At 42.7% G+C, this 60,948-nt stretch overlaps 2 protein-coding genes, 1 long non-coding RNA gene and 1 pseudogene across 3 annotated transcripts in view; 1 reads left to right on the top strand and 3 right to left on the bottom strand.

Moving 5' to 3' along the window:
• Positions 1-12,880: 12,880 nt before the first annotated feature.
• LOC120102396 (sentrin-specific protease 2-like) lies at positions 12,881-16,768 on the bottom strand. The gene has a single exon (XM_063286862.1). The coding sequence runs from the start codon at positions 16,575-16,577 to the stop codon at positions 15,138-15,140; it is 1,440 nt and encodes a 479-aa protein (XP_063142932.1). The 5' UTR covers positions 16,578-16,768; the 3' UTR covers positions 12,881-15,137.
• Positions 16,769-24,279: 7,511 nt separating this feature from the next.
• On the bottom strand, positions 24,280-25,723 carry LOC134486891 (transcriptional enhancer factor TEF-3-like). Its single transcript, XM_063287011.1, has 3 exons — positions 25,667-25,723; positions 24,656-24,808; positions 24,280-24,555 (listed from the first exon to the last, which is right to left on the bottom strand). Exons 1-3 carry the CDS (start codon positions 25,721-25,723, stop codon positions 24,280-24,282), a joined length of 486 nt encoding a protein of 161 aa, XP_063143081.1.
• A 6,429-nt stretch (positions 25,724-32,152) lies between these two features.
• The window catches only part of LOC108350768 (uncharacterized), a 38,079-nt gene continuing 9,283 nt past the window's right edge, over positions 32,153-60,948 (top strand). Inside the window, exons 1-4 of the long non-coding RNA XR_010065968.1 lie at positions 32,153-33,110; positions 41,076-50,381; positions 50,781-50,875; positions 52,652-52,941. This is a non-coding gene — a long non-coding RNA (uncharacterized LOC108350768). The remainder of the gene's footprint in view (positions 33,111-41,075; positions 50,382-50,780; positions 50,876-52,651; positions 52,942-60,948) is intronic.
• On the bottom strand, positions 53,545-56,594 carry LOC134478895 (sentrin-specific protease 2-like; annotated as a pseudogene).

Genomic DNA, 60,948 nt, shown 5'->3' with positions numbered 1-60,948 from the left:
AAGAACACTTGTATTAAAGTTGGTGTAAATGGAATTAAAAAAATTATGAATGCACTTTTCAACTACCAAAAAAATGGGGGGGGGCAGGACTTGGGTACAGCTCAGTGAGAGAACTTTTAGCCCGGAAGGACCTGAAGGAGAGAAGAAAAAAGAATCTGGTCATGGCAGTCATAGGAGAGCCTCTGTTTCACCCGAATCCTGGCTTGGGGCCAGTCTTTCTGGTTTGCTTCCAAAACCATAGAAGTAAGTTCATAGCTGCCCACGTGGGGGCGTGTGAATTAATTCTTCGTTGGATACTGTATTAGATACTTTAAGGTTACTGTAAATAAATATCGCAGACTGCCTAAGAGAGGAGAGGTTTATATCGCCATTCCAATCCCTCACAGCAGGGTAGGCATGGCAGAATGATTCCATCTAGTACTAAGAAGATTAGATTGTGGCTGATCACATGTCATGGGACAGGAAGCCAGGGCCCCAAGCCCAAGTCATGAGTGTGTATAACCTTCAAGGGCTTGCCCCTAGAGTCTTAATCTCAGCGGCAAGCCCACACCTCTTGAAAGCTCCATCACCTTCAAAAACAGAGCCACAGGCTGAGGACTGGGAAATCCAAATGCAAATCTGTGGGAGCCACTCACTGCCGACCCAGAAAGGGTCAAGCACATGCAGTCGGAATTGCCCAGAGTATGTATAGTCTCTTCTTTGGTAGTCTGAGCTATGAGCCCTGCAAAATCAGAAAGGAGACCACATAGATCTATAAACTGTACCCATTAGAAAGGAAAACCACACAGTCCCCACTCATCATAAAGCCGAGTAGACATTCCCATGTCAAAGACACAGCTAGGGAGAGCAGTAAGAAGAGACCCGGTGCTGGAAAGAGGGCGACTCAGTGGCTAAGAGAACTTGCTGCTCTGACAGAGAAACTGAGCTCAGCTCCCAGCACCCATGCTATGCAACTCATGCCCTCTTCTGTTCTCCTCCCGCCTCCATGGGCACCCATACACACGAACTCACATATCCACAGAGGCATAGCCACAAAACCTCTAAAGAGAAAGGTAGTAACTCTGGAGCGTAAACACGAGATTCTACAGCTCCACGACTGATGTCCAGGGCTTAAGATGATATCTGAGGAGCAAGAGCTTGGGAATTTCAGCCCCCACGGTTCTGTCATTTGCAGCTATGGCCTCTCCCATGAGCTGGCTCTCCTGGGTACCTGCGGCTTTCTCTGGTAGACATCTCACATCCCCAGCAGTTTCAATGTCCAGAGGCTTCTACTACAACCTAGACCTTCTTCATGCATCAGAGTATCCAACCCTTCCACACACTGTGCGGCCCCACAGGATTTTTCTCGAACCCTGACATCAGCCTGTGACCCTGTAACTTGTGCCTTCAGCAAACACATAGATAATGGCAAGTTCTACTGCTAACTCAAGAGATAGCTGGGTCCCCACAGACCATGGAAAGCGTCCTCTGAGTGCCTGTGAGGCTAAACTGTGAGGAAGCATGGAAGAGCCAAAGGGCAACTTTTGGGTATCGGGTATTGTTCCCTCCTACCGTGTGTATCAATAGGCTTGGAGGCAGGGTTGTGTACCAAGTCATCTCACTGACACATCCTTCTGTACTTCAATTACTGAATTCTTTTAAACGTCTGTGAGTGTGCGTGTGTTTGTGTTTGTATGTGTATGTGCGTGTGTGTATGTGTGTGTGAGTGTGTGTGTATGTGTCTGTGTGCATGTGTGTGTATGTTTGTGTGTGTGTAAGTGTGTAAACATGTATTTGTCTTGCTTGGTTGGCCTGATTTTGTTTGACATGATTTCATGATTTCTAACTCCACCCACTTTCCTAGAAATGACTTACAGAAGTCTGATTCTTTGTCTGCTCTTGCTTTCCCAAGGCAAGGTCTTGTTGTTAGGTCTGGCAGCCCTGGAACTCACCATGTAGACGAGCCTATCTTCTAAGTGCCAAGATAAAAGGTGTGAGCTACCACTGCCCTGGAACACCAAACCTCTTTCATTCCTTTATTTTACCTTAACCAATACAATGATAAAAACAAAAACTCAGAGTTTGTTTCTTTATTATAGGGGATGGGTTTCAAAAGCATAACAAACAGGCTTGGTCTCTGTGCAGCCTGGTTGGTCCTTATCTCTGTGGTCTGCTTGACCATTATCTGAGCTCTGCTTCTGTATGACAAGCAGAAGTTCCCACTGTCTTTGAGGCACTGCAGTTCCTGCAATTAAGACTCATTACAGATTTAACCCTGTGTCTGGAGACATTCAGAGTCCCAGAACAGGGCATCATGAAAGCTGTGATAAGATACCTCTGTGTCTTGAACTGTTGGAGACAGGTTAGCTAGCCTTGGTCTTTAAACACATATTTCTTTAATACTTAGCAGAGCTCACGCTGAGTTAAGGCATGTGATGATGTAGTATGTAGAGTAAGGGAGACAAACACAGATGAAGGTAGAGACGCCAGGCTTTTGTTGCCTTGGGAGCTTGAAATATGAGTGAATACTTTATAGGAAAGCACTTTCTAGGCACCTGTGACAGAAATAGTAACTTATTAAATATTCATTATACTCATTGAGATTCATTAAGTAAGTTACTTAGCTAATTATTATTACTTTTCCTTGAAAAGACAAGGCCTCTATGTAGTCCTGGCTATCCTAATACTCCTTGTGTAGACCAGACTTGCCTTGAACACACAGCGATCCACCTGTCACTGCTTCTTGAGTGCTGAGACTAAATACATGAGCCACCATGCCTTGTAGATGTAGATTTTTTTCAAAACCTACTTTAATTTTGGTGTTTAAATGCTTCACCCTCCCTTCTAGCCCACCACCCACCAGATGTAGGGTAAAAGAAAGGTTAATGGGAACAGGGTTTATGGACCTATTTAGAAATAATCTTTGTGGTAATTCCAATCTTCACAGTCAGCAGCAGTGCAGTCCACTTGGCAAACACCAAACACAAATCAGTCACAGTGGCTCCTTCCCGAAGAAACCTCCAGGCTCCACCAGGCGACAAATCAGCAGGAGTCAGCGGAATCAGCTGGAACACCACCAGACGTTCATTGACGCATTTCTCTCTCAGAAGTCAGGACAAGTGAAGAAAGCAATGAACCAAGGCAAGAGCCTCATCAGTGAAGACCAGCATCAGAGAAGCCCAAGGAAGACCAGCAAAGAGTTGCAAGGTGAACCAGTGCAAAAGCATCGTCCACTGTCTGTTGGTTTCTTCTCATATTCTTTCCAGATATCACACGTTCTCTCAAGCATTCGCTCCAGAAAAACATCACGTGCCATTTCACCAGATTGCTTCCAGAAAACATTCATGGCGGTTCTCAGCAACAAATATTTTCAGAAAAGACTTTCCAGAATGAGCTGGAGAAGTGGCTCAGCAGTTAAGAGGCCTGCCTGCTCTTTCAGAGGTCCTCAGTTCAATTCCCAGCAACCCCATGGTGGCTCACTATCATCTGCAATGGGATAGGATGTCCTCTTCTGGTATGTATGAAGACAGCAACACTGTACTTATATTAAAAAAAAAAAACCAAAAAGACAGTTTCAAGAAAACCCCAAAGAGTCTCTAATGAAACCAGAAATTTCCACTTCAATGCCTGGCCTTCAAAATATATAAAATAGGGGTTGGGGATTTAGCTCAGTGCTAGAGCGCTTGCCTAGGAAGCGCAAGGCCCTGGGTTCGGTCCCCAGCTCCAAAAAAAAAAGATAAAAAAATATATAAAATAAACTGGGATAGCTGGGAGAGTTTTGTAAACCTAACACTGAAAAGGCTGGGTTGGGATGATTCCAAGCTCAAGGTAAGCTTGAACTATAGAAAAATGCCTTGCTGGAAACTTTTAAATTTATGGTGTGTGAATTACACATCAAAACATTATTTTTAGACTCTCTGTGTGGCCACTAATGCAGATGTTCACTCTAGCAATTTTGACTGCTGTTGTTGAGATTTTGCTGTTTACTGGAGGTTTTTTCAGGAATGTTTTTAAGTCTTACTCGAGCATTGGAAGACGAATATGGGAACAAGAAACAAAGAACTATATATCTATGAGTTGTAAAAGCCCTTAGAAGTTTCAAATTTTGGTGTTAAACTCAGGTCTAAATCAATAGAATGAGCTTTTGAATTCAGTCAGGAAGACCCAGTAGGGGGCGCTCTGTGCCCTAGCTATGGAAGGTCAGTGAGCCTCAGTCAGTTAGGTTTGTTGGACCAGTTTTTTTCACTTTGAAAATTACCAATTAGAAGCAGCCAATCATAATGATGTTCTGCTTTGAAATATGTGCCTTATATGCCACTGAAATTGACGTTTTATTTTATCTTTTCATTTTCATGATATAAAGGATTTTTTTTGTTGTTACTGGTGGGTTGTTTTGTAGGTTGGCAGAGTGCTTGCCCCCCATATGAGAGGTCCTGGATTCAGTCCAAGCACTGATGAAAATCAGATGTACTTGAAAGATTGTTTTTGAACCTCTACATTCTTTATCTGCATGTGCTTAAATACCTGCTGTATAAAATAATTGCTATGGAAGAATTATTTCAAAGAAACAGTAAGTCAGTTCTATTTTTTTCACTTGCAAAGAAATCTGATTAATGGCCTATTTCCCTTTCACTTCACTCTAACTTCTTCTTAAACATATGTGTCCTGGTTTCCCTTCTGTTCCTGTGATAAATCACTCTGACCAAAATAAGCCTAGGGAAGAAAGGGTGTGTTTGGCTTCACTGTCTAGGTCATGCACATCATTGAATGAAGTCAGGGCAGGAAAGAATCTGGAGGGAAGAACCTTGACAATTGATGTTCTTGGTCATGACCAACGGGCTTCCTTGTACAGCCCAGGATCACCTGCCCAGGGAATGGTGCCAACCACATGGGCTGAGCTCTCCTATCTCAATTAAGATAATGAAAACAAACTCTCATATACATGTCCACAAACCAAGTTTATAAAACTAATTACTCAGTTCAGAGACTTTTTTTTTGAGGTCTTCTAGGCCATGTCACGTTCACAGTTAATAATAACTAGACAATGCTTGTTCTTTCATTGTTTCAAAGGTCAGTGTTTCAGCCTGACTGGTCCATTAAGAACATTGCATCGTTGGGCACTGTGACACTCACCTTTAATACCAGCGCACAGGAGACAGAGGCAAGGGGATCTCTGTGAGGTTGAGGCCAGCCTGGTCTACATAGCAAGTTCCAGTACATCCTGGACTACACAGAGAGACCCTGACTTTAAAAAAGAAAGAACGAAAGAAAGAATGAAAGAACAAAAGAAAGAAAGAAAGAAAGAAAGAAAAAGAAAGAAAGGAAGGAAGGAAAGAAGGAAAAAAGGAAGGAAGAAATTGGTTTTTTGAAAGAAAATGCCCCCCATAGGCTCATAGGGAGTATTGCTATTAGGGGGTATGGCTTTGTGGGAGGAAAAACGTCACTGGGGCAGGCTCTGAGGTTTAGGGTGCTCAACCCAAGCCCAGTGTGGCAATCCTTTCCTCCCATCTGCTGATCCAGATGTAGAACCCAAGACTTCTTCTCCAGCACCATGTCTGTCTGTGAACCACGATGCTTCCTGACATGATGGTAATGGACTAAACCTTGGAACTGTAAGCCAGCCACAATCAAATGTTTTCCTTTATAAGAGTTTCCATGGTCATGGTGCCACTTCACAATAATGGAAACCCAAAACAGAAAAATGGAAGGAAGGAAGAAAGGAAGGAAGGAGGGAAGGAAGTTAGATGACTAGAGCATTTCTTCCTTCAATAGCATTTCTATCTAAAAACTAGTAGTCATTTGTGTAAAAATTCTGTATAACATTTTAGTATCTAACATTAAGATTTTATTTTTAAGCCACTTTACCAAGTGTTGTATTTTTAAATATTTTAGGAATACATTTCAATTTGAAATAAACTGTTTCTATTATCACCCAAATAAAAATCAGAATGTTTTATGCTGGGCCTGATGGCATATGATTTTAGTCCCAGCATTCAGGAGGAGAATCGGGCACATGGATTTCTGTGAATTTTGACTACATAGCAATTTTCAGGCCAGCCAGAGCTGAAAAGTGGGACTCTGTCTCAGAAAAAAAAAAAACACATTTCTTGATATAACAGTCATCTTTCTTTATGGCAGGTGTAATTATTGTTTCAACTTTTTTCCTGTTTTACTGAAATAAATTGGGTCTCATCCACGATATTAGTTTTACAACAAGTTTTATTTTATAAAAAGCTAGCATTATGGTTTAGTCCTGGAATTTGAGTTCCCTGGAAGCAGAAGCAAGAAGATCACAGCAAGTTCACAGCCAATCCTATCCAGTCTCAAGGCAGACAGAGCTACATAGAAATATCAAGAGTCTCCAGCGTTAATGGGGTATTTTTCTATTCTCTAAGAACGTCCAAGGTGAATACTATGTAATGAGAATATGTAGAGTTGGCACAAGGCCACATACTCAAGATATATAATTTTGTAACCAAAAGGCTAACAAAAACTAAGTGATACTTGGGAGATTGCTTGAAGAGCCCCTAGAGTAAGAGCTGCTGGCTGTTCCAACCAGAGAGTAAAATCACACAAGAATAATTGGATAGAAACAGCATGTTGTTGACACCATGACACCACCCACGACACCAGGACTGAGAAATGGTGTGCTCAGAGCACCTTGCGGGCAAACTGAGTGAGGATCCCTGGAGCCTTAGGCCTATGTGCTGAATGTGAGTGCTGGGACCTGAACCCAGTTTCACTAGAAGTAGGTAAGCATTGTTGGTTTTCTTGAGGATAAAGATGAATGTATGCGTGCCTGTTGGTGCAGTAACCCAGCTGAAGGTTTTCCTTTTCATGCTGAAGGCTGGAATTCTGTCTCATCTTCTTTTATCCAGGGATAATAATGTATGAATCAATGCAGCTCAGATATAAGGCAGTCTTCTGTTTACACTAATTCCATTATTAAAAATACACATTTCAGGGCTGAAGAGATGATTCTGTGGCTAAGAACCTTGGCTGTTCTTCCAGAGGACCCTTGTTCAATTCACAGCAACCACATTGCAGCTCACAACTGTCTGTAACTGCAGTTCCAGGGGATTCAACACCCTCACACAGACAAAACATCATTGCATAGGAAACATAAATAGAGAAGTTTAAAAAGAAAAAACTCAGCCAAGCAGTTGTGGTGCATGCCTTTAACCTCAGCCCTCAAGAGACAGAGTCTGGCAGATCTCTGAGTTAGAGGCCAGCCTGGTCTACATATGTGACTTCCAGGACAGCCAACACTACATATAGAAACACTGTCTCAAACAAACAAACAAACAAACAAGCAAACAAAACCTCAAAAACACACATTTCAGAACAAAAGAGGTTCTGTATACCCTTTGTAGATTGCTATTCTCATTGTTTCATTTTAGCCCCTGTATTTTCAATGGCTTCCCATAGATGGTCTATGTGTGGGGTAGGCTGGGACTACCAGAAGGTTAAAAACCAGACAGATATCTCTTCCAAGTATTTGTTGTCTCCATCAAAGAAAGACGTCAGAAGTAAGACAAAGTAAGGAGTTAGGTGAAGATTGTTATAGGACAAAAGCTACTACTCCAGGGGTAGATCAGGTTACTTATTTGGGGAGCAGTGAAGAGTTTCAAGCCAGGACTTCCCCATGTAACCTTGACTGTCCTGGAACTTGCTCTGTAGACCAGGCTAGCCTTTTATTTATAGAGACCAGACTGCCTCTCTCTCCCAAGTATTGGGATTAAAGTTATGCACCACCCCCACCCCGGGCGGTTTCAGGTTTCTTGAATGAGTGGTATCTTGAGATTTTGGGTTGCACACCTTATGGGAAAACTTTAATAGGGGAAAAATTGCGAGTTGAAGTGAAGGAAAGTTGGGAAATCCAGGAATGGGTTTAGAATTTTCCAAAATAGGGTTCAGTTCCTTTTTCTACACTGTTGGGTTGGGGACTCTGATGTGCAATGATGTCAGGTGCATGATGGGAAGTACAAATTGAAAGGGCATAGGATATGCACATAGAATTTTAATAAAGCAGAGGATTGACTGTCACCTTAGCTGGCATCGCTGGTCCTAGCAGGTCTGAATGGTCTACTGCAATATGCTATCTGCACCAGCCTCTGGTTACTTTGCAGTTTGTCCCTTGCTTTAACCAGCACCTATCTATCTGACTGTGTCAGTTTGGCATTTGAATTTCAAAGATCCTACAGTAATGTTGCTCCAAATATCAGATAGTGAGTCAACTCTCAGTGAGGTGGAGCTGAGCATGCAGAGTCCGTGTAGAGCAAACCATGTCTGATGCTGGCATGTATCAGTTTCAGGCTATTGCTGTTGAGAGAGCATGCGAACCTTGAACCCACTTATGACTTTGATGTTGAGTGGGAAAGAATGTTTAAAGTAGGCAGATTTTAAATCAGGACAAGAATCAATGAAAGACTTGGAAAATGGTTTTGAAGGACTCCTCTGATTTCCTAGTATGGAACTGTAGTAAACACAGCCTTTACAACACGTTTGTGTGAGCACAATCTGTGGCAAACCTTGCTTTATTCCCAAGGAACCCATACAATGGGAAGAGCACATCCTCAGTGAAGCACTGCAAAAGCCTTGATCTCTTTATGCAGGAAGAAGACTGGACTCACTTTCCTGTATTTGACAGCACATTTGTGTCCTATTCAAGGAACAGAGATGGTATTTGGCAAAGTTGTTTGATCAAGCACAAGGTAGATAACAGTCATTTGGTGAGTCATTTTTTAAAATTTGTTCCTCGCTTTAAAAGAATAGAAATCTAGAGTAGAACATTTTAATTACATAGAGTAAAACTGTACAAAAGTGTGTCATTAAGAAAGAGTACTGCTGAGCTGTGTCCTCTGAGCTCGCTTCATATTTATAAATTGATTTGTGTTTATAATGTTTCTGAGTGTTTTTTCACTGTGTGTATTTTTTGCACACAGAGACCAGAAGTGCTCATCAGATCCTCTTGGACTGGAGTTAAGAAAGTTATGAGTTGTGTAGGTGCTGGGAACTGAACCTGGGTCCTCTGGAAGAGCAGCAAGCGCTCTTACCTGCTAGGCCATCAATAGCTACAACCCACTTTCATTTTGTTTTGTTTTGTTCTTTTGTACTGGGTCCTTGGATTACAGTCAGCAGCCACCATGTCCTGCTTTAAAATGACCTCTTTTACAAGAAATGTAGTTATTCCCAATTTGAGCTTTCATCTTACCTTTTGTTTCTGAAGATTTATTAACTTTCATTTTATGTGCATGTGCCTTAGTGTATGTTTGTGTGCCTTGTACATTGAATCTGGAGCTTAGTGACTGATAGGTTGGCTGTCCATTTCTCTGCCCAATCATGGGCCTCCAGGCCTTGCTGCCATGTCTGGTTCCTCACATAATTGCTAAGGATCCTATCTCAAGTCCCCATGGTTATGGAGCAAGCTCTTTAATCCACTGATGGCCAGCAATGTGCTGGTTTTTCATGCCCAGTAATGTTCACTACCCAGAGCAATATGACCTGAATGAAACTCGGGATGGAATATTTCAAAAGGACGAGGGACTGACTCCATTCCAGAGGTTCCTGTCAACCTTCTGGGAGCATGGAAATGATAACTATAACATCATGGCTACACTGTTAGGCACACTTTGCTCTTCAAAAGACTCCATTGCCTTTAGTGAAGGCCAGCTAAATCGCATGGCATACCACATGAACATGAAGTGGTGTCCTGTGAAAGGCCATATTCCTACTTAATTTGGCCATCTGCTACATGCTCTCCATAGAGTGGAATGTCCAACAGCATTTTCAAGCTACAGCTTTGTGACCCACCAGTCTACCCATCCACGGGTCTCTTAAGCTGCCCGGCCTCAGTGCTGTTTTGCACAGACCATTCTATTAATAGCATTCAAGTCTTTGGTTTCAATGGAGAGACTTTCTGAGATTTATCCCTGGAACAGAGACATCTGCAAGTTCCCAGATGTTTCTTGGTTATTAGAATAACCTGACAAATTTTTGGCTCACAAAGCATGTTATGAAAAAGGGTCCTTAATCTAACAATCCAGATGACCTTTTACTGCCATTTGGCATGGGGTATAGCCAGGATCTTAAATATTAGACACCTCTTATACTCTAGTAGAGTGTTAAAGGTATTAGCAATTTAAATTATTCTGCCATATCAGAACACAACTTTGCCATTCATGCTTTCTGTAATAAAATATCCCTTATGTCTTCCAGCTCCCAGCACGACTGACTCTGGATCTGGGCTCAGAGCAGTATTGTTGCCGATGGAAAAAGGACTGAAGAGAGACGCACACACATGCACCCCAGGTTAGCTTCAGACTTACTGTGTAGTTGAGGATTGTCTTGAAATTGCAATCTCCCTGCCCCAGACTCCCAGGTCTGGATTTGTAAGAATACACATCCATGCCTGATTTGTGTGTGGCTGGGATCAATCCCAAGGCTCTATGCATGCTAGGCAAGCATGTTAGAACTAGGTTTAATACCCAGTCCCTTAGCTCAGCATTTTCAAGTGTATTTTTAAAAATTATATGCTTGGGGGGCAGGGCCTTAGTTGGGGTTGGGGAGTTGACTTAACAATTAAGGTCACTTGTGGCTCTTGCACAGGAACCAGGTTTGTTTCCTAGAACCTGGGGACCAGATGTTGGCTACCCATAATTCCAGTTCCAAGGGATCCAGCACCTTCTTCTGACTTCTGAGGGTAGAATTCATACAAGTGGTACACATACACACAGACAGGCAAAAAGTTCCACCCAGAAAAGCAAGCAACAGCTATTTTTTAATAGTTTCAGACCTTTTATCTGAGTAAAGGTCAAAAAACATTTCTTTCTTCTGGTTTTCTTCATATGCTTCCCATGCTTATTGACCCTTGGCATATTACTTGAAAATTGTCTATTTTTGTCCATTTTCTTGGGGAGGGGAAGAAGTCCTTAGGTTTTCATTGACTTTTATGGACTCTCTATTCTCACTATGTGACAAGAGAGATTTTTCTAGTCACTATTGCTATAAATTTTGATAGTTTGCTTTATATTTTGTTTGGATTTTGATTTTTAATTTTCAAGGACTCCCTGTATATCTTTTGCTGGCCTGAAACTCCCTGACTTGCCTACCTCTGCTGGAACTAAAGGTGTGCCCCACCACTGCCTGGCTTGGTGCTTGTCTTTTGGTGTACATCACTTTTTAATTTCTAAAGAACAACAACAGTACCACTCACTCTTCTTTGTAATTTCTGATGTATTATTCTGCTTCAGATGCTCTTGTACCTTTCTCTTTGCAATTTCCTCATTAATTTTACCTTAAATCTCTCTGCAGTGTGTGCTGTTTTGTATGGACACACATTTATTCTGGTGTTTTATTGATAACTGAATGGTTTCTAATTTTTTTATGATGATCAGCCTTCTTTTCAAATTATAATTCTTTTTTCTTCTTTAAGAATTATTATGTACACTGTTCTGTCTGTATGCCAGCAGAGTGTGTGAGGATCACAATACAGATGGTTGTGAGCCATCTTGTGGTTGCTGGGAATTGAACTCAGGACCTCTGGAAGCACAGTCAGTGCATTCTACCTCTGAACCATCTTTCCAGCCCTGTAATTCATTATTTTATGAGCATTGATTTGTGTTTTGCCTGCATGTATGACTGTGTGAGGGTGTCAGATCCGCTGTAACTAGAGGTACAGACAACTGTGCCATGTGGGTGCTGGGAATTGAACCCATGTCCTTTGGAAAAGCAACCAGACACTGCTCTTAACAGCTGAACCATCTCTCCTGCTGCTCCTCTCCCAATTTGTAACTTACTTCTTTTTTTGTTATCAAGTGCTTCTACATTAGAAAGCCTGTTTTTTGACATGTTGTATTTTTGTCTTTTATTAGACTTAATTTGTACTTCTCTATTATCAGTTGGACATTGAAAAACTTCCTTCAAATATGTTACCCCGCCAAACTGTTCATTTTGCAGGTGCTGAGCACTGAACACTCGGGACTCACACATCATAAGTCAGTAAGCTCTCCCTTCTTCCACCAAGCTTTGGTTTTACAGCCATCTCTCCAGCTCATGTGGAGCTCATTGGAAAAGCACACACATCAAACCTTTGAAAATAGACACTGCTGATCTTTGGAAAAAAGAAAGTTCAGAAGATCCTCCGAAAGATCATCTGTCCTCAAGGAATTGATCAAAGACTTCTAATTGCAGAAAAAGCAAGGAAGGCCGGTTAGGAAAAAAAACATACTCCTACAGAGCAGGTGGGCTGAAGGAAAGAGGGAAAATAGAGGGAAACTACTCTACTGTAAGGCCCTGGACTCTTGTCTTGTGACCACCTTAATGGAGCTCATCTTAATGGGCTCTGGGTGTAACTTGGGTCCTCACTCTTAGTACTTTGCCAACTGAGACATTCCCCCAACTCTGTGTTGTCTTTTCTATACATCCTCAAGCTGCTATAGACAAAAGAGAATTGAGACATTTGTCTCTACCTAAATCTGGGCAAAACTCTAAAGACACTGTTCCCCTTTCCAGTGTCAGTCTCAGTCTGTGGCAGTGGTGAGCAATGGACCTGAGTACCCATTAACCGTAATGTAGAGTAGTTTCAATGAGAAGTGCCACTGTGTACATCAATTTGTTTGTCCATCACTACCACTCTACAGCTCAGCTGGACACTGTTCAACCCTGATGCCCATATAATCTCTCTGCAGAACGCAAGGTAAAGGAGCCAGTGCTCTCTAGAACATTCTAATTCCATTGCAGAGACTCAGAACAGAATAACAATCAGCGATGTGTACAATGTATCCAAAGCTTAGCAGTGAGTCATGCCCTCAACACCTGCTTTTCAGTACCCCCATCCTTACCCACTCACCAACAATCCAGGTTTTATTACTATGCCATAAAAGAAAGAGAAGAAACCAGATTTTGTGAAATGTTTAAATAACTTTAAAATTTATTTAATAAAAATTGCATAAACACAACCATAAGATAATAGAAAAGTTAAATACAAACTACCACATGTAAAATAGGTTATTGTATAACTGGTAGTATCAAGCCTAAATACTAAATCCCCAACTTCCACAGTGGGAATGTTAATATAATAAAAAAAATTTAATTTCACATTAATATATGCCAAAATTTTTTAACAATTTTTTAAATTAAATAGAACTTTTCAAATGAACAGCTCAATTCAACCCTAGATGGGTTTTGTATTAAATGAGATCTGAGATAAAAAATGGACATTTGCCATAATGTTTTCTTCAAATCAACTTCCAAAACTAATGTAGGTCTGGGAAAGAATGAGTCCTTTAAGGACCATTATGCTTTTCTTCATAGTCCTGGATGAGCAGGCAGTAGTTGGGCCACAATTCTACACCCTGTACGAGTCAGTCAGTAGAGTATGGTGGTTCAGGACATCACAGGTCCTGGCAACCCATTTTCATTTCTTATACTATTTTCAAGCTTAAAAAGCCCAAAATGTTAAAAAAGCACCACCACTACCCCAGCTTCAATTTAACAGCATTACTACAGCATTAGAGATGCTAGTGAACAGCTCCAGCTTCTTCCTGCTGATGTCCCTCTTGATCTTCAGCAGGGGATGACACGATGTGAGCATTCCTTTCAGAAATAGTCCAAACAAGGAATAGAGGAATGATAATGGCTAAGGTTTGCACGGGAGTAAAGGAATATAATCAATGGGGTTCGGTAAGGAAGAAAAAAATGGGGAAAAAAGCAGTCAAAAGGGGAAAAAACCAACAAAATGAAAGAAAAAAAACAATAAAATGAAAAAAAAACCCAAGAAAACGAAAAAGAAAAAAACAAGAAACAAAAAAATATAATGCAAAATCCAAGCAAACTCAAAACAAAAACAAAGCCAAAAACAAAAAATACAGAAAAACAAAATATAAAACCCAAAACACAAACAAAAATACAGAAAAAAAGAACAAATCAAAACCACACACAACCAAAACAAAAAACAACAAAAACAAAAACAGAAATACAAACAAAAACAAAAACAAAAAATAATAAAGAAGAAAACCAAAAGCACAACCACAAAATCAAAACAATACACAAAAACAGACAAAAAGAAAAACACACAAAAACTAACCAACAATAAACAAAAAACAAACCACAGAAAATTAACAAACACAAAAACAAAAAACAACATAAAATACACAGAAAGCAAAACAAAAAATAAAATCAAGAACACAACCAAGAACAAAACAACAAAAATCAAAACCAAAAAAATGCAGAAACAAAAACAAAAAACAAAGCAAAAAACAAACAAAAAATACAGAATAGCAACAAAACACAAAACTAAAATACAAAACACGGAAAAAAAAAACGGAAACACAAACACAAACACAAACAAAAAAGCAAACTTCCAAAAACAAAAGAAAAACAAATCAACCAAAAAAAACTCAGGAAAACTAAACAACTAAAAGGAAAACCAAAAACACAAATACAAACAAAAACAAAATAAAAAGATAAAAAAACCAAAAACCCAAACCCAAAAACAAAACAAAACAAACAAAAAAACAAAAATACACAAAAAACAAAAAAGAACAAAAACACACAAAAACTAACCAACAAGAAAGAAAAAACAAGGCACACAAAAACTGAACAAAAACACAAACAAAAACAAAGCAACAAAAAACAAAACCAATAACACACAAACACAAAAAAGCCAAAAAACAATCAAAAACAATAACAGAACACAAAACAAAAAACCCACAAAAACAAAGAAAAAATAAAACCAAAAACAGAAAAAACAAAACAAAAAACAAACCAAACCCAAAAACACACAAAAACAAAACAAAAACACAAACGAAAACAAAACAAAAAACAAGGAAAAACAAAATACACAAAGAAACAAACAAAACCCCCCAAAACACCAATTCATGGACTAAATTCAGCATTAAAATAGTATTTCTTGAGCCCGTAGTCTTGCGTGAGTTGGACAGTGGCAGTTTCTAAGCTGGCGGTAGTTATATACGTTCTAGAGATGGCATTAGGGCGGCAGACCCACACCCCAAGTTAGGACAATATTGAAGAGAGTGGTCTCCATCTGGTCAGAAAGCTACCTGTTTAAAGTCTCTTCACCTCATCCCACTTGAGGTATATTAGAAACATGGATGGAAAAGGACAGGGCGGGAGCCATAGCGACCAGGTGGATGCTGTTACAGTAAGTGACTGTGCAGGATTTCCCACACCATCCTCTTCCTGAAGAGGGGCATGTGTTGCTGAGAAAAGGTCACAGGTTGGTCTCTAGAGATGTAATCTGCATATTTGCAGGTGAACATCCCACAGTCGCTCCCATTCAGTTGTTGAGGGATCTCCTGTGAAGTTAAGCTGTACTGCTTCCACTCCACAGGGTCCAGCTCCATGTTCCTTCGGGTCTTGCTCTCATTTTGTAAATAGTGGAAGATGGTCTCACAAATATTTTTCCCTGTCTGACCCATTGAATCGAGGTAGACAATGCTTCGCTTTCTTAAATCGATTACCACCAGGCTCCAATGGACCCTCTGGTGAATAGGCACCAAGATAAGTTCTTTTTCAAAGAGATTGATTCCTCGGGTCCATCTTTTCACAGAATTGTAACCGCTATGCTTTAGCTTGGCGTAAAAGAAAGTGCTAAAAGCATGAAGAGCAGGGTAGCCTGGGTTTTCATTTCTCTGAACCAGAAGATTCATGTAGAAATTGATGACCTCATCATTGAGCCACTGACCGTTCTTGAGGGTCTGCATATCTCCTCGGGTGATTTTGAGCTTGAATCCCATACTGAGGATTTCTTCCTGGGCTCCTGGACCCAATGCTTTCTCAACTTCCTTTTCCATTTCTTTTGTAAATTCTTTTTCTTGGTTATTTTCTTGCTCTGGGAGAGCATTTTTCTCTCCTGCAACTACTGCCACCTTGTCGGGGAGTAACCTACCGCCGCCACTGTCCAGGATGTTTGCATTCTCTGTTCCCCGCAAGCCATGCTCCAAGCTGTTCCCCCGTACACATTTCTCCTCTGCACACCTCTTCTCTCTCTTGGTAGAGAGAACCTCTGTCGATGACTGTCCATCTCCCTGAGCTGTTTCTGATCCATGAGGATGCCCTGGCATTCCACCTTTGTTGTTGGAGGTGTCAGAAAAGGTTGGGTGAGGCCTGTGTGGGTCAGACCTCACAGGATGGCCACCTTGAAGATGTTCGAGTGACCTAGCATGCTTTTCGTTTTGGGGGCTTTGAGGTTTTTCCTGTAGGACAGAATAGGGCCGCTTGCGACACTTGCCACCCTCAGCCGACTTCTCAACTACAGCCTGATCTGGCAGACCCTCTAGGGGTTTGATATTTCCTGAACCCTCATCCTGGATTTTCTGTCCCTGACCCTTGCCAGGCTGTTCTTTTTTAAGTTTTTGGTCTTGATGCTCCTGACGGGTCTTCTTCTGAGCCTTTCCAGGCTTCTGAAACACCATTTGTGCTCCATCTTGGCAGTTCCTTGATGGACCTTGTCCCAAAGCTTCAGACTCGGTCTCTGTCCCATTTTGGTCCAGGTGTTTCTGCTTTCGATGTTGTCCTGAAGCTTCGGGTTTCATGCCCACCCCGGGATGTTTAGGTTGCCACATGGAGACCTGCATGGCTAGGTGTTTTGAGGGTGCCGGCTTTATGATGTAGAAGAGAAAAGCAACCGAATGCCAGGCTCTGGGTGGGCAGCTAAATCCAAAAAACTTTCAAATGAGATTGATCGTCCTATTCTAAGGCACCAGGTCTAAACCTAGCAGCTACCACTTCGGAGGCAACCTCACGAAATGATACCTAAATCAGGGGGTTGCCCCTAATTACAGCCTTCAAGGTTCCATAGCTGGTTGTGATGTCACCTGAAAGAATGCAAATCAATGTTCTCTGGAGAGTGGAAGCTCTCCACTACCCCAACTCTGTCCAGGATTTCAAAGCACTCCCTTGCCCGAGTGGGACGTTTGAATGAATTGATACATAGCTCAGTTCACTTTAGCAGAGGAGAGTTCCCCAAATCACCTCAGCATAATTTAACTGGTCCTGCCTAGTACATTTTTCTTTTAGGAACCTGCCCCATCATGGTCAATTTTAGGAAACAAAATATAAGTGCCCTTCAACATATCTTCTCACAATAGGCTTGCTAATTACAAAGAATACATAGAATTTTACAGTTATAAAACCTCGCAGGTACTAAACTTGACAAATCTTTTCTCTCATCTAGATAAAGAACCCAGGACAGACCAAAGTGCCCATACCACCAAAGTCCTACTTGGTGAACCAATGGGTTTTATTGGGGTTACTTATAGGAATATGGGTGAGGGGTTCCTTACGGGAGCAGAAATGACTCAAAGACAGCTGCATCACTAAAGCCCACCCGAGCATGTTGACAGATCACAAAAGCTGGAGACCTGGAGAAACTGCACAGCCTGTAGATGGCTTAATGTCCTTTCCAGGTGTCTCAGTTGGTCTAAACTTCTTCAAGACAGCTGGTCTGAGGTTGGTTCCTTTGAGAGTCTTCTTTGCAGCTCAGCTTCCTTTCACTCTGACAAGGCAAGAGCCTAGTGAATCTAATTAGTTTTAGGGACCATCTTGAGACATTTTGAGTTGCTTTCCTGCCTGTGGAAATTCCCTTCAGAGTGAATGAAGGGTGGAATGGTTCAGTGTTTTGGTATTAGAGGAAACTTGGGAAACTGGTACCAAATTCACCAAGGATGGATACATTGTCCTAAGAGAATAGAGAAAACCTCACCTTTTCAAAAGATTCCATTGAGAAAGACACCTTGCTACTTCTGCTACAACCTAGCAATAACCCAATCCCTGAACTCCTCCCTAGAAAACAGTAGGAAGGACAAATTGGAGCTGGAGATTCAGAGGTGTGTGTTGTCCCTGGGTCCTGGGATCTGAACTCCAGCTGCCATGATTAAACCGCAAGCCCTTTAACCACTGATCCATCTCTGGGCCCTTGAGCAGCTCCGTGGTCTACTCTCAAAAGTGTGGAGATATTTTTACAAAAAAAGTGAGAAAAAGTACTGAGACACGTATTATTTCCTTTTTTCACTGAAAATATCAACAAACTGTGCAAGTATATGTATACCAATGATTTACTGTGAGGGGAAAATGTACTTTTTTTTCTGTAAAAGGTTTGAATTTTTTGTGATTATTTCCCCAGGTGTCATTTTGTTTGTACCAGGCTTCTTTTGCTTCTTTTTAATTACACCTTGGAGGGATCTGTTCCCATACCAAGAAGGAAATTTTCATATTACCACATCAGTCTTACATTACCTAACAGGGTTGCTGTTGTGATGGTGTTAGAGGATAAATTTATTGTGCTAGGCTCGTAAAAACAGAATTGTTTTTAGCTGGCATAGGCCATGAGGAAATGAGTCTATCTCGAATGTACCCTGTCAGGTAGCCTGAGATGGACCACTTCCTGGTGTGGCTGAGCTACTCTTCACAAGTTGCTGATTGTTTTAAAACATTTACATGCCTCAGCTATTCCTACAGAGTGATGGGTCATGAGATTAAACAGGCTAACTGCTAAGTTCTGATTTTTACAATACACCTGCTTGCTTGCATAGCCAAGGTACCTACCTGCTGGACATATCACAAAATCCGGGTGCAGGCAGTTACTTTTGCTTCCCAAAATTGTCACTTTGTAAGTTTTGCGTAAGTAATCCTTTAGCTAACAAAGCCCTCGGGCCTTATCTAAGGAATTCTTTATGGGTTGGTTCTGGTCAGTCTTCTTTTAATTAAAAAGCCTCTTATTTACTAGAGCAAAACTTGAGTGAGAGTGGTGAATCTCTGAAGGACCCCAGACATGTAGGACTTTTTCTGTACCTTCTCTTCCATGGTTTAAGCCCTGCAAAACAAGGTTTTTAGTTCTTAGATTTACGTTCCTTAGCCTGGCTGTTCTGGTTGGTACCTTGAGAAGGGTGTTTAGCCTCGTGGAAAGTACGTCCTTCATCCACTCTTCCTGATGCTCAAAGCAATCTTCTGACTATTTCTCCACCCACTGTAGGTTTTATTAGGTCAATGATGTTTCCTGTTATCCTTCTTAGTAGATTTTGTTTGCGCTTTTTTAATTATTAAGGAATGGTTACATTTTCAGGTTTTTTTGTTTTGTTTTGTTATGATTTTTTGTTTGTTGGTTTTTTCCTTTTTGTTTTTTCTCTTTTCTCTCTCTCTCTCTCTCTCTCTCTCTCTCTCTCTCTCTTTCTTTTCTCTTTTGAGACAACTGCAACATTTTTTTTTCTTTTAATTTAACAAGATTAGCTTTGGGTCCTAGGAAAAGCTGGAATGTGGCCATGATTCTTCTTTTCTTAAACCGTTGTTGGATTTTGTTCTACATTTCATATGTTATTGAATCATGTTCACATGTTCCTGGCTTTCCCCTAACTTTATGATTTTTCTCCTTCTCTGTTTAAGACAGTGTGTAGTTTTGTAGCCTCTGTTGTCCTTATTCTAGCTTTGCTTTCCAGACTGGATTTGAACTTAAGATTCTCCTTGCTCAGCTTCCACATTGCTGAGATTATAATCCTGTAGACTACACCTAGCTTTTACTTTTCTGTTTTAGCATCAAAAATTCCCAGCCTGGTAAAATCTGCTGGGGTTGTTTACTACTTGAAGCTTCTGCACTCATTTGCATCCATGTTTCTCACTTCGTTTCCCTCCTTCACCATCTATGTGTGTGTGTGTGTGTGTGTGTGTGTGTGTGTGTGTGTGTGTGTGTGTGTGTGTGTGTGTGCCTATGCCTGGGAATGCAGAGTCTCACACAGGCTTTCCCAATGAACTATTTTCTCAATGAGTACATGTTTCTTGAATGTGGGACAAAATTGGCTAGAAAATATGCAGTTTTTTGGGGAAACACTATAACTCTCATTCACTCTTTAGTGGCGATATAAATGCTCCTTTCCTCCCAGTTTGCTTTTGGTCGGTTATATTTTCTAAGAATTTGTTAATTTCCTCAAATTTTTCAAATTAATTGGCATGTTTGACATTAGCACTGTTTTCCTAAAATTATTTCAAAACTTGATTGGTATTAAGTTAATTTAGTTTTAAATGTTAAATGTAGAAGATTTTGTAAGATTTTTCAAGTCAGCTTTAGACAGGTTTGGTGGTTTGAATAGATTTCTCCCCCATAGATTTTTGTGTTTGAATGTTTGGCTCATGGGCAAAAGTACTATTAGGAATTGTGGCCTCATTGGAGTGAGTGTGGCCTTGGGGCACTTGTGCCCTGGGGTAGGTGTGGCCTTGTTCTTGTAGTTGTGGCCTTGGAGGAGGTGTGACATTGTAGTGGTGAGCTTTGAGGTCTCCCATGCTTAAGTTCCACCTAGTGTCAACTTTCAGTCTCTTCCTGGCTGCCTTTGGATCAAGATGTAGAGCTCTGTGCTCTTCCAGCACCATGTCTCCCTGTACACTGCCATATTTCCTGCCATGACATTAAGGGACTGAACCATTAAACCAGTAAGCCAGCCACAATTAAATGTTGTCCTTTTATAAGAGTTGCCTTGGTCATGGTGTCCATACCTAGCTGTCAAACCCTAAGATAGCAGATGAGATACTATATGTTTAAAATGCTAAATTTTATTTTTTCTTACTCCTTTTAATTTTTGTTTCTTTAGATTTTTGAGATAGAATTTGTCCATGTAGTCAAGCCTGTGCAAAGCTCATCAGAGTCCCAGTGCTGGAAGTAGAGCCCTGAACCACCATGCACAGTTGTTTAATTGTTTTAAGTATCCAAAGCTAATCTAATTTAGCTTAGAACTGATATTAAACACTGAGAGGATACGTGAGATATCTAAACCATAATCAAAGAGCAAGAGAAGGATACAACATAAAAACAATAGCTTGATACAAAAAGTAACAAGGTGTGCAAGCGGAACCAAACAAAACTAGTCCTTTGATTGTTCAAAATAAGTAACTAGACAAAGATATTCCAGTATTCATTCCCATGCAAAACAATTTCTCTTTGGACATTTAAAACACTGCTGATAATTTTAGGTAACAAAATGATTCAGAGGAGTCAAACCTGTTCCCTTTTGTTTAATTCTCAAGAGAAAGTTACCTGCAGTGGCAGTAGAGTAAGAATTCTATTTTTTTAAAGGTAAAGGGATTGGAGAGATGGCTCAGTAGGTAAGATCCCTGGCTCTTCCCCCAGATGACTGGGGTTTGATTCTCAGCACCCAAGTGTCAGCACCCAGCTCTCTATAACTCCAGTTCCAAGGGGTCTGATGACCTCATCTGGCCTCTGTGGGCACTGCATGCAGGTGGTGTACAGACATCACTGAAAACAGAACATGCATACTTAGCATATTATCTTTTTAAATTAGGGCAGCTGGAAAGATTATGTGAGGCAAATCATGGTACTATGTGCCTAGCACACTGGAGATGGAGGCAGGGAATCAGGAATTAGTTCAGTTAAGCTACATTGCAAGATTCTCATAGTAAAACAAGCAAAATGGATTATAGGTCAAAAGAACTCCTTGGAATTTAATTTTCTCATGTTCATTTTTTTATTTCTATCTTTTAAAAGATTTTTCAACTACTTTTATTCTGGGTGTGTGTTCCTGCATACATGCCTGTGCACCATATAATACAATGCCCATGGGTAGAAGAGGGTGACTTGATCCCCTGAAACTGGAGTAGGAGTGACTCTGAGTTGCCATGTAGGTGCTGAGAACTGAACTAGGTTCTTTGCAAGGGCAGCAAGTGCTGTCAGCCTCTGAGCCATCTGTCCAGCCTCCTGTCATCTCTTTCTAAAAGGAAAAAGGAATTTTACAGTAATGACTATGCTGTTAGACTGTAGACCTTTCCCAGGGACAGAAGGCTCTTGCATTCCATCCCAAATGCCTGCTTCATTGACAAGAAGAAATCACCAAAGATTATCATCACAGCCTGGGAGTGGAGCTACCTCCGCACTTGGTGAAAAGGTCCAGCCCAGTGACCTCTCAAACCTCAACCTGCTTAGGAGACACCTGCCAGTGCAAAGTTCCAAAACTGGGAAGCAAGACCTTAGCACTCCAAGGAGTTCCCAGGTCAGGCAGTCGCAAGGCCCACCCCAGAAGAGGCGAATCTTCCCCAGTGACCACCTCGTTCACACCAGGGAACGAAGCCAGGAATGGCTCTCACCTCAGTCCCATCACTGCACACAGGGCACAACAGCTGAGCCTTCATCTAAGATTTTAGGACTGCTGTCATTCTTGGCTTATTTCATTTGCTGATCGTTTTTCCTTCTCTTCTAATAGAGAACAGGTTGCAAAATTAGGGGATGGAGTCAATGGCAGCCATTTTCGAGTAGGGTTAATGGGATTGGCTTTCTGACTTCCACGAGAATGCTATTTGACGGCAGGAGATCTGGTTTTCTTCTCAGCAGCATCCTTAGCAGGTAGAGAGAGTAGAGCCTTCCTGAACAATCAGAGACAGAGAGCTGTAAAATGTGCCGTGTGTGTGTGTGTGTGTGTGTGTGTGTGTGTGTGTGTGTGTCCCTCAAGGGGCAGTGAGGGACGGGGCAGAACTTGGGTACCACAGACCACTTCAAGGCCACTTCCAATCCTAACTTAGCTGTAGGATTTTGCAGGGCACAAACCAGAGTGAATGTTCCTCATGAAGTTCCAGGTAGGTACATAAAATCAGAGCAGGGGACATAGTAGAGGGCAGATCAACAAAATCCAGAGTCCCCAACCCCCAAACCCTCAATCCTATAAGGGAATGTGGTGAGATGCCAAAGCAGAAAACTCAGAAGCAAATATCAAATCCAGGAAGCACAGCCAGGAATCACAGACCAAGGAGATAAAGAGAAAGAGAAGTGGGTAGATCACAGCTTAGAGGGACCCAGGCCAACCGGGAGCAGGCATTGGATGCTTGCTTTAATGTGCTTCCAGAGCCAAGATGGGGTGGGCGAGTCAAGGTTATAAGGGCCATGGGGGCTGGACAGAATGGGATTTCTGGGTCTCCTTGCTCCTCAGAGCAGAACCTGGAAAAATAGTATGAGGAGGTAGAAGCCATACGGCCGTCTGCAAAGGGGGTGAGAACCTGGATATTCAGCCTGGATCCAGGATTCAGTGTCTGCACTGTCACCAAAGAACTGGCATACACCTGCCTCTGTGTCCCTGGCAGGACTCAGGCTAGGTTTCAAGAAAGACTGGAAAGAATCTCACTAAGTCTGCACTGTCCCTTCTGTGTTACAGGGTGGTAGCACATATTTGAAATCCCAATCTTTGCCACAGTTCGGGGTAAATTTCATACTTCACTAAATCATGAGTTTGACGCCAACCTGAGCTCTGTGAAATCCTATCTCGAAGCAATGTTACTAAAGGAAAACAGCAGAATGAAAGCATTATGACAAAGTTTTAACTCCCAACTTGGCCTTGTGGGTACAGGACAGAAAAAACAACAAACATTAATCTTTTCAAAATTGTATTTAAAAAAATAAATAAAGTCTGACACTCAAAAGACTCAGGCAATCATCTGAGGACTTCCAATTCCTTCTAGAATGTGCTCCCCCGGCTGCCAGTGGGATATGTTTCCCTCCAATGGAGCTGGTCATCCGCTGTTGTCTTCTCCTGCAGTTCCACAGCCTCCTGGGCAACACATCATCCTTACAGCAGTGGAATTACTTTACCTGCAAGGTGATTGCTGTACCAAAATGAAAAATGAAAGCTTTCTTCATCTTCCTTTAATTTTTTGTTTTGTTTTCCTAGATGCAAGCCAGGGCCACATAGACTAGGCAAGTGCTCCACAACTGTACTAGTCTGACCTCTACATTGTCTCCTTTCTCGGATTTCCAGTCTCTCACCCAGCTTGAAACAAAGCCTGACCACCCACCATCATCCCACCTGCTTTCCAGAGAGCTGACTGAGGCACCAAGGTAGGCAGAAGGTCTGCAGTGTATTTTCCTGATAGGTTTTTTGGCTACTGTGATAAAACACCAAAGAGAAGCAAGGTGTGGTTTGTGGGAATCCTGTATGTTGTGGGAGATAGGTAAGGTTACAGAAACAGCTCTCACCAGGGGCAGTGGAATAGTTGGGCCAGCTCAGTCACCTCTAGATAGACCAAGACATAGAGAGCTCAGGATGGAACTGTGCTGGCTTGTAATTTTCAAGCCTTGCCTTTAGGATACCATGACCAGCAAAGCGCAGAAACCTTTCATAGCAGTGCCATTAGCTGGGGACCAAGTGTTCAAACACACGGGCCTGTAGGGACATTACACACAGAGGCCATGATGCTAGTTGAGGTTATTCACTGCTCTCCCAGCCTCTTCATCCATGGAAAGAACATCTGTAGGAGTACAGTGCAGCTGTGATCATTGAGCTTGACCCCTTGGGTTTATTGGGGGTTGAGCACTGTGAGATCAGGCAGTTTACTCCTGATAAGAAGAGAACTGGTAATTGTGCTTGGTTCTCTTGGAACTTTTGGTGTCTGTCCCTGAAGGTTCCCTCCCAGGTCCCCATTTTCTGGATTTGTCACCCAACCATTGCTCTCCAACTCTCTCATTCTTTTCCCAGGCGGTAGATGTGGTGCTGAGCCCTGTGTTCGCTGGCTGAAACTTTGAAGCTGAGTGCTATACACAGCAAGGTCTCCTGTGTCTCGGTTGGTGACCACCTGCAGGAGAAAAGAAGGTGAGGGTCAAAGCCCTGGATAGGGAAGCCATTGGCACTGCCCACTGATGCACTCCAGCCTGGGCATCTGCCCCATATCATACCTGCAGGATGGTGAAGTTCTCCAGCACGCTGTTCATCCTGTACTTCTTGGGTAAGGGCTTCAGCTTGTGGATAAAGTTGATCTTGTACTCCGAGAGTGGGGCCCGATGGATGCGGTACAAATAGTGACCATTCTCATAGCGAGCAAACTCTGTCTGTGGAACCCCAGGGACAACAGAGGCTTAGAATCCCTTCACCTCCAGCACAGGCCAATCCTTGGAGGTTCCTGGATATGAAGCCAAGCCTTCTCTGTTTGTCACTGACAAGACAGGCAGACACCTCCAGGAGAGGAAAAAGTAAAGACCCGGAAGTAGCATCAATGAGATGGGGCAGGAGGGCAGGCGTTGCACACTAGAGGTCGGGGAGGTTACCAGCACCTTTGAGATGAAACACCCAAGGACATGAACCTTGGTGGTGGATGATGTTGGCTAGGAGCTAGAGGGATGACCTGTGGGATGACGACTGGATAGAGACTAGGGCACCTCGATATGTTTAATGAAAGTAAATAACTAGAGGGGCTTTGTAAAAACTGCCTTTGCTGAGGCAGGATAGACGCTTAGCCACTGAGCCCTGTCATCCATCTTTAGCACCAAAAAAAACAAAACACAACACACTTGCACGTGCCCACTGTCACTACTGGACTACACTCCTAACACAGTGAGCACTTACATGGGTGGGCCTCAGTGGCACTAAAGGTATGGAAATCATCCTGCCAATTCCAGTATTGAAACCCTAAAGCAAAGGTCCCTTCTCAGGTCCTGCCTGACACCTAGCTGTTTGACATGAGGTGGCTGTCAACCCAGGCGCAGAAAACCATCCATTCAGATCACTGCGAGTCAAGAGGTGACCAGATTGGCACTGTGCACAATGTTTTTGTTTTTTGGTTTTTTTTAGGCCACAAGGTGTGTTTTATTTTCATCAATCATACAAATAATTTTTTATAATATCCAGGGCAAACTGGTGAAGTTTGGCAGCCCAATTAGTGAGGGGGCCCCCTTCAGAGACCCTCGGACCGGTGGCATCATCACGGTGTGCCCAAGTTCACAGTGGAGCTTGTGGCTTGTGTCCATCTTGCAGGTGCCTCTTCCTCCACATCACAATGTTAAACATTACACAGAGTCATAGACCTTAGGGTCACAGGTATGCCGGGGTGGAGACCTTGGTGCCATTTTGTCATTACACAACAGCTTCAGAATGTCACAGCTATTGGATCCAGTGGATAGTGAGGACTGAAGCACCCACCTTGACCAGCAAGGAAGACACGACACTGTTGGGTTCTTCTCAGCAGCCTTTATTGCAGGAACACCTCATTCTTGATATGGGGGACCCCGGGGAACGAAGGCACTCGCCTTAAGTACAAGACAGACAGTGGCTGTAAACTTGTCCTCTGGGGATTGGTGGAGTATGAGATACCTTATTAGCATGAATATCACCCTGGCCTTGTAAATGCCAGAGGAAGGCCAGGGACACGGCTATAATGGTTGTATACCACAAACGACCACTAGATGTCAGTGCCATCTTTAGCCGCTCCCAACAACTCCCCCTTCATTGTATTATAAAAATGAAACCATTAGGTGGAGGTAGTGGTCTGAGAGAGATCAGACATGTCTCACAGAGTGCCCAGCTCGGCCATGGCAAGCCACTCTTGCAGTTAGGACCCCAATGGCTAGAGATGACTTATGTTGTAACACACCGTTCTGGGCTATACATGTGTGTTTATTTGGGGGAGAAACTGGGCAGAGGGGCATTTGACCAGCCCGAATGTTCAAACGGAGCGTAGCCACCTCTGTCTATGACTGGTCTAGATCAGGGTGTCACGTCACTACTGTCATCCCTCCTGTCTTATGTCGTTCCTCTCGACAGCTCGGCCTTACCCGTCGTTAGAGTAACCCTATCGCCACCGGGCCCCTGTCTTAGGTTGGTCCGAGCCTGAGGAAAGTTGCCCGTCTCTGGATACAATGGCTTCACATGACAGTGACAGAATACGATCTAGGGCGAACTCTTAATTTTTCAAAGAGGCCAGCCATATATTGGGAGAAGCACCACTTTCAATGGCAGCCATAGCCTGGTAAACAATCGCTTTGTGTCAGGCATGCTCTCATTTTAAACGGCAAAAGAGCCATAGACATACTCCACATCCCAAGAGGACAATGGCCCCCCCAGGCAAACATGCCAGTCCATTCTTTAAAAAAGGAGAAAGCATTGGTAATCCATGAGGCGAAATCTCCAAACGTGATGGGTTCCATTCTAGTGTTGTTAAGGACAGCAATCTGCATCAGCAATTGTCTCGATAATTGCTCTGCTTTCATGGACCAGTTTCCTTTCATATAATTCGAGATTTCTTTGCTCTGTTGAGAATACTGAGAAAGGTTAGCTTGCAAAGGAGTAATACATAAGCCTCAAAGGGAGGAAACACAGGACAGCTGTGTCATATGGTATAATGCCTCAATTTGCCCTTGAATCAAATCCATTCGTTGGTTAGCTAATAGAAAGCCAGATGCCAAGTGGGCATTAAATTCTTCTTGTATCTCTAATGCCACTGTGGTTCTTTCCACAATCTGATTGATAGTCTCAGCCGTCTGTACTTGATTAGTCATAGCAATCGCGGCTGTTGTTGCTGCAGCGGCTGATAGTACAATGGCTGAAATTATAGCTGCCGTAATACCAAAATCCCTTTTGGTTCTTAGTAAATGAACTATGGGGAAATTATCTGGATTTGCTTCCACCGGGATAGGCACAAAAGAAGGAATCTTGACCATCACTGCGGTATCATTGATGCCATCCCAGCATTCGGATAATAACAGACTACATCAGAGTTATTACAATTTAAAGCATTATCGCTTACATTAGTGCTTATCAGAAAGAAGAAAGGTGGTCTAACACATACTGAAGCACCAATGGCCGTATCATTTGCTAAAAGGCCATTAATCTTTACATTTACTAAACTGGTTTTGTTATTTGTTCTATGGAATGGACTCTGACGTGGGGTAAAATTAGGTGGAAAGGCTTGATATGGGGGGCAAGTAGGTAGGACTCTATGACAGGTAGAGTTATCCAGTGTGTGAATGCCTAGCCCTGGGATAATTCTCCATTTGGCACTATACAAGGAACATCATGCAAACAGGATATGGAGAAAAAGGTTGGCAAAACAGTAGAATTGCTATGAACTGGCATAAGTACTGGCCAGGATCTGGCAATAGCCCACAGCGTGAGTGAATCAACCTGGATTACCATTCCCAGTAGTAATAGTAGGGTTCGTAGTCTCATCTTCATGAAGAGCGGGAGGCAGTTTGCGAGTCAAACGTTAAGGCACCCAGATTGGATTGTCTTGATTCTGTGGAAAGACACAAACAGCTCCCCTAGATCTCGAAATTATGGGATCTGGGCCACACCAGTCACCAGTTAAGACATCCTTCCACTTTACGTCTGCATTAGTCATAGGTTTAGTAGCGGCATGGCGATCTGCAGCAGAGCGGACATGGGCATCCAAAATTAAGAAATTTAGAGTAAAAAGAGCTAAAGACAACTGTTCTCTTGGTGTTCTGCCATAGGCAATTCCCCCTTTTTGTTTTTGTATGAGCTCTTTTAAAGTACGAAGCGCTCTTTCCACAATTCCTTGACCTTGAGGATTGTATGGCAATCCTGTAGTATGTTTGACCTGCATAGTTTGGCAAAATGCCTGAAAGGAATTTGCAGTGTAGGCAGGCCCCTTGTCTGTCTTGAGACTATCAGGGTTTCCACAGGCTCCCCATGCCTCTAAGCAATGACTAATGGCATTACGAGCCTTTTCACCAGTCATCAGAGTGGCATGTATAATACCGGAACAGGTATCAACAGAAACATGTGTGATAGCAGAAGGATAATATTCAAGGGTCTTATTAGGAGAAATATGGGGATAAATCCACAGAAGTGGTCCTTGTTGTCATAGCACTCCTATAGGCTGACAAAAAGTTCTCAGTATACACAAAAAGAGATCCTCCTTTTCCTTGTACCTTCTTAGCATTGCCTTTTCCAGTCTTTCTTCTACTTTCCTTAAGGATAACCGTGCTTCCTTGGTTAAAGCACAGGGTGAAGTAAGCTGAGAATCCCCTTTCAGGATCTCATAGAGTGGTTGTAAATCTACATTAGGCATTTTAACATAGGGTCGAATCCAATTTATGCTTCCTAGAAACTTTTGAAAGTCATTTAATGTTTTTAAATGATCTTTTCCTAATTCAATTTTCTGAGGAGAAATACTATTAGGAGTAATCTTTGTTCCTAAATACTCTCCCTTTTTGCCCATTTGAACCTTTTCCGGTGCTATAAACAATTGATTGTTTTCAAGCACCTTAACCACTTTAGCATAGGCCGTTTCTAGGGTGCTACAATCTTTAGTGGAAAGCAATATATCATCCATAAAATGTATTATTCTTAATTTTCGGAATTTGTCACATATAGGCTGTAAGGCTTGTCCAACATACAGCTGACACATAGTAGGGCTATTAGCCATACCTTGAGGCAAGACTACCCACTGATAGCAATTATCAGGTTCTTCATTATTCATAGAGCGTAAAGTAAATGCAAATGGCACGCTATCTTTTGGGGCAAGAGGAATGGAAAAAAAGCAATCTTTAATGTCAATAATAATAAGCCAATCATCAGGAATACTAGAGAGCAATGGTAAACCTCTCTGTATGGGGCCCAATATTTGTATCTGAGAATTGATAGCTCTTAAATCATGTAATAATCGCCACTTTTCTGATTTTTTCTTGGTAACAAATATAGGTGTGTTCCAGGGTGATGTGGATGGCTGTATATGTCCCAATTGCAGCTGTTCAGACACTAATTCAGCAGCAGCAGTTAATTTTTCAGAGGATAAAGGCCATTGAGAAATCCACACATGTTCCTCTGTTTTCCATGTAATGGGTATGCCTCCCTCAGTGGCCCCTAGGAAAAACCCAGACCTGTCCTGTCCCTTTTAGAATTCAGCAGCACTGGGTCAGCTTGTCCTTGTAAATTTTTTCCTAGACCTTTTCTGGGCATGTAGCCCATTTTTACCATCATGTCCTTGGCCTGTGGGGAGTACTCATTGGTCAGTCTGATGTCTAGATTTATCAACACATCTCTGCCCCACAGAGTCACAGGAAAGTCTATAATAGAGGGAATAATCTTTCCTGACCTTCTGCATCCTTCCATGTCAATTCCTTGGAGCTTATTAAGGGAGCCATTTTGTACCCTAGACCACGTAGGGCCTGAGATGATGTTTGCGTAGGCCACCTGGGTGGCCATTTATGAACAGAGATGATACTACGATCTGCTCCAGTGTCTAACAGACCAAGGAATGAGCGTCCCTCCACAGTCAATGTTAACATTGGGCGATCACCCAGTTCTAACAAGATAAAGGCAAATCGGGAGCCTGTAGATCCCAAGCCCCTGTCTCCTCTGATACTATTTTCAGCAGGAAAGCGCCTATGTAAGCTAGGCAGAAGCAGCAGCTGGGCAATTCTGTCTCCAGGAGAAATAGCAGTAATTCCCTGAGGAGAGGTTACCAGGACTTTTACTGTGCCTAAATAATCAGGGTCAATTACTCCAGGTACAATTTGTAAACCTTTCAGGGCAGAGGAGGAGCGTCCCAACAACAGCCCAACTGTATCTTTAGGGAGAGGTCCTCTAAAATCTGTGTCTATAGGCTGTAGTCCCAGTTGGGGGGTCAGTATGAGTCTGGTGGTGGAGTGGTGGTCCAGTCCTACGGAGCCTTTAGTGGCTCTCCTCGGTCCTTTGGGTGGTGAAGAGAAGGCCAAGGCCTCTGTCTTGTCCCTGCCTGTCGTTCTGTAGAGCCCCATATTTTTGAGGTCCCTGGGGACGTGGGCCCCGTTGTCCGTTTTTTGGCCGTGCACCACCATATCCTGTCGCTAGAGGGCGACCATCCAAGTCTTTTATAGATCAACATTCATTTGCCCAGTGGTTCCCTTTCTTACAGCAGGGGCACAATCTAGGTTGTGGAGGTCTGCTATTACTCTGTTCTCCACTTCTGTCAGGGCACTGACTTCTATAGTGCCCTTTACGGCCACATCTGAAGCAAGTCTCTGTAGTAAACTTCCTTTTTAATTGTATCATTGCTGCAGCTAGGCCAACATTAGTCAATGGCCCTCCTATCTCCCTGCAGACCTTCATCCAAACTTCTAAACCTTTATGTTTACATGGCATTATAGCAGTCCTACATTCTTTTGTACATTGTTCATACACTGCTGCTTAATAAGAGGCATAGCTGTATCAGGGTCTCTGAAGATCTTGGTAGTGGACTCCACCATGAGGGCTACAAAGTCTGAAAATGGCTCTGTGGGTCCTTGCAGAACCTTGGTGAGGTTCCCGAAGACTTCACCTCTATTAGGCAATGCTTTCCAGGCTTTAATGGCTATTTCATTAATCTGGGTATAGACCTGATCTGGATAACCAGTCTGGTCCAGAGCAAATCTGCCTATTCCCAATAGCATGTCAGCATCCCAATGTCTCTGAGGGTCTGCTCCTGAAGCCAAGTTGATGGCAGCTTGAGTGTTAGCATTTTCATAAAAGAAAGATTTCCAATCCAAATATTGACCCGGAGAGAGATAAGCTCTGGCTAAACTCCCCCAGTCTCCAGGGGTGAGACAGTATCTGCCAAGAGCCTCAATTTGAGCGATAACAAAAGCTGCGTTGACCCCATAGGTTTTGACTGACTCTGCTAATTGCTTTATTGTCTTAAAGTCAACAGGTTCATGATGTCAGTGCCCGTTTACATCCAGAAAAACTGGAAAACTCAATCCTAACTCTTTCCATACTTCTGGGCAAAAAGAAATACCTCCTGCAGGCTTCACCATCCTTTTACATTGAAAGTTATATGGAGGTGCAGGGGTGCCATTGGTACAATTGCTTTCTTATCTAATTCTTTGGCTTGTTTCTGCATAGCATAGGCCTGTGGCCAGTCACGATGATAAATCTCTTCCTCAAGGTCAACTAAGTCATTATCACTAAGCCCTGAGTCACTAGACATTCCCAAGGTCAATGCCTTTAATGAGGGATATATTTTCTTTGTCTCTAGGTCCTGATTATTACTTCTGTCTCTGTCTATCCTCTCCTTGGTCTTTTCTGTCTTTTCTTTTACTTCTTTTCCTCCCTTTCTTTTCTTTCCTTCCTTCAAAACTTTCTCTCCTTCTGACATACTCTCTTGTTGCTCTGTAAGGATTTTCTGACCTGTCCTAACAGCTTCTTCACATCATTTATCTTCTAAACAGGCACGAACCATACGCCAAAGCGGCTTTGTCCCTGGTTTAAGCTTGCCCTCTGTTGTTTCCCTATCTAGATCTTTTCCTTACTTGTCCCATGCTCTTAAAGTGAGCGACCCTGACACTATAAACCGCGGAGCACAACAATTACATTCATCAGAAAATCTCAACAGGACTTTCTTTTCGATTTTAAGCTTATGCTGACCAAGAAGCTCCTGAAGAGCTGACAGGAGCGGGGTGGAGTGTGAGTTTCCCTTATTTATGATCAATTTACGAGCAGGGTGAGCTGGCGTGTTTATTTGCACACGATCTAGTAGCTCACCATTAGTGGGCTCTTCCCAGCAAATGCATTTGTGCCCTGGATGGTGGCAATTCAAACAGTACCAACACCACAACACTAAAAGAGTAAAAGGCAAAAGTGCTAGTCCAACCCACAGAGGATCAAATGAGAAAGACAACATTGCAGTGTTCCACAAACCCTTTTGCCTCTAAAACAAGGCTTTCATCATCTCTGCTTACTCCAGAGAACCTTATTGTCCCATTAGGGAAATTTTTATAATCCCTATTCCCCGGGAGCTTTATGGTCCCTTATTCAGAAACTAATTGCCCCTTCTGGGAACTTACCGAAGTCGCAGTCCTGAGGCTGAAAAGTTCTGAACCCACACGAGAAAAGAGAATTTTCTCAGGTCTCCGTACATGGCCACCAGTTGAAGTGCCCACCTTGACTATCAAGGAAGACACGACACCGTTGGTTTCTTCTCAACAGCCTTTATTGCAGGAACACCTCATTCTTGATACGGGGACCCCGGGGAACAAGGGATTGGTGGAGTATGAGATACCTTATTAGCACGAATATCACCCTGGCCTTGTAAATGCCAGAGGAAGGCCAGGGACACGGCTATAATGGTTGTATACCACAAATGACCACTAGATGTCAGTGCCATCTTTAGCTGCTCCCAACAGAGGACAACCTGATGCTCCCTTAGAGATAAGGGGATGAGGGGGTGTTAACACAACTCTAAACATCCAACAGGAAGTGGGGCTCAAGGAGGTTTACAAAGATCATCACAGCTTTTCTAAACGTTTGCTCACCACCAGGCTGCCTGCCCTGAAGAGAAGCAGGAAATTCTGCCCAAGTGTAAGGTTTCTGGGGCTCTCCACAATTGAAAAGCAAGCTTCATGTTCTGGGATGGGAGCATCTGAAGACTATCTCAAGGTAGGGTGAGGGAGGGAGGCAGTGGGAGGGAAGAGGAGGGAGGGAGAGAAGAAGGGATGGAAGAAGGAAGGGGGGAGTGAGGAGGGATGAAGGGAAGGAGGGAAGGGAGGAAGATAGGAGGGAGAGAAGGATTGAGGGAAGGAGAGAAGGCATGAGGGAGGGAGGGAAGGGAAGGAAAGAGGTAAGGAGAAGACAGGGAAGGAGGAAGAGAGGAAGGGAGGGAGAGTAGGAAAGAAGGGAGGGAGGAAGGAGGGAGGGAGAAAAAGAGAGAAGGGAGGACTGAGGAAGACAAGGAGGACTTTGGGATTGACTGAGGATATACTCAGTGGTAGAGAACTTGCCTCGCACACTGGCTCTTACAAAAGGCCAAACAAGTGGATAAAAGGACTCCACAACTTTCCAGTACTCAAGGAGGAAGCAGAAAGAAGCAAACACACCCTGAACACCCATCTCATCTGCCTCTGCCACTAGGGAGCTGTGTGACAGGGAAAGGCCTCTCCTAGCTCCAAGGTCAGCTGTCAAAGATACAGATGGATTGGGGAGGAATCCTTGGGCTAGCCTAGGCTTTGGCCTTGCTCTAGAGGATGTGGAGTGCTTTCCAGGAAGGTTTGAAAGGATCCCAGCCAGAAAATGCAGACAGGGCTCTGAGGGGCAGGACAGGCAATAAAATCAGTAACTTATCAGACGCCTATAGCCTAACCCTAAAGATGTACTTCCTTAAAGGCATAGTGTGTGGAAGGGACAGGGAGACCACCTCAGTCCAAGGCCTCCATTAGCGATCCTGCCCCCAGGAGACCAGTGAAAGGGAGCACACAGACCACCCCCGTTTGCCCTGCATCCACTGTGTGGGATCCTACATCAACTTTCTCCACCACTTGCTTGCCAAATGAGGAGACCTTAGTAGAACAGGTAATAATCATGCTCTCCATGTTCTCATTCTGGCTGGAGACTCCATAGAAGGTGCTGCCGTCCTCATCCATGTTGGTGTTCAGGTCTGCCTGCCAGGGACAGAGGAAGGTGTGTTGTCTGCTGGTGTGTCCTAGGGTTCCAAGGACCAGAGAACAGGACTTTCAAAGAGTGGGGACAGGGGCAGACAAGTAGAGCCAATTGACTTAACTTCATTTTCACCAATATGGATAATGTGGGATTTTTACAGGGGTTACACATGTTTAGCATAGTACTCTTGGTAAATTGTAGGTTCGGAAGGGCCAGTGTCTACGCAAAAAAAAAAAAAAAAAAAAACAACAAAAAACAAAACAAAAAAAAAAAACAAAAAAAAAAAACAAAAAAAACTGCCTACCTATTGGTTTTGTGCTGGTTGGTAGGAAACAGAAGGAATAATTGGAGTGTACTGTCTGTAGGTACCACTTGTGACCCTGTGGACAAACGTCCAGTGGCTGGATGCACATTGAAATCACCTGTCTCCAGGTGAACACCCTTTACCAGTGATATCTAGACAAAGCTGTGTGGCAATTTCCTCTAAGGGAAGAAAGGGTTAGCATTCTATTATTAGAAATGTTACTTGGTTTTGTTACTTTTGCTACATATTTTGTTTGTATCTAAAGTCTTAGGCAATCTAAGAACAAATGAAATGTAAAGATGCAGTAAAAAGGAATTGCTTGGTGTTCCTGGCTCAGTGTGTGAACAAAAGTCTTAAACAAAGACAGCTGTAAACAAAATCCCAAGGATTAGGCTTCTTTTCTTCTTCTTTTTTTTTTTTTGACTTTTGTGATTTTTCTCTTTTGATACTTGCTTAACATGCATGTGCTGTAAAAAAATAATTAACAAGGAAATAGCTTGGGATGGCGCCTAGCTTTGCTTTAGTGTCTTATGAAGTTTCCATGAACAATCCAAGCACAATGTTAAGAACACTTGTATTAATGTTTGTTTAAGTGGAAAAAAATTATGAACTTTTCAACTACCAACAAAAAATGGTGGCAGGACATGGGTAGGTCTCAGTGAGAGAACCTTTGGCCTGGAAGGACCTGAAGGAGAGAAGAAAAGAAGAATTGGTTCACATTTGGTTCACAGCAGACACAGTAGGGCCTCGCTTACCCCAGAATCCTGGCTCGGTGCCAGCCTTTCTGGTTTGCTTCCAAAACAATGAGAATTAAGTTCCTAGCTGCCCGCATGGGAGCAGGTGAAGTAATTCTTGGTTGGATAGTGTATTAATTACTTTAAGTTTGCTGTAACTACATACTGCAGAAAGCCTAAGAGAGGAGAGGTTTAATCGCCATCCCAGTCTCTCATAGCAGGGTAGGCATGGCAGAATGATTCCATCTACTACTAAGAAGACAAGATGGTGGCTGTGCATATGGCATGGTCCAGGAAGCCAAGGCCACAAGTCCAAACCAGGACTTGCCCCTAGAGTCTCATTCTCAGCGGCAAGCCCACACCTCTTAAAAGTTCCATCACCTTCAAAACAGTCATAGGATGAGGACTGGTGACTCCAAATGGAAATCTGTGGGAGCCACTCACTGCAGACCCAGAAAAGGTCAAGCCAATGAGTCAGAAATGCCCAGAGTATGTATAGCCTCTTCTGTAGTAATCTGAGCTATGAGCCCTGCAGAATCAGAAAGGAGAACACATAGAGCTATAAACCTTACACCATCAGAAAGGAAAACCACACAGTTCCCACCCATCATAAAGCCGAGTAGACATTCCCATGTCAAAGAGAAAGCAAGGGAGAACAGCAAGAAGGGACCCGGTGCTGGAAAGAGGAAGACTCAGTGGCTAAGAGAACTTGCTGCTCTGACAGAGAACCTGAGCTCAGCTCCCAGTACCCCTGCTATGCAACTCATGCCCTCTTCTGTTCTTTTCTCACCTCCATGGGCACCCATACACACGAGCTCACATGTCCACAAAAACTTTAAAGAAAAGGGTTGCAACTCTGGAAAGTAAACAGGAGACTCTACAGTGTCAGCGCCAGTGCCCAAGCTTTTGTCATTTGCCAAGGCTAGTCGCTCTTGGCTGTGGCTGGGGAGGGCGGAGCTGTACGTGCTGCTTCAGGACTCCTCCCGGGAGGAGATGACAAAAAGGATGGATACCTCCCTAGCTAACCACATTTCCACCCACCCTGCTGAGTTCTGGATACTCTCGGGGGTTCAGGAGGTCAGAGTTGAGGTCCTCCAGTTGGAGGTGGAAGGTGCAGACCCTAGTTAGTGTGAGAGGCAGATGGAGAGGTGGCTCCGTGGGTCAGAGCAACTGTTCTTGCAAAGGACCTGGGTTCTCCTCTCAGCACCCACGTGGAGTCTCTCCTAGGCTGGGAGGGCATATTAGGCTTGATGGAAAAGCAGAGAGATATGGGAGCCCTGATGTTTGTTGTGAGGCCGGGATGGCTCTCATGGGAAATGTTGAAAAGGATCTTTATTTTTAATGTGGTATGCTAGAAGATAGAAAGGTCATATTTCAAAATGGCAATGGGCCGTGAATGCTGCCCTCAAGACAGCTGAAGAACCTATGGCACAAAATCTTACTGGGGTTTGGTTCCATACCTTTTTAGGCAGTTTACATAGCAAATAAGAAAGTAAGAGGAGAAAGTGGGGCTGGCAAAATACTTGGATAATTGGGTAAAGACACCTGAATCCAAGGCTCTTCTGAGTTTGATCCTGGAATTTACATAGTGTAAGTAAAGGACTGTCTCCAATAAGCTGTCCTCTGCCTCCACCTTAGAGCCATGGCATATATGTACACACACACACACACACACACACACACACACACACACACACACACACACACACGTAGGGGCACATAAAATAAACTTGACTAGGCTTTTAAGTTTAAAAAAAACCTTGAAAACCTGTCCTCAATTTTCTGAAGGCAATCACAGTTTCTTAGTCTACTAGCAAGTTTGTGCAATAAGACATTAGGCTATTTTAATTATGATAATATAAGAAATCATAATCTGGCCTGGAGAGATGGCTCATGAGTGCAGACAAAGAGGCTCAGTGGCTACAAGTCCATCATCGGGGCATTGATATGAACTTTGGGCTTATATAGGGGATGGGTTTCAAAAGAATAACAAAGCAGGCTTGGTCTCTGTGCAGCCTGGTTGGTCCTTATCTCTGTGGTCTGTTGACCATTATCTAAGTTCTGCTTCATATGACAGGCAGAAGTTCCCACTGTCTTTGAGGCACTGCAGTTCCTGCAATTAAGACTCATTACAGATTTAACACTGTGTCTGGAGACATTCAAGCATCCCAGAACAGGGCATCATGAAAGCTGTGATAAGATACCTCTGTGTCTTGAACTTTGGGAAACAGGGTATCTAGCCTTGGTTTTTAAACAGATATTTCTTTAATACTTAGCAGAGCTCACGCTGAGTTGAAGCGTGTGATGATGAAGTGTGCAGAGTAAGGTAGGCAAACACAGATGAAGGTAGAGACACCAGGCTTTTGTTGCTTTGGGAGCCCAAATACGAGTGAATACTTTATAGGAAAGCACTTTCTAGGCACCTGTGACAGCAATAGCAGCTACTTAAATATTCATTATATTCATCAGGATTCATTAAGTAAGCCACTTAGCTAATTATTATTACTTTTCTTTGATAAGACAAGGCCTCTGTGTAGTCCTGGCTATCCTAGATTTCCTTATGTAGACCAGGCTTGCCTTGAACTCACAGGGATTCACCTGCCTGTGCTTCTTAAGTGCTGAGATTAAAGACATGAGCCACCATGCTTTGTAGACTTAGGATTTTTCAAAACCTACTTTAATTTTGGTTCTTAAATGGTTCACCTTCCCCTGTAGCCCACCACCCACCAGAGTTAGGGGAAAAGAAAGTTAATGGAATACAGGGTTTATGGACTTATTTAGAAATAGTCCTTGGGGGGAGTGAAATCTTCACAGTCAGCAGCAGTGCAGTCCACTTGGCAAACACCAAACACAAATCAGTCACAGTGGCTCCTTCTAGAAGAAACCTCCAGGCTCCACCAGCCAATCAATCAGCAGGAGTCATCGGAATCAGCTGGAATGCCACCAGAAGTTCATACATGCTTTTCTCTCTCAGAAGTCAGGACAAGTGAAGAAATCAATGAACCAAGGCAAGAGCCTCATCAGTGAATACCAGGGTCAGAGAAGCCCAAGGAAGACCAGCAAAGAGTTGCAAGGTGAACCAGTGCAAAAGCATCGTCCACTATCTGTTGGTTTCTACTCATCCTCTTTCCAAATATTACACATTCCCTCAAGCATTTGCTCCAGAAAAACATCACATGCCATTTCACCAGACAGCTTCCAGAAAACAGTCTGTTCTCAGCAAGACATGCTCTCATAAAACAGTTTCCAGAATGAGCTGGAGAGGTGGCTCAGCAGTTAAGAGGCCTGCATGCTCTTTCAGAGGTCCTGAGTTCAATTCCCAGAAAACCAATGGTAGCTCACAAGCATCTACAATGAAACAGGATGCTAACTTCTGGTGTTTATGAAGAGACAACACTGCACTTATATTAAAAAAATAAAGTTTCCAGAAAACCCCAAGGAGTCTCTAATAAAACCAGAAATTTCCACTTTCATGCCTGGCCTTCAAATACATTTTTAAAGAAAAATAAACTGGGAGTGCTGGCAGAGGTTGGTAAACCTAACACTGAAAAGGCTGGGTTTGGAAGATTCCAAGCTCAAGGTTAGCTTGAACTATAGAAAGATGCCTTGCTGGAAACTTTCAATTTTATGGTGTGTGAATTACACCTCAATATATTATTTTTAGAATTTCTGTGTGGCCACTAATACAGATGTTCTCTGTAGGGATTTTGACTGCTGTTGTTGCGATTTCGCTGTTTAATGGAGGTTTTTTCAGGAAAGTTTCTAACTCTTAATGGAGCATTGGAAGTCGAATATGGTGACAAGAAACAAATAACTATACATCGATGGGTTGTAAAAGCCCTTAAAGTTGCCAATATTGGTGTTAAACTCAAGTCTAAGTCAATAGAGTGAGCTTTTGAATTAAGTCAGGAAGACCCAGTAGGGGGCGCTCTGTGCCCTAGCTATGGAAGGTTAGTGAGCCTCAGTCAGGTTTGTTGGACCAGTTTTTTTAGCTTTGAAAAGTAGCAATTACAAGCAGCTAATCAATGGTGTTCTGCTTTGAAAGATGTGCCTTATATTCCACTGGAATTGACGTTTTATTTTATCTTTTCATTTTCATGATATAAAGGATTTTTGTTGTTGTTACTGGTGGGTTGTTTTGTAGGTTGGCAGAGTGCTTGTTTCCCATATGTAAGGTCCTGGATTCAGTCCTAGCCCTGAAGAAAATCAGATGTACTTGAAAGCTTGTTTTTGAACCTCTATATTGTTTATCTCTGTGTGCTTAAATACATGCTATGTAAAATAATTGGCATGAAAGAATTATTTCAAAGAAACAGTAAGTCTGTTCTACTTATTTTAACTTGCAAAGAAACCTGATTAATGGCCTATTTCCCTTTCACCTCACTCCATCTTCTTCTTAAACAAATGTGTCCTCCTTTCCTTTCTGTTGCTGTGATAATTCACTGTGACCAAAATCAGCCTAGGGAAGAAGGGTGTGTTTGGCTTCACTGTCTCAGTCATATCCATCATTGAATGAAGTCAGGGCAGGAAGGAACCTGGAGGGAAGAAGCATGGACGATTGATGTTCTGGCTCATGCTCAACCAGCTTCCTTGTACAGCCCAGGATCACCGGCCCAGGGAATGGTGCCACCCACAGTGGGCAGAGCTCTCCTATCTGAATTAAGATAATGAAAACAAACTCACATATACATGTCCACAAACCAACTTTATAAAGCTAATTGCTCAATTGAGAGACTTTTTTTTTTTGGAGGTCTAGGTAGGCCATGTCAATTTCACAGTTAATAATAACTAGAACAATGCTTGTTCTTTCATTGTTTCAAAGATCAGTGTTTGAGGCCTGACTGGTCCATTAAGAACATTGCATCGTTGGGCATGGTGAAACTCACCTTTAATCCCAACACACAGGAGACAGACATTAGGGGATCTCTGTGAGTTTGAGGCCAGCCTGGTCTATATAGCAAGTTCCAGTACATCCTGGATTACACAGAGAGACCCTGTCTTTAAAAAATAAATTAATAAAGAAAGAAAGAAAGAAAGAAAGAAAGGAGGAAGGAAGGAAGGAAGGAAAGGAGGAAGGGAAGAAGGAAGGAAGGAAGTGGTTATTTGAAAGAAAATGGCCCCCATAGGCCCATAAGGAGTATTGCTATTAGGGGATATGACTTTGTGGGAGGAAATATGTCACTGGGGCAGGCTCTGGGGTTTAGAATGCTCAAGCCAGGCCCAGTGTGGCACTCCTTTCTTCCAGTCTGCTGATCCAGATGTAGAACCCTTGGCTTCTTCTCCAGCAACATGTCTGTCTGTGAACTACCATGCTTCCTGCCATGATCATAATGAAGTAAACCTCCGAATGTAAACCAGCCACAATTAAATGTTTTCCTTTATAAGAGTTGCCATGGGGACTGGAGAGATGGCTCAGAGTTTAAGAGCACTGTCTGCTCTTCCAGAGGTCCTGAGTTCAATTCCCAGCAACCACTTGGTGGCTTACAACCATCTATAATCAGATCTGGTGCCCTCTTCTGGCCTGCAGGCATACATGCAGGCAGAAAGCTGTATGACATATACATAATAAATAAATAAATGTTAAAAAAAAGAATTAAAAAAAAAGAGTTGCCATGGTCATGGTGCCACTTCACAATTAAGGAAACCCAAAAGCAGAAAAATGGAATGAAGGAAGGTGTAGGGAGCGACACATATAGATAAAAAGATGGCACTGACATCCGGTGGTCGTTTGTGGTTAACAACCTTACAGTGCATGTGTTGGCATACCTCCGGCATCTACAAGACTGGGGTGATATTCATGCTAATGAGGTATTTCATGCTCCACCAATCCCTAGAGGAGAAACATATAGCCATAGCCTGTTTTGTATATAAGGCTAGTGCCTTTGTTGCTCGGGGTCCCCGTATCTACAATGAGGTGTTCCTGCAATAAAGGCTGTTGAGAAGAATCCAACGGTGTTGCATCTTCCTTGCTGGCCATGGTGGGCGTGGCAACTGGTGGCCCATACGGCGACCTGAGGACATCCTCGTGGATTCAGAACTCTGCAGATCAGGACAGCGACCTCGGTAAGCTCCCAGATAAGGGACAATAAAGCTCCCGGTTAAGGGACAATAAAGCTCCTGGGTAAGGGACAATAAAGCTCCTGGGTAAGGGACAATCAAGTTCTCTGGAGATGAGCAGAGATGATGAAAGCCTCATTGTAGAGGCCAAGTGATAAGGGGGACACAAGGTAGAGCAATGCTTTTCTCCCCGGTTGACCCTTTGTGGATAAGACTTATAATTTTGTTTCTTTTCTTCTTTGTGTGGTGGATTTGCTTTCTTTTGAATTGCTACCGTCCTGGACGTGAGTGCATTTGCTGGGAATAGCCAACAAGTGCCAGGCTACAAAGTCATGTGTAAACAAACACGCCAGCCCACCCTGCTCGTAAAACCACTCGTAAATAAAAAAGTTCCCCAGTTAATGTGGGACAATTCAAGTCCACGGTAGTAAGCAGTGATAAGGCCTCCAGGCATGGAGCAAGTGTAGTGAGTAGGAAATTTAATTTTATGGACCCCGCTCTAGTGGCGGTGTGTTGGTTGATAGCCAACGTTATTTTTTTTTGAAGCATAGTGTTTTATCTGTGCTTGTGCTCGCAGCCCACACAGTAGGAGGGAGCGAAACTAGCTGTGGAGCCGCTGCAGCGAGCATGGGGACTTATCAGTCTCACCCAATTTTTCTGGCTCTTCAAGAGCTGTTTGAAAGAAAAAGGCTTAGGATGAAAAGAAGCACTATAGAGAGATTTCTTAGTGAATGCGATGCCATTGCACCTTGGTTCGCTGTCTCTGGGAATCTCATGGTGGACAGCTGGGATAAGCTGGAGAAGGATTTAGATTTTGCTTGGGAGCAAGGAACCTTGAAGGTGGGGGTTCGGCCAGTATGGCGCTTAGTGCATAGCTGCCTAGAAGATCAGAAATGCTGTCAGCAGGCTATAGAAAAGGGACAGGCTGTGTTAGAAATGCTACAGGAGGAACGATCTGAAAAGACTGAGAGTGAGGCGGGGGAGGACTCTAAGGAAAACAAGAACAAGAAAGGAGTTTATCCATCCCTCAAAGAACAAGGTCAGAAAAAAAATTCCAGTTGCTGCCTTTAGTGGCCTGACCTTCAACATTTGCTCACAGAAGGAGAGCATTCATTAAGAGAAGTTCTTTAAGGGAGCCTACCTTATCTGTTGGCCTTATTCCAAGAGAGGAGTTGTACTCCAACATTAAGTTACTTTTCCCGTTGGTCATCATTGACATGTAGAGTGCCTTTGATCCTATCCCCTCAGCAGCCAGTTCCTGCTCCTATGGTCAAAATGCCCCAGGTTTGGGGACAGGGGAGCCCCTGAAGTAGTTTCAGAAAAAGTCTGCAATAGACTGTGAGTAACTTTGTTTTGCCAGACAGAACAGGCTTTACTCCAGGATGATGAGAGGAGAAAGTCTTGGCACCGGCTCTTCAGCTGACTCCAACTGGAGGCTGTGGCCAAGGACAAGATTAATGTTTTCTTTTCCATGGGCCTTTAGCCCACTGAGACAGTTTGATAAAGGGCTGCTACTGAGGTCCTGAAAGTCCCAGGTGAACTGGTTACAATTCTTTTGTCAGCCACTTGGCATCTAACACCCAGGTCTACCGCCAGGCTCCAAGGATGGGTCTCTGAAGGGCTGGAAAATGCCCCACCAATCTGGCTAAGGTTATTTTGCTTTCAGTTAAAGATTGTAGCACCCTAGAAATGGCCTATGCTAAAGTGGTTAAGGTGCTTGAAAACAATCAATTGTTCATAGCACCAGAAAAGGTTCAAATGGGCAAAAAAGGGGAGTATTTAGGAACAAAGATTACTCCTCATAGTATTTCCCCTCAGAAAATTGAATTACAAAAAGATCATTTAAAAACATTAAATGACTTTCAGAAATTACCCCGAAGCATAAATTGGATTCGACCCTATATTAAAATGCCCAATGTAGAGTTACAACCACTCTATGAAATCCTGAAAGGGGATTCTCAGCTTACTTCACCCTGTGCTTTAACCAAGGAAGCACGATTATCCTTAAGGAAAGTAGAAGGAAGACTGGAAAAGGCAATGCTAAGAAGGTACAAGGAAAAGGAGGATCTGCTTTGTGTATACTGAGAACCTTTCGTCCGCCTACAGGAGTGCTATGGCAACAAGGACCACTTCTTTGGATTTATCCCCATATTTCTCCTAATAAGACCCTTGAATATTATGTCCTAACTGATGAATGTGTGGCCCAGATCCCGTGATTTCGAGATCTAGGGGAGCTGTTTGTGTTTTTCCACAGAATCAAGACAATCCAATTTGGGTGCCTGAGCGTTTGACTCACAAACTGCCTCCTGCTACTCCTGACAATGGAACTACGCACTCTATTATTGCTGGGAATGGTAATACAGGTTGATTCACTCACGCTGTGGGCTATTGCCAGATCCTGGCCAGTACTTATGCCAGTTCATAACAATTCTACTGTTTTGCCAACCTTTTTCTCCATATCCTGTTTGCATGATGTTCCTTGTATAGTGCCAAATGGAGAATGACCCCAACGGTATACTGCCACTAATCTTTCTTTGTTACATACATTATGTTTCACTCTTAAAAATTCCTCCCAGCAGATGGGGGCTGGAGAGATGGCTCAGTGGTTAAGAGCACCGACTGCTCTTCCTGAGGTCCTGAGTTCAAATCCCAGCAACCACATGGTGGCTCACAACCATCCGTAATGAGATCTGATGCCCTCTTCTGGTGTGTCTGAAGGCAGCTACAGTGTACTCATATACAGTAAAATAAAATCTTTAAAAAAAAATTCCTCCCAGCCTTGTATATGGCTTCGAAGGACAACATTGACTAATTGGTTAGATCCTATGAGCAGTAGTGCTATGGGCGCTGGTGCCATCCTGGCTGCTTTGAGTCAAGTTACCCAAGGAGCCTCTTCAGGCAGTGGAGACACATCAGTCAATAATTCTGCTGAGTTGAACATTACAACTTTGATTATGATGCATAATTGTAGTTTTCCTTCATGCCCGGGGCAAGGCAGTCACACACTGGATAACTCTACCTGTCATAGAGTCCTACCTACTTGCCCCCCCATATCAAGAGTTTCCACCTGATTTTACCCCATGTCAGAGTCCATTCCATAGAGCAAAACAATTCCTACCGGGATTTGAATTTTCCCTTCCTCTTGGCCATGTACAGTATGATCGGAGGGAAAATAAGACTGGCAAGCATAATTTTTGGCCTTGGTATCAATGGGTATTATCAAATGAGCAGGGAGCATACACATCTCTAATTCCTTTTGCCCGATTATTAGGTGAAGAATTTACATTGTATAATATTTCAGCCACTAGAACAAATAACAAACCAGTTTAGTAAATGTAAAGATTAATGTCCTTTTAGCAAATGATACTGCCGTTGGTGCTTCAGTATGTGTTAGACCACCTTTCTTTTTTCTGATAAGCACTAATGTAAGCGATGATGCTTTAAATTATAATAACTCTGATGTAGTCTGCTATTTAGCTGAATGCTGGAATGGCACCAATGATACCTCAGTGATGGTCAAAATTCCCTCCTTTGTGCCAATCCCAGTAGAGGCCAACCCAGATAGCTTTCCTATTCTTAATTTGCTAAGAACCAGAAGGGATTTTGGAATTACGGCAGTCATAATTTCAGCTATTGTGCTGTCTGCTGCTGCAGCTACCACAGCTGCAATTGCTATGACTAATCAAGTACAGACGGCTGAGACTATCAATCAGATTGTGGAAAGAACCGCAATGGCACTAGAGATACAAGAAGAATTTAATACCCACTTGGCATCTGGCTTTCTGTTAGCTAATCAATGGATAGATTTAATCCAAGAACAAATTAAAGCACTATATCATATGACACAGCTGTCCTGCATTTCCTCCCTTAGAGGTTTATGCATTACTCCTTTGCAAGCTAATTTTTCTCAGTATTCTCAACAGAGCAAAGAAATCTCGAATTATCTGAAAGGAAACTGGTCCATGAAAGCAGAGCAACTATCGAGACAATTGCTGATGCAGATTGCTGTCCTTAACAACACTAGATTGGAACCTATCACGTTTGGAGATTTCACCTCATGGATTACCCATGCTTTCTCCTTTTTTAAAGAATGGACTGGCATGTTTACCTGGGGGGGGCATTGTCCTCTTGGGATTCGGAGTATGTCTCTGGCTCTTCTGCTGTTTAAAAAGAGAGCATGCCTGACACAAAGCGATTGTTTACCAGGCTATGGTCGCCATTGAAAATGGTGCTTCTCTCAACATATGGCTGGCCTCTTTGAAAAATTAAGAGTTCGCCCTAGATCATTTTTGTCACTATCAAGTGAAATCATTGTATCCAGAGATGGGCAACTTTCCTTGGGCTTGGACCAACCTAAGACAAGGGGCCCAGTGGCGATAGGGTAACCCTATGACTGGTAAGGCTGAATCGCCAAGAGGAATGACCTAAGACAGGAGCAATGACAATATTGACGTGACACCCTGATCTAGACTAGTCATAGACAGAGGTGGTTACACCCCGTTTAAACATACGGGCTGGTCAAATGCTCCTCTGCCCAGTTTCTCCCCCAATAAAAACACAGGTATAGCCCAGAACAGTGTGTTACACCATAAGTTCATTTCTCGCCATTGGGGTGCAGTCCTAACTTCAAGAGTGGCTTGCCATGGCCGAGCTGGGCACTCTGTGTGACATGTCTGATCTCTCTCAGACCACTACTTCCACCTAGTGGCTTTTTTATAAAACAAAAAAGGGGGGCTTGTAGGGAGCTGCACATATAGATAAAAAGATGGTGATGACATCCGGTGGTCATTTGTGGTAAACAACCTTACAGCGCATGTGTTGGCATACCTCCAGCATCTACAAGGCCAGGGTGATATTCATGCTAATGAGGTATTTCATGCTCCACCAATCCCTAGAGGACAAATATACAGCCATAGCCTGTTTTTGTATATAAGGCTAGTGCCTTTGTTGCTAGGGGTCCCCATACCAACAATGAGGTGTTCCTGCAATAAAGGCTGTTGAGAAGAATCCGACTGTGTTGCATCTTCCTTGCTGGCCGAGGTGGGCGTGGCAGGAAGGAAGGAAGGTAGGAAGGAAGGACAGAAAGAAGGAAAGAAGGAAGCTACATGACTAGAATATTTGTTCCTTCAATGGAATTTTGAATCCAAATACATTTGTATAAAAATTCTTTATATCATCTTAGTATCTAACATTCAGATTTTATTTTTAAGCCATGTTACGAAGTGCTGCATTTTTAAATATCTCAGGAATACGCTTCAATTTGAAATAAATTGTTTCTATTATCACCCAAATAAAAATTAGAATGTTTTATGCTGGGCTTTATAGCATATGCTTTTAGGCCCAGCATTCAGGAGGAGAATCAGGCACATGGATCTCTATGAATTCTGAGCTACATAGCAAGTTTGAGGCAAGCCAGGGCTGAAGAGTGAAACCCAGTCTCAAAAAAACAAAACAAACACATTTCATGATATAACACTCATCTTTCTTTATGGCAGGTGTCATTATTGTTTCAATATTTTCCTGTTCTACTGAAAAAATTTAGGTCTCAACCACAATATTAGTTTTACAGCAAGTTTTATGTTTTAAAAAGCCAGCAATATGTAGTCCTCAAATGTGAGTTCTTTGGAAGCAGAAGCAGGCAGATCACAGCAAGTTCAAAGACAATTCCAGCTAGTCTCTAGTCGGTCAGAGCTACATAGAATCAAACAAGAGTGTCTAGTGTTCTAGTGGGGTATTTTTCTATGGTCTGAGAACCTTCTAGATGAGTACCCTGTAATTAGAATATTTAGAGTTGGTAGAAGGTCACATACTCAAGATATATAGTTTAATAACCAAAATGCTAACAAAAACTAAGTGGTACTTAGGAGATTGCTTGGAGACCACCTAGAGTAAGAGCTGCTGGCTGCTCCAACCAGAGAGTAAAATAACACAAAAATAATTGGATAGAAACAGGGCCTGCTAGTGACACCATGACACAACCAACGACACCACAATACCACCCACGACACCAGGACTGAGAAAATGGTGCGCTCAGAGTGCTTGGAGGCAAACTGAGTGAGGATCCCTGGAGGCTTAGGAGTATGTGCTGAATGTGAGTGCTGGGACCTGAACCCAGTTCCACTAGAAGTAGGTAAGCATTGCTGGTTTTCTTGTGGATAGAGATGAATGTATGCATGCCTGTTGGTGCAGTAACCCAGCTGAATGTATTGCTTTTCATGCTGAAGGCTGGAATTCTGTCTCATCTCATTTTATTTAGAGATAATCCCATATGAACCAATGCAGTATTGATATAAGGGAATCTGATTACACTAATTCCATTATTAAAAATATACATTTCAGGGCTGGAGAGATGGTTCAGTGGCTAAGAACCTTGGCTGTTCTTCCAGAGGACCCCTGTTCAATTCACAGCAACCACAAGGCAGCCCATAACTGTCTGTAACTGCTGTTCCAGGGGATCCCACACCCTCACAAAGACAAAACATCATTACCTAGGAAACAAACATAGACAAGTTTTAAAAAAATCAGCCAAGAATTTGTGGTGCATGCCTTTAATCACAGCACTAAAGGGACAGAGTCTGGCAGATCACTGAGTTTGAGGCCAGCCTGGTCTACATAAGCGGCTTCCAGGACAGCCAGGATTACACATAATGCTCAAACAAACAAACAAACAAACAAATCCTCAAAAACACACATTTCAGAACAAAACAGGCTCTTCATACCCTTTGTAGATTGATATTCTCACTGTTTCATTTTAGCCCCTGTACTTTCAATGGCTTCCCATAGATGGTCTATGTGTGGGGTAGGCTGGGACTACCACAAGTTCAAAAACCAGACAGATGTCTCTTCCCAGTATTTGCTGTCTCCATCAAAGAAAGACGTCAAAAGTAAGACAAAGTAAGGAGTTTAGGTGAAGATTATTACAGGACAAAGGCTTCTATCTACTCCAGAGTGGATCAGGTTCCTAATTTGGGGAGCAGTGAGGTGTTTCAAGCCAGGACTTCCCCATGTAACTTGGCTGTCCTGGTACTTGCTCTGTAGACCAGGCTAGCCTTGAATTTATAGAGACCAGACTGCCTCTGTCTCCCAAGTACTGTGATTAAAGTTATGCACCACCCCCACCCCACCCCACCCTTGGCTGTTTCAGGTTTCTTGAATGAGTTGCATCTAGGAATTATGGGTTGCTCACCTTATGGGAAAACTTTAATATCAGAAATTTTGAGTTGAAGTGAAGGAAAGATGGGAAATCCAGGAATGGGTTTAGAATTTTCCAAAATAGGGTTCAGTTCCTTTTCCTACACTATTGGGGTCGGTGATTCTGATGTGCCATGTTGTCAGGTGCATGATGGGAAGTGCAAATCGAAAGGGCAAAGGATATGCACGTAGACGTTTAATAAAGCAGAAGATTGACAGTCACCTTAGTTGGTCTTGCTGGTCCCAGCAGGTCTGAGTGGTCTAAGTGTAATATGGTAACTACATCAGAGTCAGTTTGCAGTTTGTCCCTTGCTTTTACCAGCACTGATCTATCTGACTGTGTCAGTTTGGCATTTGAATTTCAAAGATCCTACAGTAATGTTGCTCCAAATAACAGACAGTGAGTAAACTCTCAGTGAGGTGGAGCTGAGCATGCAGACTCCGTGTAGAGCAAACCATGTCTGATGCCGGCATGTATCAGTTTCAGGATATTGCTGCTTGAGTGTTAGAGCATGCGAACCTTGAAACCACTTATGACTTTGATGTTGAGTGGGAAAGAATGTTCAAAGTAGGCAGATTTTAAATCGGGAAAGAATCAATGAAAGTCTTGGAAAATGGTTTTGATAGACTCATCTGATTTCTTAGTATGGAAATGTAGCAAACACAGCATTTAAGGCACGTTTGTGTGAGCACAGTCTGGGGCAGACCTTTCTTTATTCCCAAGGAACCCATACAGTGGGAAGAGCACATCCTCAGGGAAGCACTGCAAAAGCATTGATCTCTTTATGCAGGAAGAAGACTGTACTCACTTTCCTGTGTTTGACAGCACATTTGTGTCCTATTCAGGGAACAGAGATGGTATTTGGCAAAGTTGTTTGACCAAGCACAAGGTAAATAATAGTCATTTGGGGAGTTGTTTCTTAAAATTTGCTCCTTGCTGCAAAAGATTAGATATCTACAGTAGAACATTTTAATTACATAGAGTAAAACTACAAAAGTGTGTCATTAAGAATGAATACTGCTGAGCCGTGTCCTCTGAGCTTGCTTCATACTTTTAAATTGATTTGCGTTCGTAATGATTCTGTTTTCTCGCTGTGTGTATTTTTGCACACAGAGTCCAGAAGAGCTCATCAGATCTTCTTGGACTAGAGTTAAGAAAGTTGTGAGTTGCGTGTAGGTGCTGGGAACTGAACCTGGGTCCTCTGGAAGAGCAGCAAGCGCTCTTACCTGCTAGGCCATCAGCAGCTGCAACCTGCTTTCATTTTGTTTTGTTTTGTTCTTTTGTCCTGGGTGCTTGGATTACAGTCAGCAGCCACCATGTCCTGCTTTAAAATGACCTCTTTTACAAGAAATGTAGTTATTCCCAATTTGAGCTTTCATCTTACCTTTTGTTTCTTAAGATTTATTAACTATTATTTCATGTGCGTGTGCTTTAGTGTATGTTTGTGTGCCCTGTCCATTGAATCTGGAGCTTAGTGACTGATAGGTTGGCTGACGGTTTCTCTGCCCAATCCTGGGCCTCCAGGCCTTGCTACCATGTCTGGTTTCTCACATAATTGCTAAGGATCCTATCTCAAGTCCCCATCGATATGGAACAAGTACTTTAATCCACTGATGGCCAGCAATGTGCTGGTTTTTCATGCCCAGTAATGATCACTGCCCAGAGCAATATGGCCTGAATGAAACTTCATATGGACTATTTCAGAAGGACAAAGGATTGATTCTGTTGCAGAGGTTCCTGTCAACCTTCTGGGAGCCTGGAAATGATAACTGTAACATCATGATTATAATGTCAGGCACACTTTGCTCTTCCAAAGACTCCATTGCCTTTAGTGAAGGCCAGCTACATGGAATGGCACACCATGTGAACATGAAGAGGAGTCCTGTGAAAGATCGTCTTCTTACTGAATTTGGTCATCTGCTACATGCTCTCCATAGAGTGGAACGTCCACCAGCATTTTCAAACTACAGCTTTGTGTCCCACCACAGGTACCCATCCACGGGACTCTTAAGCTACCCGGCCAGGGTGCTGTTTGCACAGACCATTCTATTAATAGCATTCAAGTCTTTGGTTTCAAAGGAGAGACTTTCTGAGATTTATCCTGGCAATAGAGACATCCACAAGTTCCCAGATGTTTCTTGGTTATTAGAATAACCTGACAGCATCTTTGCTCAGAAAGCAGGTTATGAAAAAAGGTCCTTTAGTCCAACAATCCAGATGTCCTTTCACTGCCATTTGGCATGGGGTATAGCCAGGATCATAAATATTAGATACTTCTAATACTCTATTAAAATGTTAACGGTATTAGAAATTTAAATTATTCTTCCATATCAGAACACAATTTTGCCATTGATGATTTCTTTAATAATATCCTTCATGTCTTCCAGCTCCCAGCTCTACTGACTCCAGATCTGTGGGCTCAGAGCAGTATTGTTGTCGATGGAAAAAGTAGTCAAGAGAAACGCACACACATGCACCCCAGGTTAGCTTCAGACTTACTGTGTAGTTGAGGATTGTCTTGAAAATGCGATCTCCCTGGCCCTGCCTCCCAGGGCTGGATTCGTAAGAATACACATCCATGCCCCGTTTGTGTGTGCCTGGGATCAATCGAGGGCTCTATTCATGCTAGCAAAGCGTGCTAGAACTAGATTAAATCCCCAGTCCCTTAGCTCAGCATTATCAAGTGTATTCTTTAAAAATTATATGCTTGGGGGGCAGGGGCTTGGGGTGGGGTTGGGGAGTTGACTTAACAGTTAAGATCACGGGGTTGGGGATTTAGCTCAGTGGTAGATTGCTTGCCTAGCAAACGCAAGGCCCTGGGTTCAGGCCCCAGCTCAGAAAAATCGAAAAAAACAAACAAACAAACAAACAAACAAAAAAACCAGTTAAGATCACTTGTGTCTCGTGCACAGGAACCAGCCAGGGTTTCAGATGGTGGCTACCCATAATTCCCGATCCAAGGGATCCAGCACCCTCTTCTGACTTCTGAGGATAGTAGTCATACGAGTGTTACCCATACACACAGTCAGGCAAAAAACTTCCACACAGAAAAGAAAGCCACAGCTATTTTTTAATAGTTTCAGAACTTTTATCACCGTATACGTCAAAAAACTGCTTTCTTCTGGTTTTCTTTATATGCTTCCCATGCTTATTGACTCTTTGCATATTACTTGAAAATAATCTATTTTTGTCCATTTTCTTGGGCAGGGGAAGAAGTCCTTAGGTTTTCATTGACTTTTATGGGCTCTCTACTCTCACTATGTGACAAGAGAGATTTTTCTAGTCACGATTGCTATGAATTTTGATACTCTTTGCTCTTTATTTTCTTTGGATTTTGATTTTTAATTTTCAGGACAAGGTCTCCCTGTATATCTTTTGCTGCCCTGAAACTCTCTGATTTGCCTACCTCTGCTGGAACTAAAGGTGTGCCCCACCACTGCCTGGCTTGGTGCTTGTTTTTCGTTATACATCACTTTTTAATTTCTAAAAAAACACCAACAATACCACTCACTCTTCATTGTAATTTCTGATGTATTTTTCGGCTTTAGAAGCTCTTGTACCTTTCTCTTTGCAATTTCCTCATTAATTTTACCTTAAATCTCTCTGCAGTGTGTGCTGTTTTGTATGGACATACATTTATTCTTGTGTTTTCTTAATAACTGATTGGTTTCTAAAATTTTTATGATCAGCCTTCTTTTAAATTATAATTCTTTTTTTCTTTTTTTAAGATTTATTATGTACACTGTTCTGTCTGTATGCCAGCTGAGGGCGCCAAGATCCCATTACAGATGGTTGTGAGCCACCTTGTGGTTGCTGGAAATTGAACTCAGGACCTGTAGAAGCACAGTCAGTGTGTTCAACCTCTGAGCCATCTCTCTAGCCCTATAATTCATTATTTTATGATCATTGATTTGTGTTTTGCCTGCATGTATGTCTGTGTGAGGGTGTCAGATCCCCCGTAACTAGAGGGACAGACAGCTGTGACATGTGGGTGCTGGGAATTGAACCCATGTCCTTTGGGTAAAGCAAAACATCAGTGCTCTTAACAGCTGAGCCATCTCTCCAGTCACTCCTCCCCCAATTTGAAGCTTTACTTACTTTTTTGTTATCAAGTGCATACTCATTAGAAAGCTTGTTTATTGACATGTTTTATTTTTGATTTGTATTAGATTTTAGTTTGTACTATTTAATACTTACCAGTTGGACATTGAAAACCTTCCTTCAAATATGTTACCCCTCCAAACTGTTCATTTTGCAGGTGCTGAGCACTGAACACCAGGACTCACACATCAAAAGTCGGTAAGCTCTCCCATCTTCCACCGAGCTTCAGTTTTTCAGCCATCTCTCCAACTCATGTGATGATCATTGGAAAAGCACATACATCAAAAGTTTGAAAATAGACCCTGCTGATCTTGAGCAACAGCAAGGTTCAGAAGACCCTCCAGAGGATCTTCTGTCCTCAAGGACTTGATAAGAGACTTCTCATTGCAGAAAAACCAAGGACACCTGATTGGGGGAAAAACATACCTACAGAGCAGCAGATTGAAGGTAAGAGAGAACATAGAGGGGAACTACCCTACTGTAAGGCCCTGGACTCTTGTCTCGTGCCCACCTTAATGGAGCTCATCTTAATGGGGCTCTGGGTGTATCTTGGGTCCTCATACTTAGTACTTTGCCAACTGAGCAATTCCCTAACTCTGTGGTGTCTTTCCTATACATCCTCAAGCTGCTATTGACCAAACAGAATTGGGACATTTGTCTCTCCCTAAATCTGGGCATAACTGTTAAGACACTGTTTCCCTTTCCAGTGTCAGTCTAAGTATGTTGTAGTGGTGAGCAGTGGACCGAGTACCCATTTACCATAATATAGAGTTGATTCAATGACAAGTGGCCCTGTGTACAACTGCCCAAACAGCTGCCCAGATATTCTCCCTCTACAACCCAAGTTAAAGGAGCCACTGCTCTCTGAACATTCTAATTCCATTGCAGAGGCTAAGAACAGAATAACAATCATGGATGTGTACAATGTATCCAAGGTTTAGGGTGGTGAGTCATGCCCTCAACACCTGCTTTCAACCTACCCACCCCTTATAGCCTTCAACAATCCTGGTTTTATTAGTATGCCACAAAATAAACAGGAGACACCAGATCTTTGAAATGTGTAAATAACTTTAAACTTTATTGAGTAAAAATTGCATAAACACAACTATAATATAATGAACATAGAAGTTAAATACAAACTATCACATTTAAAATAGGTTAGTGTATAGCTGGGGGTATCAACCCTAAATACTAAATCCCCAACTTCCACATTGGGAATGTTAATCTAATGAAAAACATCTCAAGTTCATCTTAATATAGACCAAAATTTTTAAGGAAAAAATTTAAATTAAGTAGAACTTTTCAAATGAAGAGTTCAGTCCAACCCTAGATTTGAGATAACAAATGGCTGTTTGCCATTATATTTTCTTGAAATCAACTTCCAAATCTAATGTAGTTCTGGGAGAGAATGAGTCTATAAATGACCATGATGCTTTTCTTCATAGTCCTGGATGAGCAGGCAGTAGTTGGGCCACAGTTCTCTACCCTGTATGAGTCAGTCAGTAGAGTACAGTGGTTCAGAACAGCCTAGGTCTGGGCAACCCATTTTCATTTCTTAAACTATTTTCAAACTTAAAAAAAATACTAAAAAAAGTACCACCACTACTCCCAGCTTCAATTTAACAGCAACCAACTCCAGCATTAGAGATGCTACTGAACAGCTCCAGGTTCTTCCTGCTTATGTCCCTCCTGACCTACAGCTAGGGATGACAGGATGAAGGCATTCCTTTTGGAAATAGTTCAAACAAGGACTAGAGTATTGAAAAATGATAATGGCCAAGGATTTCAAGTGAGTTAGGGAAAATAATCAGTGGGGTAGGTTCAGGTAGGAAAAAAATAAGAAAATGAAGAAAAACAAAAACAAAAACAAAAAAATACCGACCAAACCAAAAGGGAGGGAGGGAACCCAACAAAATGAGAAAAGGAACAAAAAGCAATAAATAAATAAATAAATAATAAATAAATAAATAGATAAATAAATAAATAGATAAATAAAACTAAAACCCAAACCCTAAACAAAGAAAAAACAAAAACAAAAAACAAAGCCAAAAACACAAACCAAAACAGAAATTCAACAACACACAAAACACAACATAAACAAAAGCAAAACAACAAAAAACAAAATCAAAAGAATACAAAAACAAAAAACAAAAAATGAAACCAAAAACACAAACAAAAAAAACCCAACAAAAAACAAAAACAAAAACACACAAAATAAAACGTCAAAAAACATACCAACATCACAAAAAATAAAACAACTGAAAAACAAAAGTAAATCAAAAACTCACAAAAGCAAAACGACATAAAGAAACCAAATACACAATCACTAAACAAAAACAAAACACCAAAAAACAAACTACAAAAACAAGAAAACAAAACAAAAAAAACACCAATTCATTGACTAAATCCAGCATTAAAATAGTATTTCTTGATCACGTGGTCCTGACAGAGTTGGACAGTGACAGTTTCTAAGCTGGAGGTAGTTACATGCACTCTAGAGATGGCATTAGGGTGGCAGTCCCACACCCCACGTTAAACAATACTCAAGAGAGTGGGCTCCATCAGGTCAGACAGCGCAGTACCTGTTTTAAATGTCTTCAACTCGTCCCACATGAGGTATATTAGAAACATGGATAGAAAAGAACAGTGCAGGAGCCATAGCAACCAGGAGGATGTTGTTACAGTAAGTGACTGTGCAAGATTTCCCACTCCATCCTCTTCATGAAGAGGGGTATGTGTTGCTGAGAAAAGATCTGAGGTTGTTCTCTAGAGATGTAATCTGCATATTTGCAGATTTCTACAGTCGTTCCCATTCAGTTGTTGAGGAATCTCCTGTGAAGTTAAGCTGTACTGCTTCCACTCAACAGGGTCCAGCTCGATGTCCCTTCGGGTCTTGCTCTCATTTTATAAATATTGGAAGATGGTCTCACAGTTATTTTTTCCTTTCTGACCCATTGAATCGAGGGAGACAATGCTTCTCTTTTTTAAATCGATTATCCCCAGGCTCCAATAGACCCTCTGGTGAATAGGCACCAAGATAAATTCTTTTTCAAAGAGACTGATTCCTCGAGTCCACCTTTTCATAGAATTGTACCGCCATGTTTTAGCTTGGGGTAAAAGAAATTCTAAAGGCATGAAGAGGAGGGTAGCCTTCGTTTTCCTTTCTCTGAACCAGAAGATTCATGTAGAAATTGATGACCTCATCATTGAGCCACTGACCGTTCTTCATGGTCTGGATATCTCCTCGGGTGATTTGCAGTTTGAATCTGCTAATCAGGATTTCATCTTGGGGTCCTGGAACAAATCCCTTCTTAATTTCCTTCTCCATCTTGTGTGTAACTTCTATTTCTCTGTTCTTTTCTTGGTCTGTGAAAGACTTTTTCTCTGCTTCAAGTACTGGCATCTTGTTGGGGAGTAACCTACCACCACCACTGTGCAAGATTTTTGCATTCTCTGTTCCCAGCAAGCCAGGCTCCAAGCTGTTCCCCCTTACAGATTTCTCCTCTGCTTGCCTCTTCTCACTGCTGGTGCAGAAAATCTCTGTAGATGGTTCTCGATATCCCTGAGATGTTTCTTATCCATGAGGTTGCCTTGTCATGCCAGGTTTGTTCTTCAAGGTGTTGTAAAGGTTGGGTGAGTCCTGTGTGGGTCGGACCTCACACAATGGCCACATTGAAGGTGTTCAGGTAACTTTCTGTACTTTTCCTTTCTGGTCTTTGATCTTTTCCCTCCAGGAAAGAATAGGGCTGCTTTCGACCCTTGCCATCATAAGTAAACTTCTTCTCAGTTATAGCCTGCTATGGAAGATACTCTAGGGGATTCAGCTTTCTTGAACTCTCTTCTTGGGGTATCTGTCCCTGACCCTTGCCTGGCTGTTCTTTTTGAAACGCTAGGTCTTGATGCTCCTGAGGGGTCTTCTTCAGAGCCTTGCCAGGCTCCTGAAACACACTCTGTGTTCCAACTTGGCAATTCCTTGATGGACCTTGTCCCAAAGCTTCAGACTTGGTCTCTGTCCCACTTTTGTCCAGGTGTTTCCTTCTTCGACCTTTTCCTGAAGCTTTCGTTTTCATCTCCACCCTGGGCTCTTTAGGTCACCACATGGAGACCAGCATTGATACATTTTTCGAGGATTCCAACTTTCAAATTTCCAAAGGAAAAGCAACCATATGCCTGGCTCTGGGTGGGTACTCTTGGGTTGTTCCAGCCGAGGTACCAGGTCTATTGGGCTCTGCTTTATGGAGTTGATTTGCATGTCAGGGTCAGTCAAAGACGTGTAAATTTGGCAATCAGAAACCTAATTCGTGAATAGCCAGATGTTGGGAGTTCACCAGGTTCCACTCTGGGAACCTGTGGGGAATTCTAAGAATACTTCCTCAGAAGTATCCTTCTAGGGGGCTGTAATCAGCTAAATGCCTAAAACTTTGAAATCAGACTGATTGTCCTAGTCAAATCACTAGTAGGGCACAGGTCTAACATAGTAGCTGCCACTTCGGAGGCAACCTCACGAAATGATACCTAAATTAGGGGGTTGCCCCTAATGACAGCCTTCAGGTTCCATAGCTGGTTTTGATATCACCTGAAAGAACGCAAACCAACGTTCTTTGGAGGGTGGACGCCCTCCCCTACCCCAACTAGGTCCAGGATTTCAAAGCGCTTCCTTGCCGGACTGGGATGTTTGAATGAATTGATACATAGCCCAGTTCACTTTGGCAGAGCAGAGTTACCTTGAACACCTCAGCTTAATTTAACTGGTCCTGACTAGTACATTTGCCTTTTAGGAACCTGCCCCATCATGGTCAAGTATAGGAAACAAAATATAAGTGCCCTTCAACATATCTTCTCACAATGTGCTGGCTAATTACAAAGAATACATAGAGTTTTATAGTTATAAAACCTCGCAGGTACTAAACTTGACAAAATCTTTTTCTCTCCTGGATAAAGAACCCAGGACAGACCAAAGTGCCCATACCACCAAAGTCCTACTTGGTGAACCAATGGGTTTTATTGGGGTTACTTATAGGAATATGGGTGAGGGGTTCCTAACAGGAGCAGAAATGACTCAAAGACAGCTGCATCCCCAAGGCCCACCCCAGCATGGTGTCAGCTCACAAAAGCTGGAGACCTGGAGAAACTGCACAGCCTGTAGATGGCTTAATGTCCTTTCCAGGTGCCTCAGTTGGTCTAAACTTCTTCAAGACAGCTGGTCTGAGGTTGGTTCCTTTGAGAGTCTTCTTTGCAGCTCATCTTGCTTTCACTCTGACAGGGCAAGAGCCTAGTGAATCTGATCAGTTCAGGGACAGTTTTGACACTTTTTGAATTGCCTTCCTTTCCTGAGGAGCTTCCCTTCTGCGTGAATGAAAGGTGGTGAAAGGAAAATTATACGAATTTAAGGTTTAAAAATATAAAATTAAAAGAGTAAGCCCCAAAAGCCACAGACTCAGGGCTAAGCCCTGCCACCAGGAATAGCAGGCCATAAAGATAAAGAAAAGGAATGCAGGATCCAGCCCAGGCTATCGGGACTGATTCATGGGCCATCCGGCAAGAAGACATCCCCCCAGTTTACTCAGGGTCATACTTTAACTAGGTTCATGGGCCATCTGGCAATAAGACATCCCCCCCAGTTTACTCAGGGCCATACTTTAACTAGATGTCCTCCAGACCCTGATAAGCCCCTGACTTTTAGCACGTACTCTTCTTCTTCTTTGTAACCTCACTGCTATGTTTAAATGAGCCAATTGTGTGTGACCGTGCCAAAATCCCCTAGCTTTCCCTATATAAACCCCTGACTTTTGAGTTTCGGGGTCGACTCCCCTGTCTCTTGCGTGAGATATGTGTCGGCCCAAAGCTTCGTTGTTATTAAACGGCCTCTTGCTTTTACATCAAGACCGGTCTCTCGTGTTTCCTGGGGCACGCCATCCCGCGACTTGAGCGAGGGTCTTTCAGTGGAATGGTTAAGTGTTTCAGTATTAGAGGAAACTTGTGGAACTGGTACCAATTCACCAAGGTGGATACATTGTCCTAAGAGAATAAAGAATACCTCACCATTGTCAATAGGCTCCATTGAGAAAGATACCTTCTTACTTCTGCTACAATCCTAGCAATAATGCAAGCCCTGAACTCCTCCCTAGAAAACAGTAGGAAGGACAAATTGGAGCTGGAGTTACAGAGGTGTGTGTTGTCCCTGGGTCCTGGAATCTGAACTCCAGCCGCCATGATTAAACAGCAAGCCCTTTAACCACTGATCCATCTCTGGGTCCTTGAGCAGCTCCGTGGTCTACTCTCAAAAGTGTGGAGAGGTTTTCACAAAAATGTGAGAAAAAGTATTGTTTGCTTTTTCCACTGAAAATATCAACAAACTGTGAAGTATGTTTATACCAATGTTTTATTGTGAGGGGAAAATGTACCTTTTTCTGTAAAAGGTATGAATTTCTTGTGATTTTTTTACCCAGGAGTCATCTTGTTTGTACCAGGCTTTTTTCTCTTCTTTCTAATTACACCTTGGAGGGATCTGTTCCCATACCAAGAAGGAAATTTTCATATTACCACATCGGTCTTACATTACCTAACAGGGCAGTTTCTGTGATGGTGAACATTATGTTAGAGGATAAATTTATTGTGCTAGGTCATAAAAACAGAATTGTTTTTTGCTAGTTTAAGCCATGAGGAAATGAGTCTATCTGAAATGTACCCTGCCAGGTAGCCAAAGATGGACCATTTCCTGGTGAGACTGAGCTACTCTTCAAAAGTTGCTGATTTTTGCAAAATATTTCAGTGCCTCAGCTATTCCTAGAGTGATTGGTCACGAAATTAAACAGGCTAAGTTCTGCTTTTTACACAATCCAGGACAGCCAAGGCTACACAGAGAAACGCCATCTCAAATGAACAAGCAAAGAAACAAAGAAGCAAACCCTGAGTCTTTGATTTTACCATTGTATTGATTAAGGTAAAATGAAGGAATGAAAGAGAATTGGTGTTGCTGGTCAGTGGTAACTAACAACTTTTATCTTGACACTTAGGTGACAGTCTGGTCTGCATGGTAGGTTCTAGGGCAGCCAAACCTAACATCAAGTCCTTGTCTTGGGAAAGCAAGAGCAGACACAGAATCAGACTTCTCTAAGTCATTTGTAGGAAAATGAGTGGACTTAGAAATCATGAAATAATGTCAAACAAAGTAAGGTCAACCCAGCGAGGCAAATGCAGTCTTAAACACTTACACACGCACACACACACACACACACACACACACACACACACACACACACACACTCATGCAGATGTGTAAAAGAATTCCTGAATTGAAATTCAAAAGAATGTGTCAGTGAGATGACTTGGTATCTGCCCCTGACTCCAAGCCTATTGATTCACACATTAGAAGAAGGGAACCAGTACCCGATACCCAAAAGTTGCCCTTTGGCTCTCTCATGCTTCCTCTGGCATGGGTGTACTCATGCACATCAAATAACTTCCCTCCCAAAACTAAAGAGCCGAATGGTTGACCTTCTGGAGATGCTTACCAAGTTCAGTATCACACGCACCTGGAGGACATCTGCCATGGTCTGTGGGGACCCAGCTATCTCTTGAGTTAGCAGTAGAACTTACCATTATCTATGTGTTTGCGGAAGGCACAAGTTACAGGGTCACAGGCTGATGTCAGGGTTTGAAAAAAATCCTGTGGGGCCGCACAGTGTGAGGAAGGGTTGGATTCTCTGATGCATGAAGATGTCTAGGTTGTAGTAGAAGCCTCTGGACATTGAAACTGCTTGAGATGTGAGACGTCTACCAGAGAAAGCTCTAGGTATGCAGCAGAGCCAACTCATGGGAGAGGCCATAAGTGCAAATGGCAGAACAGGGGGGCTTGAATGCCTAGACTCTTGCACCTCAGATATCTCCTTATCCCTGGATGTCAGATATGGAACTGTAGAATCTTGTGTTTACATTCCAGAGTTGCAACCTTTTTCTTTAAAGGTTTTGTGGCTATGCCTCTGTGTATATGTGATCTCGTGTGTATGGGTCCCCATGGAGGCAGGAAGAGAACCGAAGAGGGCATGACTTGCTTAACATGGGTGCTGGGAGATGAACTCCTGTTTTCTGTCAGAGCAGCAAGTTCTCTTAGCCACTGAGTCTTCCTCTTTCCAGCACCGGGTCTCTTCTTGCTGCTCTCCCCTGCTGTCTCTTTGACATGGGAATGTCTACTCGGCTTTATGATGGGTGGGAACTGTGTGGTTTTCCTTTCTGATGGTGTAAGGTTTATAGATCTATGTGGCCTCATTTCTGATTTTGCAGGGCTCATAGCTCAGATTACCACAGAAGAGGCTATACTCTGGGCACTTCTGACTGCATGCGCATGACCCTCTCTGGGCCAGGGATGTGTTTTGAGTCTGCAGTGAATGGAGTTCCCAGTCCTCAGCCTGTGGCTCTATTTTGTAGGCAATGGAGCTTTTAAGAGGTATGGGG

Source organism: Rattus norvegicus, chromosome 4, assembly GCF_036323735.1.
Source record: "Rattus norvegicus strain BN/NHsdMcwi chromosome 4, GRCr8, whole genome shotgun sequence".
NCBI classification, from domain to species: Eukaryota; Metazoa; Chordata; class Mammalia; order Rodentia; family Muridae; genus Rattus; species Rattus norvegicus.
Note: the sequence above shows the minus strand (reverse complement) of the source record. Positions and strands in the feature narration are given on the sequence as shown.

Excerpts from the sequence above, each read along its gene's own strand:
- LOC120102396 (XM_063286862.1), bottom strand. The coding sequence starts at position 16,577 with ATGCAGGTCTCCATGTGGCAACCTAAACATCCCGGGGTGGGCATGAAA.
- LOC134486891 (XM_063287011.1), bottom strand. The coding sequence starts at position 25,723 with ATGGACACAAGCCACAAGCTCCACTGTGAACTTGGGCACACCGTGATG. Across the intron at positions 24,809-25,666 it reads ACACCGTGATGATGCCACCG|ACAGAGTTTGCTCGCTATGA; the intron begins GTCCGAGGGTCT and ends GGGGTTCCACAG. Across the intron at positions 24,556-24,655 it reads AGAACTTCACCATCCTGCAG|GTGGTCACCAACCGAGACAC; the intron begins GTATGATATGGG and ends TTTCTCCTGCAG.